The sequence below is a fragment of the Mchenga conophoros genome, linkage group LG17, assembly GCF_057382185.1.
Source record: "Mchenga conophoros isolate Kocher_MC1m ecotype Shallow Benthic linkage group LG17, M_conophoros_male_GT1.1, whole genome shotgun sequence".
Taxonomy (NCBI): domain Eukaryota; kingdom Metazoa; phylum Chordata; class Actinopteri; order Cichliformes; family Cichlidae; genus Mchenga; species Mchenga conophoros.
The window spans coordinates 33,634,223-33,706,311 of NC_140542.1; the positions used below are offsets into that span (position 1 = coordinate 33,634,223).

Here is a 72,089-nt window from a genome sequence, read left to right on the forward strand (position 1 = left end):
AAAGCTTCCCATAACAAACTCCAGTCATATTGAGACGATTTCCTTTTCAATAATGAATCGCCATCAGCATCACGCGTCAATACTGCCTCTGTGTTTTGTGTGTGCCAGCATGCGTGTGTGAGTGAAGAGAAAAGAGGGAGAGAAAAAAAAAAAACATCTATCCTCAACGAGAACAAAACTTCTATATTTAATCTGCACTGAGAACAAGCAGGCATGCAAAGTCAAAAACAAAACGGGGATAGCAAGCTGAGGCTTTCTGTGGCATGCAAATCACATCCGGACCAACCAGCTGCTGTGAGCTTATCCCCCACATCTTTGTGATTGACAGGATTTTTAAAATGTGTAGATTATAAATATTTATAATTGACTTAATATTGACTGTATTCTCTCTGTTTGGTTGAACTTGTATGGAGAGAAGAAAAAAATAAGAAGGAAAAAAAACTTTAATTTCTCAAAAAGAAAAAAAGAAAAAAAACGAGCACAATACCACAATCCAGTTCCGACTTCACATAAATAACCCTCCCTGCGAGCCCCAAAGTGTTTTTGTATGAATGTTCAGTAGCCTGCTTTCCTCGCAGAGGGTAATTAGGATTATACTGAACTTTCTGCTTTTGTTAAGTCTTCTTGAGAGTTCAAAAGTTCTCAAAGAGGTCAACATGGTCACGTTCACCTTAAAAAAAAAAAGAGGTGACAGTTGGAAGCACGGGCCAGATCTCTGAAAATTACCCCTATAAAAGCTCTCCGAGTCAGGCTAATAATGCCTGTGGAAAGGTGCGTATTCTTGAATATTTAGAGAAGCAGGCAGAGCTCGCTTGTTGTAACTTGTAGTAACTTTATCTGCTTAAGAGATATGAATGATAAGAATGCAAACACAAGTGGCCACATTCAAGATGCGCACATCTTCTCGTGCACCTCTGGTCAGCTGCCTCGACACACCCTACAGGCCACTGGCTGGCGATGACTGCTGAATTTTGAGGTACAGCAGAGCAGCGCTCTGTGACTTTTAGTTTGAGTGGTGTCAATGTTATGTCATGTGAGACTGCCAATATCAGGGGGACAACAAAGTGAACTGTGTGGGCCTGTGTGTAATAATAAGCCAGCACACAATGCCATGCCAACACAATTTTCACCCACCATCCATTTTTCCAAAATAAAGTAAATAGACAATTGACACATTGGAAGACCTCCAGTGTGCATCAGAGGTGCAGGTACAGGGTTGACTACAGCTGAGCTAAAAGCTGCAGCGGTACTGCCTGAGAATGTTACAATGGCAATTGATTTCCACTGTGCCAGCCAGTGATGACAGAGCCCACTAGAGGACATCGGACACACAGGGCGCTAAGGCCATCCTCATGAAGTCCGTTTCTGATTGTTTGGTCAGAGACATTTACACCAGTGATCTACTGGAGGTCATTTTGTAGCTCTGGCAGTGTTCATCCTGCTCCTCCTTGTACAAAGGAGCAAATTCTGGTCCTGTTGATGAGTTAAGGGCCTTCTACTGCCCTGTTCAGCTCTCCTAGGGTAGCCGCCTGTCTCCTGGAGTCTCCTCCATGCTCTTGAGACTGTGCTGGGAGACACAGCAAATCTTCTGGCAAAGACATACTCATGGGCCCTCCTGGAGACATCCTGGAGACGTTGGACTACATGTGCAACCTCTGTAGGGTCTAGGTATCACCTCATGTGACACTGACCCAAATGGAAAACTAGTGAAAAAAACCATCAGAGAAGATGAGGAGTGACCTTAGACCTTAAACCTTAAAGTGAGAGAAAACTTTCAATCCAGAATTGATGTCTCTATTGATTACAATAACAAATAGCAAGACACTGTAGTGATTGTTATATTATTTTTTTATTTGATCATTATCAGTGAAGAGGGGACAGGAAAGATGGACAGGAAGGGTCTCATGGTTGAACCCAGGGTGCTGCCTTCTTAGTTCCTGAGCTAACCCAGAGAAGCAAGCTTTAACTTTTTGATCACATTATGTATATTGACTGGACTCTATTTTCAAGAAGCTGTAACCTGAAGCTGCACGGTAGCTAACAACAAAAGTGGCTTCATTGTGCCTTGATTCTGTAGACAAAGATAAAACTGAGAGGCACTGAAAAGGTGTCCTTGTACAGTCCAGCTCCAACACAAAAGCTATGGCTGGCTGGAAGACGAGTGGAGGAAACACTGTGCTAGCACAGAAATGGGATGGGCCTAACCTCTAAGAAATTGAAATAGCTTTTGGCCTTTGATTGAATTGCACTATGTGAGCTCACTACACTGTATAAATCCTCTCTGTTTCTTTCTGTCTAACTCTCTTTCAGCTCCACATCAAAAAGGCCATCTGCAGTATAAAAAAAAAATGGCCAGCCAACACACCATGCGCTCCCATCTCATCCACAAGTTTCCTCTGCCCAGCATCCAGACACGGCGCTGCCCATCGTCTCATCAATTTTCCTCTTTGATTTCATCACCAAGTAAAACTAAAGTGGCATAACAAAGTTTTATTTTGTAACAGAACAAGTTTTACAACCGAAACTACCTGAAAATCAGAAAGTCCAAGTTGTGACCAGATATTAAAAGTTTCTGATTTAAAAAAAATAATAAAAAAATCATCTTGGTGCAAACAAATACACAACCTTTTATTTTACAGTCTCAATAATGAAAACTGCTTTAGATCCCACAGAGTATTAGGATTTAAAGTGAGCATGAAACACAAACCCTTCAAGCAGATTAAATTTCAAATCAAGCAGGCCATGTAAATGATGTGGTGACAGGGGGCCCAGTGCAATTAGCATGCCGGGCTAGTGTTAAAGCAATTAGGCAAAACAGACGGCAAGAGCACCGGGGCTAGGCATGGGAAGGGAGAAGGACGAATATTTCCATATTATTCTTCAGGACATGAAGAAAATGTGTGTCTGTGTGCGTGCATGGATGTGCGTGCGCATGTACAGTTTGTTTGAGGTCGTTTGGCACTCGACTTGTTTGTGGATTCTCAGAGGGAATCAGAGGTTAATGGGAGCTAGACTTTGTTTACTGACAGCCTATCCAGCCATTTTTGTGAGAGTAAAGGGAGGGGTTGGGGCTAAATAACAAATGCTGTGTTCCTTGAAACAAAAACGGAAGAAAAAAATAATAAAAGGGAAATAGAAAACACTGACTCTCGTGTTGCTTTGGGGAATCACAAAAACATTTACTGGTAAACAACCCCAGAGCGGAAACTCTGGAAACCACTTTGGGGAAAAAGCAGACACATTTGGGCAAATCTCTCAGGTGGAGCCATCAAAAGCACTGTCGGCTTGTACACAGAGACATGGCAGAAAGGACCACCTGGAGACGAGGAGCGACATTCGTTTGAGCGTAAATTACTCAAACAAGCATGCCGGGAATGGCATTTATTACTTGATGTTTCCCAGTGGGAACCGTGTTAGATGACTCTAATTCAAACAAGGAGTTATGATACACAAGACTGTACAAAAACAAACATGCAGTACAGTGCATAGGAAGTTGTGTACGGTGAAATGAGGGCCTTTTGGGATGCAAAGTAGAGGAGTGACTCATATCTGTCTCTTTCAGTGTTGGAAGAAATACGAAGATATTGATGAGTTTTGTATGAAAATTTGGTGTTTCTCATGCTTTGGTTGTAAAACAGTGGAAACAATGGTTGAAAGAGTAAACACAATTAAAGTTGGAGAAACAAATTAAGACAAGGAATCATAGACTGTATATGAAAGATGGACACAACCACTGTGAGGTCATCCATGAATGTGTAGGCTCCCATTTTGATGCCTCACCTTTAGATTTATGGATTACCCCTTTCTCCCTCCAAAGCCAGAATTGGAAGCATATGTACACAAGAACAGACTGGTCTATTGACAGCAAATGCTAACAAGTGTGAATAGACTGCATGGGTGCAGATACACACTGCTAATTATTGCAAAAAAACAAAAAACAAAAACAAAACAGTCCACAGACTTCTTGGATGGTCCATTAATACATTTAATCACACGTCAGTTCATATTAATTGTCAGACAATGGTATTAAAGATGTAGCAAAAGGCACCAACACCGTGACAGCATCCTGTGGGGATTTACTATGTGAGAAACTGCATTATTGACACATATTCAGATTTTGCATGTATAAGTATTTTTCCATCAGCAAATAGACCAGTTCTGTTTTTTAGTTGTTGTTATTGGTTTTAGGTGCATGGTTTTATCCCGTTTTTAGCCGCACAGTTTGGCTAAATTTTAGCTGCTCGGTTTATCTGCTGAATTTGGTTATTTCATTTTACCTGTTTAATCGTTTGAGGGTTGGTTGTAGTTTTAAGTTGTGTTATCTAAGCTGCATGTCCCAACACTTAATTAATTTTAGACTAGGCTGTCTCTGGGCATTAACTAGATTCATTTTACTCAGGCGGCTGTTTTTATTGATTTTTGTGTGTGTTTTTGTTTATATTATTGCTTATTTTATTAAACATTTACAATTTGTATTTTTTAATGAAGATTTTATTTTACTATTTTATTCTTCATTTTGAACTGATAAAATCAATTTAAATACAGTATTTGGATTGGAAGCAACGTCTACCTTTGTAGGGAATTAACGGAAAGTATTGTGAAAAAGTCTTGAACACGTCATTTCTTTATATTTTGCTAGGAAAATTGGAAATAAGTGCAGCAATTTATTGAAATGTGTGAAAATATGTATGGGAATATGTTATATAAGGCAAAAACAGATTTTGTGCAATTCTAAGGAGCTTAAAAGTCAATATTTGGTATTTTTCAGTAAATGTGTGGTATTCTTATTGCTAGTGCAGAAAGAATAAAGGTGTCGAAGAATAACTTCAACAACTTTATTCTTACTACACTGACAGTGTGTTTGGGATCATTGTCATGCTGAAAAATTAAGCTGTTGCCAGATAGAAAACATTGTATTGTGGATTAAAATTTGACAAGACTTTCATGCGTTTATAATTCCATCAGTTTTGACAAGCTCCCCTACCAAACTGACTGAAATACAGCCCTTAACCATGACAGAGCCTCAAAATGTTTAAATATGAATTTACTCCATCAGACCTGTTGCCCCTGATTTTCAGTCCAGTTCTTGTGTAATTTGACATGCCTTTTCTCCCTCTTTCCTTTCCTTACAACTGGCTTCTAGACAGCCACCCTTTCACTGAGACCACTTCTGATGAGGTTTCAGTGAACAGTAGGTAGATCAGCTAAAGGGCCAGATGCATCTCTCAGTTCCTGTATCAGGCTTTTGTTGGATTTTGGCCTATTTCTTAAGGACATGACTTTACTGATTGCTTACTTATTTGCAGCAAATTTTCAGAGCTGTCACTTCTGCTTCTGTCTACTTTCCTCAAATGTTTTAAGGACACACTGCACACCATGCCAAGGTATGACAAGCTTTTGGCTAGAACTACACTCAACAAAAATATAAACGCAACACCTTTGTTACTGCTCCCATTCCCCATGGGATGGACGTAGAGACCTAAAATTCATTCCAGATACACAATATAACCATCCCTCCCAAACAGTGGTCACAAATCAGTCCAAATGTGTGGTAGTGGGCACATCTGCTATATTGAGATAATCCATCCCACCTCACAGGTGTGCCACATCAGGATGCTGATCTGACATCATGAGTAGTGCACAGGTGTACCTCAGACTGCCCACAACAAAAGGCCACCCTGGAATGTGCAGTTGTTTGCGCTATTGGAGGTCTGGGGACCCAGAACCGGTCAGTATCTGGTGTGACCACCATTTGCCTCATGGAGTCTATCAGATTGTCAATTGTGGCCTGTGGAATGTTGGTCCACTCCACTTCAATGGCTGTGCGAGGTTGTTGGATATTCGTGGGAACTGGTACACGCTGTCGTATACGCCGGTCAAGCACATCCCGAACATGCTCAATGGGTGACATGTCCGGTGAGTATGCTGGCCATGCAAGAACTGGGACATTCTCAGCTGCCATCTGCCCTGAACAATGTGAACCATGATTCATCCGTGAAGCGTACACCTCTCCAACGTGCCAGACGCCATCGAATGTGAGCATTTGCCCACACAAGTCTGTTACGGCGATGAGCTGGAGTCAGGTCAAGACCCCGATGAGGACGACGGGCATGCAGTTGAGCGTCCCTGAGACGGTTTCTGACAGTTTGTGCAGAAATTGTTTGGTTGTGCAAACCAATTGTTCCAGCAGCTGTCTGGGTGGCTGGTCTCAGACGATCTTGGAGGTGAACCTGCTGGATGTGGAGGTCCTGGGCTGGTGTGGTTACACGAGGTCTGCGGTTGTGAGGCCGGTTGGATGTGCTGCCATATTCTCTGAAACGCTTGTGGAGACGGCTTATGGTTGAGAAATGAACATTCAATGCAAGGGCGACAGATCTGGTTGACATTCCTGCTGTCAGCATGCCAATTGCACGCTCCCTCATTGCTTGTGGCATCTGTGGCATTTTGCTGTGAGACAAAACTGCACATTCCAGGGTGGCCTTTTGTTGTGGGCAGTCTGAGGTACACCTGTGCACTACTCATGATGTCAGATCAGCATCCTGATGTGGCACACCTGTGAGGTGGGATGGATTATCTCAATATGGCAGATGTGCCCACTACCACACATTTGGACTGATTTGTGACCACTGTTTGGGAGGGATGGTTATATTGTGTATCTGGAATGAATTTTAGGTCTCTACGTCCATCCCATGGGGAATGGGAGCAGTAACAAAGGTGTTGCGTTTATATTTTTGTTGAGTGTAGATTTGGGAATCTTTTTTGGAGGGGGGGATAAAATTTTATTCCTATCGACTTGTGTTTTTCAATGATTCAACTAAAGACATGCAAGCAAATTATATGTACAAATACATTCCTCTGAAAATGGTCAGGTACAAAGACTGGACTGAAAGGGAGCAAAAAACAGCCCATGTCCAAAGAAAAACTTTGAAAGACCTTCAGAAAGATTGGAGAACTATTGCCCAAGATCTCCAGAAATAAGGTACTGGGTAAAGACTTATTTGTGTGTTCCTAATAATAAAAATGTAGTACATGCAGACGAAGTCATTCAATAACTTATATTTGTTACACAGGCAGCACAAAACAGCCCAGTGAAACCAACAGCTTGAACCAATTTAAATCTTATTTCGCCATCATTGGTTTTCTGTGCACATAATGAAACAAGAGAAGGGTAAATGATGAGGTTAAAAAGGAACTGACACATTTTGTAAAACTAATATTTGCTGACTGACAGAGTTTTGCTTTGAGTCAAGTTTCTGAAAATATTCTGGCAAAAATCCTCGGGTGCGTGTTTTGCTTTCACATTTACTTGCCATTAAAGTGTATGACCTGAGAAAACCGCTTGAGAGAAAACACAAGAATTACAAGTACAGTATTTACTGTGTGTTTGTGTCATGGGTTGCTTAGATACCACATCCCTAGCGTGCGGTGAGGTGACACCTAATTACAGCACAGAGTCTGTATTAAAGGAAGGTAAATAATAGACTTTAATTCAGGAGAACGCAACAAGCACACAGCAGCTGTTTGTGTTAAAGCACAGTGCAGACAAACAAAATGATCCAATGCAAAGACAAAAGGCGTGGCTCTTGTCAATGTGATTGCTTCAGTTTACTTTTTCATATAGGGAAAATTAACATTTTATTTCTTCATGGGTTTTAAAAACATAGCGTGTAACCATAAAAGGAAGGCAATCACAACTGTTGGAAAAGCCATAACTGTAATATCCTGTTTTTGCTATCACATGATTAATGTGCTCCAAAAACAGCTAATGATATAACCCTTTCCGAGGAATTCCTTTAAAACAGCACTTATACACCCAGCTCAATTATCTGAAATTTAGCCTAAATTGAAATTCCACAGACTGTAGTAATTAGTTTCTGTTCAAGTCACTGCCATGAATGCATACTATGTAGAACAACCTATCACAATATGTACCACCATATGGTCGACATGGCCTATGGGCTCTGTGAGAATCACTTCATGGAATGAACAGATCTCAAGCAAGGTGAAGCAGTGTTTTGTTTAAGGTGTACGCTTTATAGACAGATGAGGAGACAGAAAGAAACGAAGAAGTATTTCAGAATCAGATGAAAAGAAACCAAATCACTAAGTCTTCAAACTTAAGGTCAAGCCCAATGGACAGAGGGGATAACACTATGAGGAAAAAAATGGCCCAAACCGGACAAGACATTGAAGTATATCTTGTAGCCAAGAGAAACAAGTGACATGATGTAGCCTACTACTGTATCCTAGTAACACAATGCCAGGAGGGGGAAAAAGGGAAGAAAAAAAACAATGGATGAATACATTCATTCCCAGACTTCAGCAACATTTTCCTGCAAAACAGGAAAGATGACAGTGGAGAGGGATATTCCACAGTTGTTAATCTGTTTCATAATAACTGGTTCACAGCAATTTAAGAAGCACTCAAGCTGAATCAAGGGGAATTTTAGATGTTTGCTTTGAATCACTGGTTTGTTCATCAGTTATGGTTTGTATGCAAGACAGGATGCATACCTGGTTTTGTGTTGTGTCTGCTAGATTCTTACCCTACCATCAAGATCCAGACAACTTTGTGTAAATCTTCTATTTCCCAGTTTAGGTGAGCCTGTTGAGCCTTTCAGCTCAAAGCATGGTGGCCATTCTCCTCTGATCTCTGACATCAAGAAGGCCTTTTCACCCAGATCACCGGATATTTTTTCCCCTTTTTTCGGACCATTGTCTGTAAACACTGTTGATTACTGGATGTTTCTGAAATACACGGATATGCCGATCTGGATCTAACCAACAGCCACAACACATTTAAAAATCACTTACCGTATGTTTCGGACGTGCACTTAAAATCCTTTAAGTTTCTCAAAAATTGACAGAGTGCCTTATAATCCAGTGCGCTTATGTATGAATTCTGGTTGTGCTTACTGACCTCAAACCTATTTAATGTGGTACACGGTGCTCAAAAATCGTTTGATGGATTATTGGAGCATTGCGGTTATTGTAGTCAGGAGCCTCAAGGAGTAATCTGGGTAGAAAACTCCGTCTGCTTCAGGTCCCAAAGTCAAACAAACACTGCGGCATCACGGAGAGTTAAAAACTGTCTAAATTCTTTACCTTTCTCTACCTTTGATAAAATGATCAGCGTTGCTGCTTTACCGGGTGTAACAATTAAGTTTAACATCCATGAAAACAGAATTTATTACATTTAATGGGGTTAGAAGTTAGCAGGAAGCTAGCTTGCTAGTTTCCACCTAAACATGACATACCATATTGAAAGATTTGTAAAAAAAAAAATTAAATTAAAACGTACAACGCTGCTATCACTTCCAACATAAATGAAGACAGAAAACTAAACAGCAGTAACTTTTGTAGGGTTACTGAAGTTGGACTAGCTGGTATATAATGATGTGCTACGTGATTACTAGCGACACAGCTATGTTAGCATAACATAAACACAGTGAAGCTCGATAAAAGTTAACATGAGGGTTCCCGATGGTTAGGGACAAATGCGATCGCATGGCAGGACACTGTAAATGGACCAAACTTCAGTCAGGAGAACAACTGAGATAATCCATCCACAATACGAGGTTAGTCATTAATATACTGCAGCAACATGCGAATAGAACAGCTGCAAGAGAATTCATCATTAACGAATAAATGGTACGGAAGTGGAGGAAGCAAGAAGAATGAGTTAAGTAAAGTTTGACTTATCTGACTGTTTTGTTTCACTTAATGCTCCTCATAATCCGGTGCGCCTTATGTATGAAAACAGACCCGTTCATCAACAGTGCACCTTATTGTCCGGTGCGCCTTATGGTCCGAAAAATACGGTAAATTACATTACTTCCCCCTTTTGATGCTCAGGTTGAACTTTAGCAGGTGACCACTGCACGCCTACATGCACTGACTTGCTGCCATATGACTGGCTGATCAGACATTTGCAGATAGTCAAACAGGTATACCTACTGTCAGCGAGTGTTTCTGCTGTCAAATTCTACTAAAACAATGTTCCTGTCACTGTGAACACATTCACAGCTAGATTTACCAGCTTTTCAATGCTATTTTACGGTCTACCTCTTGTAATCTTTTGCAACAATGCCTTCTTTACCGTAATGTTTTTACAGTGAACTGTGACTTTGCATCATTAAACACTGCCATATTCAACATGTTAACACCCTGAACATATATGTTGACCAAACCTGATAAATCAGTAAGATGATTTGACATCATGGTTGCCTGGTGGTAGGTACTGCTAGCTAAAAGTTGTTCCTAGACAACCAGCTATTGTAAATACATCACACATCCACGTGATTTACATTCCAATGAATGTTGGCAATTGCCAAAGGGAAAAGTACGGAATTACACTGTAAAATTAAACTGTTAAACTTTGGCATATTCAGTATGTGAGTGAACTTTCCCTCTATTTTTACAATGTACTTAATGATTATTTGAAATATAGCCAAAGAAAAAGTTTATTACTAAAAAATTATAAAGTATTAAGAAAATTGACAACAGTCAGGCTGTGTAAAACTTCTATTTTGAGGCCTTTGTTTTGCTTATTAGTACTGTACTAAGAACTGTGTTTCTGTACTTTGGTATAAACTACATCTAAGTTGTTTATGAGGCATGAAAAAACCCTTCTTAAAATTCTACTCAGTTCTCCATAACTACGAAATTGCAGGGTACCGTGCACACACACATGTTCAAGTCTGTAACAGCTCCCTCTGATTACACATTTCAAAATTTATGTCTGTTTACACATGTGACCCTTCCACAAAGTCCAAAACCATCAAATCATTACTGTGGGTAACACTGTGTATTTTATCAGCATGACTGGATATTTTGGAAGATCAGAGCCCCATTTGTGGGCAACAATATTTTGGTGGTGACTGCACTTAAGCTGTCTCCTGCTTTCAGAAGGTTTTGGAGCCTAAAAGACCAAGAAATCGAGCATTATACCTTGGGCATGGAAAAGAACATGAATGGATGGAAACAAAAAAATCAATAAAGGCTTTGGTGGGATTCATGTGATTCTTCCATCACTGTTTTATGTCAAGTTCCCTTTTTTTAAAGAAGAATTTTTGTATTTCAAAACTGAATATGGCCCCCACACCGTGGAAGCACTAGTGAGCACTCCAATCTCTGGTTTTTTTTTTGTTATTGTTTTTGTTTTTGCCAGCAAAGATTAAAAGATTAACCATGAAAAGTTAAAGATAAGCATGATTTGCGGAACCAAGGCAAAATTCTGAAGGATCCATCTAATCTGAGGAACAGTCAGGGAGAAGGAGTCCAGGTTTGCTTTCACCTGTCACATGAAGCCATTTCCTAATTTCTGACCTATGATGAACAAGTCTCTGGCTTAGAACAAAGGGCCCGCTAACAAAGCTTCCCACTGAGAATTGACTACGGACTTGGTTGCTATTTACATACAGATGCACAGGCAGGAATTTGCATAATGTTTTTTGTAGCTTGGTGCTCAAGGGAGCAGCATTGTAACATATTGGTGCCTAATGAACTCTGAAAAAAATTGATTTTCCACAGAGTAAATTAAGAAATGCATTATAGCTGTTAAAGCAATCTTGGGGGAAATCGGAGCCTTCCTCTGCTAAACTACGCTTGATAAGTAATAAATTACATGTTACACTTATTTGCTTTAATTCATGCTAATTTTGCCCAATTAATGTATCACTGTAGTTCTGAGGGCAGCCACTGGAGATTTAATTATTTATTGGATTTCGATGTGTGTGTGTGTACATATGTGCCTGTGTTTTATCGTTGGCATATGATGAGTGTCTGAAACATTTGTGGCTATTGTGGGGTACTTCATGTGACATTATTTGTTTTTTGCATGGTTTTTCCTATAATTATAAGCGTTTGTGTAAGAGCGCAAGCATATGTGAATGTCAGAGCTTAGATTTAAATCCAGTCTGCCGGGACTTCCTAACAGAGGCTTGATTGTCAGTAGACTCTGAAGGCTCTCTCTGCCTTTCTCTAACACACACACACACACACACACACACACACACACACACTTGAACTAGTTTTGGCTGCCTTCCCATCCTTCCTTCCTCCTTCCACCCCCCTTTGCTAGCTAGCAGGGTGACTCATTGTTTACAAGCTTTTCACTCTGGTGTCCTATCACCCTGCCCTGACACTACTTTTCCATTTAATCACAGCGATTGCTTGTGGTGGCCACCGGGCCTCAGCACTTGCACTTCCCTCCATGAGCCGTCTCCTGTGTTGACTGTTTTTGTCCATATCTGGCTGCAGCTTTTTGCCACTTATCTTTACAGATGAGTTTGTTTTTTTTTTATCCTCAGTGGCCACTAGCAGCATAATTAAAACGGGAAATAATAACATGAATCAGATTTGAATGTATGAAAATCAAAACAGAACTGAAAATGTGACCCTTTGCCCTTTTAAAGAATCAACTACCAGCCGACTTAAGGATGAATGCACATGTGTCTACACATATACTGGACGAGTCAATGGAATCAGCAGGCCACCGGTGAAACCTTCCTTTGCGAGCATTTGGCAAAATAGCTGGAAAAATTTACTGATGAATTAGACTTTTGTTTCACCAGGCTGCGCCTGAGATTAAGCCTCTGCTTCCCTCCTCATAACCTGCCCCTGAAGACGCTCCTCCCAAAACTGAAATGCAAGTAAGCAGGCAACTTAATCCAACTATGTGCAGTTACATACTTTATGCAAATTCAGGCTTTACCTATAAAAAAAAATGCTTGAAAAAGAATGACATGATGGCCTAGTTAGCTATCAGCCTGCTGTCAAACCTCATAAAAACTAAAAAGAAGTTAACGCTACTTTGTTTCTCTCCCATTCAAGTATTCCTTCTACCCCTCCACTCACTTCTGAGGCATCCACTAAGTATCTACCCCCATCAGACCAATATTAAAAAGCTTAGCTGCCAATGGTTTTTCAAGTAAATTAGAGAAAACAAAATCTCTCAGATTAGTCAATTAAGTGGCACATTAGCCCGAGACTTAATTAAAAGATAGCGGGGCATACAGTCTTTAAGGATATAGAGAGGCGACGGGAGTGTTTAAACAGCAGATTGAACAAATGGCACTTATTAAAAACTTGACTGTGAGTCACTTGACACCTCGCATATCCCCTGCACCTTGAGCTACATAAACAGAGTGTCAGCTCCCCGGGTTCCTGCTATGCAAATCTCGGGGACGAGGAGAAGAGAGGAAGCGCACTCGGTAGACAACATCCCTGCCTGAAACGTCAAGACGCCCTCCTAAAATCAGCAGCTTAGCATCTCACACTCTCTCCACGCCACACGTGAATAGTGATTATTAATGTTTTTCAAGGCGAAAGGGAATTAAACTCCCCTTGAAAAAGGAAGTTTAGGTCGCCTAAAGATGCAGTTTGTAACACAGAAAGTCAGTTGATGGGTTTGGCTCCCCCTAGAAATGCATCTGTTTGAACCCAAACCCCTTCTGAGATAATATGTGTGTGTGCCTGCTTGGTGTCAACCCCTCTTTGAAAAGCATCCTTAATTAAACCTTTTGTTCTTCCGAAATGACAAAAAAGCCGAGCGAGGCGAGCAAAAGGTAGTTACTCTGTCAGAGTGCTAAGACTGAAGGTACACTAAAACATCACAGTTCACTGCTCATGTTGCCATTTCAGCGTCACTTTCTATCTGGAACAATGCGACAGCTGACAGCTCGCACCCAAGAATTATCACGCTAAACTGAATTATTTCTGCCACGTGTTAATTTATTAACAACCTGTGCATGCTCTAATGTAGACTGCATTTGCATATACATTTTTAACCTCAATCGTCTTGAATATTCTTTCTGGTGGGAGGTGGGGGGGGACCTGGGAATATTTCAAACTGCCTTTTGTTGCTCCATATTTGAATTTTGAAGAATGAGGTGGGGAAGACAAAAAAAAAAAAAGGGAGAAAGACACATAAATCTCAAACATGTCCGCAGGGCACATATCCTTTAAGGGCAGATATCTGCACTTCATCACCTGGCAACATATGAGATGTGGCATCGCCGATCCAAAGCCTCCTCCTCCTCCTCACTTCTTCTGTGCTTGCTCGCACTCTCTCTCCTTCTCAAAGAGTGACTTCAGCTTTCAGTTATGTTCAAAAACTCCTGGCTTGTTTAGGTGGCTCCCCATCACTATTCGTTTTAAAGAAGAGCAAACATACAGTATTAATAACAGCCAATGAAATATTCGGATTTGGGTTCAAACGCTAGATTGAAAACGTAACTAAAAACATTCTAAGACATGTCATATGAGATGCGTTGTGAACACTTTAATCTGTAAAACTGAGCCACGCTGTTATAGTTTCCTGTTTTTCAGGTATGGCATGCACACGAAATAAAGGAAACATAGCAAAAGACAGGCACAATCTAACAAAGCATCGTAATGATGACAAATATGCTTAGCTGAAAATGAAAATTAAGAAAATAGGTATCAAAGACAATGTCCCATGGACAGCCTGAGAACCTCCTTTGTTCTCACCAGACATATTAAGCATGAAAAGAAAATTACATTTTTTTTATCCAGCTGAACTACTCCAACCCACAGCACAATAAGTTTCAACACAATGTACACAAAAAGTTGTTTCTCAGTGTAGATGAGCAAACTGAAAAGATGAAGCCCAATTGCAGTTCCTCAAATGTCCACTTGAGGCTGGCTCCAAAAGTGAGGTTGCTGATGGCTTCAGTTATTTAAAACACACCCTTTTTAAAATGCTTACAGTCAAGCAGCTATGACTCAGAGGTGTATGTCAATGCAGGCAGTAAGCAGCAGCTGTCTGCTGCACTCCACCTCCGCTGAGTCAAGTCACTCAAGAGGGCCTCTCAACCATGTTTGTGGTGTTGATGCATTTTGGAGCATTTTAAATGCAATTATCTGACATATATACAGTAGCCCAGAAAAGTCAAATGCAATGCAACTTAAGGAAACACCAGAAGAAAGAATATTTCTATTTGCTTGTGTTTTCTTAAGGGCCACTCCAGAATTAACATGGATTGGAATAGACTGACGAATTTAGATGAGTGAAATTATAGGAATTTTATTATGTTGCTTAAAGCTCCGTTTATTCTGCTGAACAGTAGGAGGGCTTCCCTTTGGAAAAAAAGTCAGTCGTATAGAAGTCTGAGGAAATTATCCTTCTTCTCACATTTAACATATCAGTGAAAACTTTAGGAATGAGTTAATGGCCTCAGTTGCTAGTTTAGCATCTTACTGAATACAGTATGATCTTAATTTTGGTAAAACATAAAGCAAGGTGTGACAAAAGTCATGGTTCAGTAGTTTACTGTCCCCCATTCCTCAGTCAGATCACTGATGAGATCATCGCCACGTCAGGCTAAAAGAATCAAATAGAAAGAAAAATTTATAGCGGTGAGCAAAATGCTTTAAACAGGACTTCACAAATTAGTGGCCAATATTATGCTTCCCACTTCCATCTATTATATACAGTTTCTGTTGAATACACATATAGTGACACCTGTAGGGACATCTGAAAATCTGATTAAATAAATAAAACACTCCTCTTTCACTTGTATGGAAGTATGGAAGCCTGTTTCTGCCACTAAAAAAAAAAAGTATCCATAACTCAAAATTTCGAGTTATCTTTCTCAAAATTTTGACTTACTTTTCTCAAAATGTTAAGTTAATAACTCGAAATTTCGAGTTATGGATACTTTTTTTTTTTAAGTGGTGGAAACGGGCTTCCATACGGAAGAGCACCTCTGAACGCACAAGTCAAACCTTGAACCAGATGAGCTACAGGAGCAGAAGGCCACATCAGATCCCATAATTATCAGCTAAGAACGGGAAACTGAGGCTACAAGTTGTAAGGGCTCAGCAAAATCAGACAGTGGAAGATTGGAAAAATCTCACCTGATTTGATGAGTCTCAACTTTCAAATGGTTGGGTCAGAATTTGGTATAATCAACACGAAGCATCCATCCTTCCTTGTATCAAGAGTTTCGGCTGATGGTGGTATGACGATGTCTTCTTGGCTCACTTTGAGCTTCTTAGTAACGTCGTTTAAACACCACAGCCTACCTGAGTAGTGTTGCTGACCATTCTTATAACTTTATGACCAAAATGTACTGATATTCTTATGGCTGCTTCAAGGAGAACAACATGCCATCACACAGTTCAGATCATCTGAGTCTGGTGATTGTAAATCGTATATTGTTTCTGAGTGCGTGTGGGGTGCCAAGCCTTTAGAGATTCAGTTAAGGGCACAAAAATCCTGCGATATGCATTCCTGGGTACTGGAATTCATTATATAGTGCAGCAGTTAAGCTGACATTGAGCACATGTTAATTTACAGCATAAGAAGTTACGTTCCACACGGGGATCCATGCAGGTGTTACCAGTGCACACCTGTAAACTTTCCCCTGCGGCGTGTACAAAAAAAAAAAAAAAAAATGCACCGGCGCCTGGTTACCTTTCTCTTAATGTGCAGCGCGCACTACAAATCATCACAAACAAACTGTCAGCGTGTAAACAAAGATGCAACAAGTGATGTGTTTATTTGTAGCAGATGAAACAATTAAGGACACCCAACAAGCAAACAAACATGCCGCGGCAAAACATCTGGGGTTTAAGCACCCGCCGCATTGTTGCTGTTTGTTTGGGGAGGGGGGGGCTTGCAGAGACACGACTAACAATAGAGTCACTGGGAAACAGTTTAACAGATCTGAGAAATGATTAATGTTGTTTGCTTCTTTGGGAATAGAGAAGGGAAAAAACAAAAGCTCTGACACAGCCTGAGTAAATTATACAAAAAGAAGGGAAAAAAACCTCATCTGAACATGTTTGTTTGATCTGGTTTTTCCTCCTGTTTTATAGAAAGCATCTCAGATCCAAAATGCCGGTGTGTGTGTGTGTGTGTGTGTGTGTGTGTGTGTGTGTGTGTGTGTGTGTGTGTGTGTGTGTATACGCATGTTTGAGAGGTTTTGGCTGTCAGTCATGTTAACTCAATGTGAAGAGGCTGCTCCAAGCAGAAAGTTGAGTCCTATACATTTGCCATAAAGGCTGGTGTTATTAAGACCTTGATTTATGTTTGTTTTTCCTGCATATTAAGCTAGTGGGGTCTGGGTGGGGTGGTTTGGTTGAGCCGGGTTAAGAGAAGACAGAAACATATATTAGCTCCATAAACATCCTTATTCAGGGAGAACATTTCCCTTTATTCTCATATGTGCAATTTAAAGCATTTCTGGTGGAAAAATACACAAGGGTTTGATGTACAATAAGGACTCTATGTCATTTGGAGTTTTTATGATGAACTGTTCCAACAGGCAGTGCTGGAAAATCCACAAAAACCAAACATCATAAAAAAAAAAAAGCATCTTGATTTCTGTAAATCAGCCAAAGACCAGCTCGGGCACCTGCTTTTATCATAAACAAATCCTGCTTTGTGCGCGGTTGTAAACGCTCTCATAAACGATAATAGAACAAGCAGGCCTGCCAAACAATCTGCCAATCACTCGCCAGATCCAGATGACCGGAGGCCAAACGCGAGTCCTCGCTCATTTAAGTGATGTTAAGAACAAACAATCAAAAGTGCTGCCTGGGAAACCGCAACGGCAAATGACATATAACAATGGTGACATCTAATTTATAGCTCAAGAAGTGTGTACAAGCAAATAAACAGCCATCCCCGATCCGCACGTCCCTCTCAATTTGCCTCTCCCACGGTCTGGTGCCTTCAGACAGAGAGGTATAAAGGAAAATAGAAAAGTTGAAAGTGTTAAGCCGATGTCTTATTTACAGGTCCGTGGAAGTGGAGTTTTTTTTACCCTCTCGGAAAGCCTGCTCAGGCATCCATGAAACACAGACTGCCTTTAAAACAAGCACACAAACACAACAGACACCAAAGCCTGAAAAAGGAGGAAAAATCCCTTTTGTTTTGCATGTAACACTAAAAGATGCCACAACATCTTGAGGGGATGTGAGGAAGGGGAGAGGGGTTTTTTTCTGCAATATTGAGGAAGAAAAAAAAATATTGATGTCATTGTGGTTTTTGTTTTCCTCTCCATCCCTTCCTGTCTGAGTCTTCCATTCTCCCAGGCAGATGTTGCTGTCGCATCTTCTCAGGGCACAGAAACTTTGAACCTCACCGGGGGGGGGGGGGGGGGGGGGGGGGGGTTATTTTGTTTCAAATCTCATGATCTCACTGCCACATGTGATCTTTGCATCACCACGGTGACGCCTCCAGGTAACAAGGAGATTAGAAGCAGTCAGAGGCCCGTGTATCACAGGAAAGCTTTAGCAAAAGGGGGTCTTTAAATATTTAAGGTATGAGTGCGATCACACGTTGTTGCTCCAAGACGAGACGGGAACAAAGAATACTAATCTTTCACTTGGAAATCATTCACATCGCAGTGCTGAAACTCTGCTCGCTGTCATTTCTCAGGGTTGAATTTAAGTTTTTGATAGTAAAGAAAAGTTAACTGGTGTGCAGCGTTTTCAGTTCAATGAGCATTTAAAAATATATATTTTTCATTATTTTGTTACTTTTGCTGTTGGCAGCCACACGAAAAACTAATTTGTGTGCGGGAAGTACCAAGCAAACAAATAACACATGGCATGTGAACACATGGCATGTGAACACAGGCATCTTCGGCCTCTTGTCAAAGTCAATTAAAGTCCTCAGGTAATGACCCTATTTGCATTGTAAACCAGGCCCATGTGTGAGAGGGCTAATGGGGCCACTACCTGAGGAGATTAATTGAAAGTGACATTACTTGAACTCTTCTCTTTTTTTTTACCTCCTTGCACAGCCCTCTGAAGATCGTCTCATTTTATTTTAATGTCATGCCGCAAGTATAAACAGCGAGGTCAAACTTCGACGCAAGTGCGGAGGAGGGTAAAAGGACACAGGGCAGGTACACAAGTCCGTGCTGGGAGTGGTTCTTCTTTGTACACATAAATGATTTCACTGGGTCCACATGCTTTCCACATTGTTAAGTTTAGAACAAACTTAACTAAGTATTAGCTGTCAAAAAACAGTGGACACTTTGTTTTTGCTCTTTTGCTCTTAAGAAAGCTGACTGCTCTCATCATCACCATCTTCGGGAAACCAGATGATGTCGGTAATAAAAATTAACCAATGGGCTGCTGTCAGTGCTTTGAGGGGCCGGTGCGCAGCGGCTGTCCTGTAACCTGTATATCAACACATCATCTCACTGAGAAAAATGCCCCGCATTTGAGATTACCAGTCCAGCACTGGCCATAGGTCAGCACTAAATTCCTTAAAGAGACACAACAGCATTTCCCTGGAAACTGTCAGATAAACCTGATTTAAAAAGCAGCCAATGTCCTCCAGAAACCCTGAAAAAACTATTGCTCAAGAGCACTTCAAAACTTTACAAGTGAGATATAAGTTTTTAATGGCAGTAACCTTCTAATACACCAATACTTCTAAAAGTAGTTTCCTAACAATGCTCATTAGTGCAACTATCAAGTATTTTGTCTAGACAATCCAAGCTGAATTAACCATGTAGCAGGGAATAGCTTTGTTTTGCCCTGCAGGTGGGTGTTCCTGTAATGATGTGACGTCACGTGAATGAATAGCTGTATTGATTTTAGAATCCATTACCAAAAATGCCACAATGTGACAATGCAGGTAATTTTTCTGATGTACTGAGGATGCAAAAAATTACACATGCTGACAGTTATTCTATCCGTATGATTACCTTTAATGGCACACAACACAATATTATAAATATGGTAAAATTAATCACCTCGAATGGTAACTGCCATGTAATGATGCCTATTATGCATCCTATATATTGACAAGAGAACATGGGGGTGGGGGGAAGCACGTGTATCCACATTTTCTGCTGTTTTCTTTCTTTTTTTAAATAATTGATGTTCCACCTAGGGGGGAAAAAACAAGTCGAATAAAGACACCCCTTCTCATCCAGTTTAATTAGTCATATTATTCAAAATTATAAAATGGTTAATATCTTATCAGTGTTCAACTCTCAGGTCTACCTCTGATATGAAAATGAACCAAGCAAAAACACCATTAATGTTCCCATCTGTTTTTTTCCCCCCAACCTCATCATATACAGAAACAGCAAAAGCAATAATTTGTTCTCATGGCCGAGGGCAGGAGACTTTCATTTTCTGAGTGAAAGAGTATCCCACCCAATTGAGCAGAAAAAAAGGGATGGATGGATGGATGGCTCAATACACGGCTAGACAGAGGAGGTGGCCAGAGCCTCATTCTAATTTATTTAATACTGTAAAAGAAATGACCTTGAGATCACAGAAGTGCTGAATTTCTCCCCAGACGGCAAACAGAAACAATGGAGCAGTCCTAATTGTGACATTACAATCCAGCACACAGCGAGCGATCAGAGGGGGATTGATTAGAGGAGTAGAAAGGTGGAAGACTGTCTGAAAAGGTCACTGCGCACTCTACCTGGAGTTTTTAATATTTCCAGCCTCTCACCCTCTCTGTAAACGTGGAAAAAAAGAAAAGAAAAAGTACAACTCCTGCGTGATTACAGACTTTCTGGATAGCAATATTTTCCCCAACGCATTAGTGAAATAAGATGGTAATTTCCTGGGGCCAGGGTGTATCCAGGCAGAAAATGATAAAAGGAACTAAAGACAGAATTGAAAGGGGAGTCTCTTCCTTTCTGTTCTACCAGCAGAGGGGCTGATGTGGAGGTTAATTGAGGGGTTAACAGGGGGTGGTGTTGGCTGAAGGTCAAACTGCTATTCCAGTCAGCAGGAGGTCCCTGCTCCCCGGCGACCTCGCTGAGTGTTGTTGGCCATGTTTCCATGTTAACGCTGTAATGCTGATCCCAGGCTGGCACCCTCACTAATAGAGAAAAGACCAGAGGGGAAAGACTGTGCGACACAGAGAGGGTAAAGGGCAGAGGGTAACCAATGTGGCCACCACAAAACTCACACGTTGTTTCAGCTTCTAGTCATTCCACAAGGAAAAGGAAAATGCATAATGACTGGCTGGACTAATTAAAACATTTATCTAATGGAATCTGTTGTTATTGTTGTTGGAACATATCTGACTAGCATGTAGTCAGGCCTGAATCAGGTGACCCTGAATTTTCCCTTTCTTACAATACAACCGGCCTAGGCTGCTGGGGTTTTTCCATGATGCACTGACAGTTTGTTTTTCATTTACCTTTTTTAGTCTCTAGTGGCATTTGTCCCGTCTCCCTCCCCTCACCTCACCTCCACCGGTCACAGCAGACGGCTGCTCCTCCCCTTCCTGCTGGAGGTTCCTTCTTGTTAAAAAGGGAGTTTTTTCCCTCCCACTGTCGCCAAGGGGCTGCTCATGTGGAGTCTTCTGATTGCTGTGTATTATTTTAGGGTCTTTACTAGGGATGGGTATCATTTAGGTTTTATCCGATACCGGTGCCAAACCAGTACTTTTGAAACGGTGCCGGTGCTTAAACGGTGCTCGAACCGGTGCTTAATCAATGGAAAACACAAACTTTGTCCTAAAACCTCTCATGTTTAGCTGTTTTTTTGTAAAAAGTTAACAATGTTAGTCTTCTCTGCAGCTATAGGGCATATGGTATCGCTCTTGGCTGGAAGCAGTGCTTAAACAATGGAAAAACACAAACTTTGTCCATAAACCTCTCATGTTTAGCTGTTTTCCACTTTTTCTTTGGTCATTTTAGCCTTTTTTGCCAGGGTGAAGGGAGTATCTGCCATCAAACAAGAAGACAGCCGCATGTAGCTATGACTGTGTTTGCTAGTTCACCTTACATGCATTAATGTAATAACGTGGTTAGCCTACTCAACGTAAATTACACACGAACAACATTAAGCTACTCACGCAGAGAAGAACGGCTGCTGCTGCATCATCATCATCCTCATCCGTCATCATTACTGCTACACTGGCAGGGCTAGGGGCCAGGACTCTCCTCTTCGGGTTCTTGGGGGATGTTGCTAACTCCGGGTCCGATAACAGGCACCAAACCCGCAGTAGATGCGCTCGGTGCTCGGTCTTGCAGCAAGCTATCAAATACGGTGCATTTCTAGGCTTTAAAAAAAAAAAAATGTGTCGCCAGGTGTTTCATCAGATTCGAGGTGTTACCTCCTTTACACAGTATCACCTTAAAGCACTTGTTGCAGGCTGCTGAGTTTGCATCTTTTACTGTGAAGTACAGCCATACTTTTGACCGCTTCGCCTTGGGCATTTTTAATCTGTAGCTCTGCTCTAAAAGAACGTACATACCTGGGCCCAATTACTATCCTTGGAAAGGTAAAATGATTGGCTAGAATCCAAAGTGTATCACAGCTCAGGAAAAAAAGCACCGAAATGTGCGCTGCTTTTCGGTCTGGTTACTACCGTTTATGTCAGAACCGGTGTCATTACCGGTACCCATCCTTTACCTTATAATATAAAGCACCTTGATGCAACTAATGTTGTGATTTTGCACTTAATAATTAAATTTTCAATACAATTTAACAACACAAAACTGTATACAAATAAATATAACACATTTTAATGATTAAAATACATTGTGTTTTTATTTATTTTAATCATTAAAATGTGTTATATTTGGTCACTTGGAAAAAGTTATCCACTGTTCCGTTTATCAAAATTTCAAAGAATTAAACTGAAACCATTTCAAAAATGGGTTTCAGTAAATGGGAGCTCCTTAGAAAGTGTTCATTTCTAAAATGCTACAGTCTGTTCAAGTTAAATGTAGCTCTCTAAACCCTTGAAAAAGCAGATTGTGAATGTCTGTGATATGGTAAATGCTTTAAAAACAAACACAAAATTGCCAAATTATGTGAATGAATCATGCAAGTGGCCCTGATTTTAGATTCACAATTTGTCCAAGACTAGCCACACCAGTAAAATCTAAAGGTCACCTGATCTAAAAAAGAAGTCCCCAGTGTTCAGTCACAAGATCTACAGGTAACCATTGCATTGTGCTTTGAATCTACACTCAGAAAAAGACGCAAATATTAACCTCCTTGGTAAGCACACTTTTGCTTTCCAGTGATTATACAGGCAAAGACAAGGCCATGTGGAATAAAGTCCTCTGGAGGAAGTTTTTGGCTGCAGTTACATTACAGTACAGGGGACAAACTTTAAACCACATTTGAAACATGCACAGTCACCACCAGCAACAATATTGTAGCTGAAATTGATTTCCCCAAGTCAGTTTGTGCGTGTCAATAGGACAAGTGTTACTTAAGACACCTGCTGCAGCAGAAACCAGAGCTGAGTTGGTTTGGTGTTCATTGTGTGGTATTTATCTGTGGACTATGTCAGTTGAGGACAGCTGGGGATTTTCCTTTGTAAAATTTCTAATAATAGTAAAAAAAAAAAAAAAGTGACACTAGCTTAACAGTTAGACATTGGTAACTTGGCTAGTTTTTTAGCAAGCTCTTCGGCTAGTTCTCCATTTAGTGTTGACACACCACTGATTCATCCCTTGAGTTGGTCTATTTTTTATGCTTGAATGATTCATAAGTCATTGCTGAGTGGCTTAAAAAAAACAAACAAAAAAAAACATACCTCTGAAAATGGTCAAGTCCAAGGACTGGACTGGAAAGGAGTGAAAAATCAACCAATGTCCTAAAAAACTGGAAAACTATTGCCCAGGACCACTATTTTTTTTTTTTTTTTAATTACAAGAATGTCTGGCTCCTTGGACGCAAAATATGAGGAAATGGGTGGTGAGTCAGAACAATGTGCCAAACACGCCTTTACAAAAGACTCAAACATGTGAAATGAAGGCAGACCTGTTCGTCACATGTTGCACAACTGGAATATGATAAAGAGCTGGCGCACATAAAAGTCGTGTTTTTTAGAAAAAGAAGATCAAAACAATCATCAGTTTAAGTAAAGTTTTATTTAAAAAAAAAAAAAAAAACTTTCATTGAAATTCAAGGTATTGGAAGACAATTAAATGAGCTGATGTATCCAGATGGAAATGGAAAGAATCAAGGAAAAAAAGCACAACATAAAGCATAACAGTATTGTGCAAGACGACGACTACATACTGTATACTTTTTTTTTTTAAATTTAAAGATAAATTCTTCACATTATCTATATAGTGTTTTCTTGACACTCCTTAGCCTGTAACAAACTCCTGCTTTGAGTTAATCATAAACATGAAAATGAGGTTTACTTTCTGCACATTATCTACTGAAGAGGTGCCCATCCAGCCTCTTTATACACATAACAGTGTGCCATTAAGACGAGCCGTACATGACAGCACATTATCTTTGATGCCATTAGGAAGGGACCATTTTTATTTTTTTGTTACCATTTAGTAAGCAGTGCTAATGAGGGCCAGCTTTAAGCATCACCACTTAAACAACATCAAAGTGGATCTCCAAGACAAGAAAATGACTCTGCTGGTGATTCACTACAAACTCATCTCGAGATACACAGAATTAAGGACGAGAAAAAAAGAGAGAGAGAAGGAAACTGCTTTTACCCTGCTTTGGTTTACAATTTCTAAAAAAAATGACAGTTCATGATAACATTTTTTTCCCCCCAGTCTCTGGGCTTGATACCCAAAAGCGGCTTAAGTGGCAACTAGGGTCACCATTTTTAATTTCTTATCACAGACCTCATGAACAGAGTGCAGTTCAACAAGTCATACTTCCACAGTATGAATGCAAAATAGCATCAAATAAAAGGCCGGCTAAGCCTATTCATTGACAGCTAACATTAGAGGAGGACTCTCATAGAAATAAAAGCTAAACGCATTGTACATCTTATTGGAGATTATTAAGAGCTTCTTGATATAAAAAATGCAAGTAACTGCACTGTATTTCCAGTAAACCCAAGGCTTCAAACACTGCCAAATCAGGTGTGAGATGACACTTTTTAGTGAAATAATCCATCCCAACCATTAAAACACCTGGTAAAATATTGCAGACAATTACGACCCTCTGTATAAAATAATAAACGTTTCCAGCATTTACAAAATGCTTAAAATAAAAATGTAATGTCACCCTTACCTTCAGTGGCAGAAAGTAGCAGATAATGGGAAGTACTGATTCACCTTAAACATTTCACCAGTTTCAACTGTTCTACAGTACTACAGTAGATATGTCTATATAGAAGTCTGTCTCGCCGAAATACAGTATGCAATGAAGAATATATGAACCATCACATAAAGTTTTTACAGTGTTGTAAAGACTGCAAACCTAAGTTTCTGATAATAAAAAAAAACAAAGTATTTAAAATGAAAACAGAATAAATGTTATTTTGTAAATGCAACATGTCGGTCACCAAAATGACTAAAAAGAGGCAAGATGTGATACAATTAGACAGCATTCCTGATGTAACAATCGAATCTCTACTATACTGCTTTTAGCAACAGATGGAATACTTACAATACACTGAAGATTTAACTGACGAGTTCATATATCTGGATGGTTTAGATGGAGAAGCCCAGTGTTGAAATCCATCTTTCAAAGCATGCTGTACAAACCAGGCTAGTTTGCACATACTGAAAAGTCAGGCACACAAAAAATAGGACCTTCACGAAAACATATGCCAACCACCGTGCACACTTTCTCCTCTATCCTTTGCAGAATTCTAAAGTAGCAGCAGCAGCTTCCTTCTAATACTTTCGGGGTCTTGCTTATCGCCCTGGTCCACACCAACACGGGCCTGTCTATGTGGGGAAGCAGATGCCGCAGCACTCCATGCAGATTTCCAGGCAATCTGAGGACTCGCAGCAAGCATCCATTATGCCACAGTCCATGTCACAAGGGCAGTTGCAGTCGTCGCCCAGATCGTCGGTGCAGCAGCAGCAGCAGCAAACCTCTGATGTGCATGCGCCGCATGAGGCCTGGGCCACCACCATGTTGCAAAGCGTCAGGAACTCACAGAAAAGGCAGGCCAAGATGCAGTGAACGCAGCAGTCTGGGTCCAAGCAGGGGTGACAAATAAATCAGTCACAAATCACACACAAAGATAAGGAAAAAACTAAAAAACTAAAATTAAAGCATAAATATTTCCAACTGTGGTGGGGAAAACTGTGTATAGAGAGTAAGTGAGTGATGCATGCTCAGCAGGCTGACAGGTGGAACACAATACGCATATGGCAAACAGAAATAAAAGAAAACATCCAAAGAAATCAATTTTCCTCTGCAGTTTTGATTAAGAGAATTGCTAAGCAATTGTGGCATTATCATGCAAACTGCTGGGCTGATCAAACAAAGATGATTAGCAAGAGTCCAAGAGTCCCTGCCTGGCAACTAGGTGAATTAATGCTTCCAATGCCAGCACCTCTGATTAACATTTAACCACCTCGCAGGAACTCTTTACGTGGCCGGTGGAAACTTTCGGCTTGCTGTTCAACAGCAGCCTCAGCAGTCTTCAACTTACTAATGTGTCCATTAAGAATCATAAGTGTCATTTTGAAAGGCCAAATGAGTTACATGTTTCACTGTACAGTTCACAGTGACAGTTTGTTTGTATGTAAGAGATCTAGTGAAGGTAATTTAAACTTATTGACAGAACATAATATTTGGCAGTGTCTCAAACCAAAGACTCTGTCAGAGTATCCCCAGAATGTTCAAATCTCTGATCAAACCCGTCAGTTATTGTCATTAGTTTTGAGCATATAGTCGTGTTAGAATCCCTGAAATTCTCTGAAGTGCTTGAAATGATCTGAGGAGCTCTTGTACCTGGAGCAGCTCTAAGAGGCAGTCGATGCGACTGAGCAAGCTGGGTAAAGAAGGCAGCAGGTTAAAAACAACATTGTAGCTCCGACTTGATTACTGTCTGTTTTGTTGCTATCTGATTATCTCATCCGCACATTTGAAGAACATGTTGTCAACAAGTTATACAATACAGGAGAGGTGGTCTTGTTTCCTGATCTGAAATGAACTAAAACTTGTCTTTTAATTAGAGCTGGAATTACTTTCTTCCAAAAAAGAAAAGAAGAAGAAAATCCAAAATAAAACTGTCCAGGTGAGGTTGAACACAGATCAATGATTGTTTAGCCATGCCTATATGTTATCCTTGGTCAACCTTCCCCACACTAAAACCTCTGGTCGTTGCATCCAACTCACTAAACCATACTGAACATCCTTCTGTAAGTGCACCTGGCAGACACTCCTTGCAGCTGTCTCCTTTCTGAACCAAGGCCAGCGCAGCACCCCTGCTTTGGAGTGTTAAAAAGACATGATGTGGATGGATGCAGAAAAATAGCATTACAAACAGGGCTCATTTGCATAACTTTCATCAGCCCATCTTGAGCTGTCAGAAGGGGCTGTTACTGATTGGGTTAGAGGGAAAGCGAAAGGAGGAGAGTGTGGAGGACGGAATTGGAAGCTGAGGGCCTCTGAATGCTCATGTTTGATTAATCAAAGTAGAGGGTTTTTTTTTTCTCCCCCCTAATTTTGCACTGCTAAGGGCTGCGGAGCTGACCAGAAGCGCTAGCTGACTGCGATACAAACAAGATAAAGAAGGGAACATGAAACGAGAAAGCGCGGCTGTACATGTGAGGGTGCCTGAAGTTCGAATGCATCTTATTATCCTTATCTGAGGCCATAACACTGGCAGTAATGGAAGATGCATGAGAATAAATCTTTCAGTATTAAACATGTGGGGTGGACATGCAGTAAGCTGCTACTGGCCAGAATGTGGTTTTGCTTCATAGACCTTTTTTTTTTTTTTTTTATGCTGGCATGCGCTGTAAGTGTACTGCCATCCGAGTTCTGCAAAATGCCAGTGAGAGCAATAAACACTGCTCGGCCACAGCTTCAAAGTTCAACCTAACAAACTCTGAAGGACCCAGAGGGTATAGCCATGCCAGCATTCGGAATGTAACAGCAGACTGTGAATACGATACAAACACAGTACATAGGCATTAGGCAGTGGCCAGCCAGCTCAGCTATTCACTTGGATGTATAATTCAGCACCAGCGATTAGTCTGTATCTTATAGAAGCCAGCAAGGAGGAAGGGAAAAGTGGTGGGGGTCATATACTGTACACAAGAGAGCTGGACGCAAGGCACATCTCCATGAAAAACAGAGAGAGACAGAGAGGCAGACAGAGACAGAGTGAAACCAAGGAACAGACAGACAAGAGCAGCATACACTGACAATGTTGCTGTTTAATGTCAGTGAGCGGAGATGAAGCCCAGAGTTTGCAGGGCCAAAAAAACAGCGCCCGGCACCTCTGAGGAAATAGTATGAGACATCTGGAAAGCTGACATCAAAAAAAGGGGAGCGGCATGACACAAAACAAGCTGGATGGGCCTCAGAGCGGCAAGCTGTGCAAAACATTCAAACTCACAAAGAGGCAAGCGAGAGGGCAAGAGAGCCGGGCAGTCAGGAGGCGGAGAGAGAGAGAAAGAGTGGTCAGACAAAGCCTTGGTGGCCACGCGAATGCACAGAAGGCACACTTGGGTAAAGGAGGCAGAGGATGTGGGCCGGATAGTCAATGTCCACCACATGCACGTAAAAGCAGGTCTGTTTATTAATGCATGACTGAGGGGGGTAAAAAAGTCAAAGGTAGAGGACTACAGCTTACAAAAACACACGCAAACACTTTCAAGTTTATAGCTTAGGGAAGTTTTTAACAATGCGCTCACAACCCTGGCATGAAATCTCTAAATGAAGCGGCTGAAGCGGCTTTGAGACGTTAACCGATTACACACAGTTCACAAAAAAATAGAAACATAAACCCGATGACAAGAGTCGAGACACCCCACCTCGCTAAACAAAAGCAGCGTGCTAAATGACTCCTCAAAAGCTGTTATCACAGATTGGCTACGGTGCCAACGGCGCGTGCCAAGAAACACAGAGAGCAACAGAATCCCCAGAGCTAGTTCCTGCTAGCTTACGCCTTTTATTTCCTGTGTTCGGGGGGCTGTTTAGGAGGCTAATTTCACAGGCAAACAGATTATGTTAATCCGTGTAAACATTCAAACACAACAGCTTGGCTCTTTTCCGGGGGGAAATAAATAGTTGAGAGCGAACATATTGATTCTGAGAGCTCTCACGCCTGCAAATAAGCAACACAAAAGCCATAATGAGACTTGTTGAGCAGCTGTTTTTGTTTTTTTGTTTTTTTAACTCCCTGCCCACTCTCTTGCTTTTGTTCTTTACCAATTAAGATGTTGAAAACATGATGCGTCTAGAATATCTCTTGGCGGATGGATCGCACCTTTACCTGCACGGTGCATGTGCGTGAGTGCCTTCATCAATCTGCGCACATATTTCACATACAGACAAATGAAAAGGACCACTTTGCTCTTACATCTCTACCTGACCACTATGAATCTTGTTTTGGGGGGGGGGGGGGGTGAGCAAATCCTCACATAAAAACAGTAAATCCGCAAAGGCCATGTTGGATGAATAAAGCAGGAATTGCCTATCTACTTGAACAAAAATAAGCCTAAACACTGATATTCTATGAGCTACAGAAAGATAGAACACATGGAAGTCCACAAAGTACAGTAGCTGGAGAAAGGGTCGAGGGTGGGGGTGGATGAGGCCCTGTTAATGAGGGCAATGGTGCTGCTGACGGGATGTAGGGAGAGCCAAAAAGGTACCAGAGAGGTGTGAGGGGCCGTGAGGGGCCCGGAGGAGGCTGGTTATGACTTAATGGGCACCCCGTGCTCTCCGGCCTCGTTAGACGGTCACACCTATCTCCACAATGGAAAAGGACCGGGCAGCCGCCTTCATTACTGGACTCACCTCAGCATTGCACCTGACAAAGTGACGGCTTCCCTGCATGGCAAACGGACTCTCTGGCTTGTTGTTAAAGAAAATAAAAGCCACAGGGGCGAGATGAGACGGCATTTGCTTGACGGGAGTGATAAATATGAGAGGTCATGCACCACCATCATTAAAAGGTGAGAGGAGGCAAGAATGTATTATCAATATCTTGTTAGGTATTATTTCATGCGCACCTGCGAAGAATACGCCCATTTTGTTTGATGGTGAGACTACAGATTAGGGGATACTCCATCGCAAGTCTAAACCTAAACCAGGTCAGAGAGGATATTTACAGTTTCCTGGAAGTGGGCAGTACAGAAAATTCCTTTTTAATTGTTTCTGAACTCGTGATTTTATAAATTGGTATAATGATTGGTGTGCTTTTTTATTTAAGGGTGGGGGTTCTCTATAACGTTCTTCATTGAACCATGCAGCTTAAACCATTCCTGCTACATAACAAGGTAAGATAAGAGGGGAAGAAGCATACAAGCAGTAAAGTTTCAGAAATGTTAGTATTGGTTAAAAAAAGTGCAGCAGTGTGTCACTAACTTGAGTATGGAGGCGTTACCTTCAGGTAAAGGAGGTTTCTGCGACCCTGTTGAACTCCCTTTGCTGCGTCGGCTGCTGTCGCTGTTCACTGACAGGCTGGACCGCAATTTTCTCTGCATCCTCTGCGACACAGGCGTGGATGGTTGCTTTCTGGGCTGCTCTGTCATTGGAGTAGCAGTCGCTGCCCCCGAGCCAGGACGTGACCCGCCCGTGGCGTTCGTGCTGATGGTTGCACCGCAGGAACACGTCCGCGTGGCCTGTGATCCGCCGGGGTGGATTCCGTTACCGTTACTCAGCACGGGTGTGCCAGCAGTGCTATGGTGAAAGCCATTTTGATCCTTGGCAGTGTCTTCTTCAGCAGTTTCCGTGGGCACTGGCTTAGACTCAGACTGGGGTTGAGCTGGTCAGAAGAGAAAAGATATTAGTTCTACTGTTTTTAAGTAAAGAGCTGGGTGTGTGTGGATTTAGTACAATTAAAGTACTTCATGGTCAGTGTAAAGTGATGAAAGTTGTAGTATATTTGATTCATCAAACTCATCTGCAAGCTAAGGCTTTTAATATAAAACAAAAACACACTGCTTGAAATTGCAAATATACACTCTCTCTAGAGACTGAAGGAACATTTCTTAATCAGAGCAAAGCATCAAGTCAGTTGATCTGGTCAATTAAGAACAGAGGGGGTTGTCAATCAGTTTTAGCTGCTGATAGGTGCACTCGATGGGCAGCAATGGGACAACCACAAAGTTGGAATGGTTTGGAGGCCACTGACATTTTTCGCTCCTCATCTTTTCTGGTGGTTTTTTCCACTAGTTTTGCATTTGGTCAGTGTCACTGCTGGCAGAATAACGCGATATAGGACCATACAGAAGTTACTACCATACAGGTAGTCCACATCAATACGTGCCATGGCCAGAAAGTTGCTGTGTCTCCCAGCACAGTCTCAAAAGCATGGAGAAGATTCCAGGAGACAGGTGGTTACCCTAGGAGAGCTGAACAAGGCCGTAGAAGGCTTTTAATCCATCACCAGCCCGATGTCCTTTAGTGGACCTTGAGCTCATTGCTTGGTCCTGTGCTCACTGCCCAGCACTGTGGAGCCCAACTGGCATTTGCCATAGAATACCAGAATTGGCATTGGTGACCTATACGCGAGACACGAAAGGCTCTGGAGAAGCTGTGGAGAACATTACGGTGCCTGTAACATCTTTCAGCATGACCAGTTTGGTGGGGGTCAGTGATCATCTTGGGAGGCATATCCACGGAGGCACGGACCTCTACAGGCTAGGCAACGGCACCTGACTGACACCAGCTATAAGGAAAGATTCCTTGGAGCCACTGTCAGACTGGTGCAGTGGATCTTGAGGTCCTCCTGATGCACAACAATGCCACACCTCATGTGGTGAGGGCATGGAGGCAGTTCATGGAGGATAAAGGAATAGATACCATTGACTGGTTCCCCACGCTCACCTGACCTAAATCCAAAGAACACCTCTGAGACATCATGTTTCAGTCCATGGACTAGCGTGCTGCATCATTTTTCACTTTGCTTTTGGTGTCTTTGAATTCAGCCCTCTGTGGGTTTACAATTATAATAAGCATCCTTTCATTCCCAACACATTACCCAGACCATATCGGCACAGATACCCGGCATGATTTTTTTTCCCCACTGAGATATGATGTGTTTTCAGAGTGTCCCTTTTTAAGTGTATTTTTAAGCTGAATGTAGAGGATGAAAGAAAGAAAACAAAACTACAAAATAAGAGAGATGTATTAGTTTACTTTAATAACTTATGTTTTCCAGGTTTTTTTTTAATGCTTCTGAATTCCCTTTTACCTAACTTCATTTTTGCTGTTAGAGAACTTGCAATCTCAGCACCTTGCACTTCATATATTTTATTCGCTTATAAAGTCACCGTAGCCTGCGAGTTTCACTTCTTACAAAGCAACTACAGTAATGGAGACACGCCATTCTAAGCTAAATCACTCTCAGCAAACCGTGCCACCATTCCCTAACATGATAAAAATCGATCACACGGCAAACATTTCAACTTGGAATCAAAAAGAGAGGAGCGGCGAACTTTATATGTGACAGGATCACAAAAGCCCCCGCTGCAGGCAGACGAGACAGTCGTTGGAGCCGTACCTCGGTGAGTTTAGACAGTGCGAGAGAGATTAATACAGTAAAAAGAGAAAGACAGCTTGTGATAGTGTACATATACAAAATGGCTGCTGTCTACAATAGTAATGATCTCCTCTCCTGTGAAAGCTCCGAGATGGCCTTGACGAGCCTTTCTAAGAGCACGCGTGACAGCCGCAGAAAGTCGGGAGACAGCGACCTGTCTGATAAGAGAGAAGAGGAAGGATACGAGTGAGCAAAGGCGGTGGCATTTCCCTGAGAAGAGCACCTGCACATTCAGCTCTACTGGGAGCTACTCCTACATTACCTTCGCTCCACATCAGAGCCACTTTGCATGTGCACTTGCAGCAAGATTTTGTGAATTATTCATCTCTCTCTTTTTTTTTTTTTGAGTTTGTCTGTGTGAACCCTACTTATTCTTTTCCCCCCCTCAATGTAATACTTTCTTTATATACATTGAAAATATAACATCTTGACAACCAAACTTGAATTCTGCCTTATTCAGCTACTGCTTAAGGATGTTTAACATGCAGGGCTGTTTAACAGTTACACAGCTGTCCAAAAATATATCTATATATAAATAAATAAAATCAACAAGTTTCCAAAGTGGATGCAAACATAAAATTTAATGTGACTCTGGTAATTTCTTTCCATCTCTATTTTCTTTCTGTCAGCTCACCAACAAGTGCAATTACGGTTAACAAGAGTCGGAGAGAGTGTGGGAATCGGGCCTTGCGCTTTTTAACAACACATCACCCTGGGAGAGGCCGGACGTGAATGTGGATGTAAAACAAAGCAATTAAATACACACTCTGGGTTTCGCCTTCCCCTCATTCGGGCTTCTGCATGCTGCCTCGATAAACAAATATAGACTTGAGGGATCAGGATTCCATGCAATTTGAATTAGACAACTGGGTAGCGCACGATAGAATTCATTATGCAGTGATTTAAGACCAGGTTGATGGATTTTCTTCTCCAAAAAGACAAAAGCCTTGCAGCCTGCCCATGACAATGTGGGGGGAAGAGACTGAAGCCTAACAAGGAGGCTCGGAGCAGGGGCTATATTTGTTGCTGTTTTTTCCAGCTTTACCCCTGACAGCTGTAACTTGCTACATTTTTCACTCATTTTAATATATGTATCCTGTATTTTATTCCACTGTGTCTTTTTTAAAAAAAAAATCTTTTCAGGAAGAAGGCTAGAAAACACAGCGAGTCAGGTCTGCAGCACATCAAGACACCAGTACTCACTTGGGTGGCCAAGATGGTGACTTCACCTTCCCACCAAGATGTTTTCCTTTAAACCAGAGTCTGTCTGTGTATTATAAGACCTGTTAGATTTCTTTAACATACATTTCCATACATAAATTGCAATTATTAATTTAGCTAATGTGTGATGCTGATGTCCCCGTTGCACCTATTACACGCCAGTGCCTGCCCACCCCCCTCCTTTTTTTGGTATTATCGTGGGTGGATAGTGCTACGCTAACAAAGAAAGCGAAGTGTTGAATCACTCATAATCTGTGAAAACAGTATCATGTCACAGTTATCTTAATCTGCTTAAGTGACAGTCACACAGCAGTCAACCTTTTTTCTTTGGGTGCTTTTTCCCCCCCGACTCAGAGCTCACAAAGCAGCTCATTAACCAACTATTTTAATCTGCAAGCATCACAAACCAGACTGCAAACATTCAAATTTGATGAATCCAAAATCACTATCTAATCTAAAAACACATCCAGAAACTTAATCAGAAACACAGCCTTACCATTCACACTGGCCTCAGTTTGTTCCTAACTGATTAACTCCTCGTATACATCAAGATTTATTGACAGCTGACAACTAGATTAACCCTTTACAGCCGATCAGAGCGGGCACGCTCTGTTTTGCGTAACTATTTTTAAATCCCGGTAGCTCTGCAACCAAGTAAGCTAGCGCAATAATTTTTTTTGCATATGAAACTGGAGGAGTTGTACTTACATCTTATGCCATCAGCTTGTCCTAGGTCACAGTTTCCTTCCACATATAGCTTTGCAAAAACTGCATAAAAATCACTTGCAGCAACAAAAACATGATATTCCAGAAACACGCTTCGCCGATCCATCAGCTGTTTGTAACACTTCCTACGTCCATCAGCGCGAACTATCACATGACCGCATGACCTGCCCGAAACCGGAAGTGACGTCATTTTGCGGAAATGTAGTTTTTTACGATCGGGGCCTTATGAGCTTGTGTTTTACTTGTTATGTGTTTTAAAAAGTTATGTTTGACTTTATGACTTTCTGTGTCGTTTCTGGGATGCTTAAGACTCATATTGCACTGCTGGAAATAGTTTATTTTGATGCATATGCTGTTATTTTGCAAATTTGCACTATAATATTTATTTTCGTTTTTCCTGCAGTATATAAAAATTGGTGTATTTCAAAAATAAAACTATGAAGACACTCAAAATAAATTTCCTGTGGTGGGAAACTAGTTTGTGTAACTTTTTTGTATTTACAGTTTTGAGGGATAAGCCTCTTAAATTTCTCTAACTAGAAATATATGTTAAAAAAACAAAAACGATTTTCAATTTGTTTGTAGTTTATTGCACTTTTTTGCAATTTATGTAATTACTATGCACCTAATGCAGACATATTATTAAAGTTTGGGCTATAATGGTTGTATTGATGTATAGCAACTTGAAATGCTCCCAAAAATGGCTCCACAGCATGTAAAAATATAATATAAGCTCTGGCGAACTTGGTTCTATGGTAGGTCTTAAAGGGTTAATGGGGAAACCCCGGTTTGCCCACTGTATCACTGCAGATTCATAGTAATCTACCTGTCTGAGTATGTAGTCAGAGAACAGAGAACTCCAGTGGAGTTTGCCATGTGTCTTGTTTAAGCAAAGTAGCCACATGGACTTGCACAATTAAACACACATTCACGCACAAACTGCACTGGCGGGCATAATTACCTTTTCCTTTTGAGAAAGCAAAGCTTTCAATTTGGCAAAATATAAATAGCTATTAACTCATTCACTGCCAGCCATTGGCAGTGAATGAGTTAAGAAACCACCATATAAAAAAAAAAAAAAAAAAAGTATATTAGAGGCGATTTGGGTTTCTGACACACTGTGGAGAAATATAACATTTAGTCTGAGGGGGTTGTGCTCTTCAGTGGCAGGTTCCTGAATAGTCTTTGCACAGTTGCAGTCGTTATTTTTATCCTGATGAACGCGGTGGCCGAGATTAATGGACGCGATGGAGCAATATTCATAATCATTGATCATAATAATGGTGGTACTGTCAGAGATGGCAGTGACAGACTTGTACAGTCACATGAGACAAATGAAGAGATAATGAGGAAACGCAGAAATACACTACGTTTGAATTTGTGCTACTCTGGAATCAGAAACTTTCAGTGCGTGTGACTTACAGCAAAAGTAAACTCTAAAGCATATTATCTACTACCTCCTACACACCATTCAGCTTGGCGTGCACTGTAAACACACAATACAACACAACAGACTGAGGAAAGAGCCATCGTTTATCAAGTCAACTCCTGTGAACCCTATTGAAGTGCAAACCATCCAGTGTGCATTCAACTTCTTTCACACAATATTCAGCTTTTAGCATTTCAAGGTAATGCGATGCTGTTGTGACGTTTCTGAACCCACGCTTTGATTCCACATCCAAGGTACAAATGTAAGCTGAGTCTGCTGATAAATCCTGACAGAGCAACACAGGCTCACCGCTAATACACCGCTCCGCTAACACAGCAGGAAACAAATCCCATGAAGTTTGAAAAGAATGTACAAGTTGTGCATTTGTTACAACATTGCAGCAAAGCATCCGAAGGTGTCCTAAGAGATCCACATGCACACTTTAATAGGCTGTATGTCCAGTTCTTCCCTCCAAACAAAGTTTAAATACAAGCACACACACACACACACACACACACACACACACACACACACACACACACACACACACACACACACACACACTTCAAATTGGACTTGTAACTGCCCTATTTCTAGCACATCAACAACTGTTGAGAGTGTACATTTGTAGTTGAATAAAACATGGTATTCCCCTACACACGCTGTCACACACATCACAGGGGAAACTAGGGGGTGAGTGGTTCTTGACTGTCTAAGCAGCATCCCAATTTGGTCCCAGCTACTAGTAGCTGACAGCCTCAAATATCTGGGGAGAATTTTTAAAAGGCCAGTGTTTGATGGATTCATGAAGAACACACAAATATAATTGCCATTTGTCACCGAGTCTTCAGTGGCTGCGCCACACAGGGACCGAGCAGCACAGTGCCTGGAGAGAGCTGGAGCTGCACCAGAGCTGTGCAAGGCTAGGGGTGGGTGGGTGGTGGTGGGAGGGGGTCGATCTGTATGTAAAACTGAGTATATAAACACCTCCATTTTTGTCACAGAAAATGGGTCCTACAGGACGCAACTAGAAATTGCACCCAGAAGACAGCATGGCTACTGGAGATCTCTCTCCCTCTCCCTCACACACACACACACACACACACACACACACACCCCTAGCTACCAGGAAGGAATATGCATGTATGCATGTCAGCTGTAACAAAGCTCCATACACAAGAATTCTAAAATAGTTGAGAACATGAAAATATAACACAGAGGTCAAACAGGGCAGTATGGAGATTCTCATTTGCACATAACTACATCATGAGTCACAGGTAAGGCAGGGAGCGGATTGAACAATCACACCAGTGCTGTATTTCTAAAGCTCAGTGCTTTTTAATATTAATGCCCCCGAGACGGAGAGAAACAGGGAGGAGAGAGAGACGAAAGGTGTTTGCCCAGGCTTATTAGAATGCCCATCATAGAGATCATACAGTTATTCAAATGTCACATCATTCCCACCAAATAAACACCACAAGATGAATACAGATTGTGTATCCATCTCCTAATGGCCATTATTACACAATGGCACAAGTTTGTGAGTTAACACTTGAAGGGGCCACGCAAGCGGGCAAGGCACCTGTAATTGTAGCCTCAGACTAGAAAAAAAGGAAAAGGGAGGATGCACAGCAATTCCGCTAACACGGCTGGTGTTTTGTTTATTTTTGGGGGCTTGTATTAGAAAAACATGTATATTTTCTGCTCGACTGGTCATGTACCTGCATGATTGAAATGCTAATTTGTAAATGTGCAATGACCTAGCCAGACTCCTCCAACTCCCCCCACCCCCCCTCGCTGCCAAAACAGCCTGAGGTATCATCTCTCCTCCTAACAAACAGCAGCGTGTGGAAGAGCCCCTACCTTTCAATCCAAAGGGATATATTTTCTCATTAGAAATTATACATCTTCCCTGTCCATATTTATAGACGCAAAACCAGGGGAATTACGCTGCAGAGAGAGTGAGAGGGACACACACGGAGAGAGGAAAATAGTACAATGAATGTTATTACAAAAGGGCTCTGATTGAAATTTTCCTTGGGCGTCTGAAAGCCTCGTTTGCAGTTTGACCTTCTAAACTACCGGACAAGGACTTCCTTTATTGTCTAGAAGGACGAGCTGGGAGGGAACACGCACAAGTGGCTCAGGGATCATCGTTCAGGTGTCCAATTAAAAAAAACAAACAAACAAGAAAAACATGATGATGATAATCATAGTGTGAAAAGTATCAATATAAAGGCATTTATCAGGAGTGTCAAATGAGTCAACCAGCAGCCGAGAACGAGCTTTTGATCGGAATATTAGCGTCCTGCGGTGTGAGGAGGTGGCTGCCATGCAAAGTCAGCGCTCTTGTCTTTACACAAAGTGCATGGCAGCCTGACACGGGCTAACAGAAATGTCACTTGTTCCAACAGACTGCAGCGATCTCACGGCAGCGATCACACAGCAATCCTAACCCTGTCAGTTCACAGACATGCGCAAAGTGTTTTGTATTTATCCAAGATAAAATGGTGATGATGACGGCTTCGCAGCTGCTGATGATGACCGTTGAAGAAAGCTAAATTACCTGCTCTGACATTGGATCCCCCTCAGCCAAAGTGACATGCTCTGAGTGTGTGTGTGGTTGCAAGCATGCCAGGGTAGTCTGCAACAGAACTCTATTAACTGTCTTGACCTGTCAAGGCTAATCATATTGCATAGCATCTCATTTAAACAGGAAACATCACATTTCTGTCTGTTTTCCTACCATAGTCCAGGACAGTCAGTCGATAACTACTCAGCAGTCAAAGACTGTCGCCCCCCCCACCCGCCTTTTAATTCTCTGTGACAGTCATTCAAAAATTTGACTCCACCAACCTACTGAAGTGAGACTTGAAGACATCGTTTAATATTTCCACTCCTCATTTCCCACACCGCTGCTGCATCTACCCAGGAAAAAGTGGAATTAAAAAGAAAAAAAAAGAAAAAAAAGAAAAAAAAACCTTCGACCTTGTTCTGCTTAATTACATTTTACAGGAGTGAAGACAACTTGAAAGACAATAGCTTGATTCGATGACACGAATCCATCAATCTACTCAGTGCAAGTGTTCGCATTTCTAAAGGGAAGGAGGTGGTGATCGAGGAAGGGTGGGGCGGGGTCCGGGTCACCAATTCTTCTTTGATTTCAAAATGGAACATTTTCCCAGATTAATACGTTGACCGCCATCACTAAAACTCCCAATGAGATGCCACTTTCTGTGCGATGAATCATGCTGAAGGGAAAGTCACACACGCATTCAGCCACCAAAGCTCCAGCCACACAGGCCCCAGGTCTCCACTGTTGTGTGGAATTTGGCACGGTGCTAATTTGAGTATTACTAATACAGCGAAGAGCGAGGAGCGTTCAAAGCCTTGCAACTAGCCTGCTGTGAGAGACACTAAACGTTGCACTGTTCTCCACTTCTCCTCATTTCTGAGATGACTTTTATACGAAGCTGTTCCTGCATTAAGCTTTGCCAAATGCCTTCCATTCCCCTTCATCTGTTTCTTACCATCCACGAGGAGGGAAAGAGTTTATAAAGACAGCCAAATGCACGACTGCAGTATCTTTAAAAAGCTGCACATCTTGCACGGATTTAGACTTTACACGGCTAGCTACCACAATTTCTAGAAAGATCAATTATGACGTGACTCAGAGCAGGCCTGAGGGAGCTGCCAGGCTTCATACTCCCCAAGACAAAAAAAAAAAAAAAAAAAAAAGTGCTCCACCCTCTCCTCGTCGACGACTCAAAACAAAAAGAAAAAACAAAAAAACTGCGCAACAGTGAGGAAGGAACGGGAAAAGGGGGGGAGAAAAGGGAGGGAAGGAGGAGAATGGGGGTTATTTTCAGTTTCAGTTACATCGATGACTCAAATATTCCACCGCCTTTCAAAATCTCCTCACTGCAGCAGAAGTTCCACAGGAAGCTTTGCTTGTTTGAAATTCAACGGCGGGCGCGCAGACATGCACATGCGCACCCTCACACTCGGGCACATGAAGGCATGCACACATGCAAAGATGAAGCAGACACACAGGCAACAACTGCATGAGCCAAATAAATTTTGTGGAAGATCCACGAACACTAATATTGAAGTCAGAGATGAGGATCTGCCACTCCCTAAAAGCCAAAATCCAGCTGAAGTCTGACTCTGGGTCAGAAAGGGGAGAGGCAGTCTATCAAAATGCCCCCACACCTAGTTCCTTTATTTGCTCAGTATCAATCTCAGCATTAACCCTCTGCTAATGGGACAGCTGTGGGTCACCGCCTCGCATCGTCTGGATGCCAATCAAGGCCTTAAGCTGAGAGATCAGCCTTTGGGACAGAGGTGATCGTCTGCCTCTGAGTGGCTTTTAAAACACAGAGACGCCTGTATCGATTTTAGCTCTAGCCTGAAAGAGAAGTGTGGGGTGAAGGGGGTTGTGTCAGCTGTGGTTGTCTGTGCTTCTGGACGGGAGCCAGCCGCCGGGTCCCCGGTCACCCTCCACTGATCAGGGGGGCCTGACACAATGACCTCGTAGAAAGGCACTGAACCTGCAAACACGAACGGGGCAAGGAGTTGGAAGCTCGAGGGGTTCAGGGCTAGCAAGGGCAACATCAGCAGAGATCTCAGTAATAGAAAAGGGTTTTAACCTTAATGTTGGAGCCAAAACCCTGTTAGAGGCCAAGTAATCCCCCCTGTGCTATCTGATTTTTTTCTCTCCCCCTGTGTGTGTGTGTGAGGAGCTTCTGAAATGCATTCATGCTGTCATGTGTGGCACTGGTTAAGGAGCTGGTAAACATGGTCCAAACAGTCCAGCTACCTTGCCATATCTGTGCTAAACGGGTAAAAAAAACAAAACAATAAGGTAGACAAAACACAGAAAGCCAGGTTTATTTCCTGTGTTACAGCACTACCAAAGAACAGAGCTCCTATGCAGTTGTAGCACAATGAATTTCTTTTTCAGTAGTTACGTTTGAAATCCTTTATACTAAAACTTTCTCAAAGTTTCGATGACTAAGAGCAGGTTTAGTTAGTGAGTTTGAGGGTCACACAGGAAAAGGTGCACACATTTCTTAGTGTTTGTAAAGCATCTGTTCAGAAGATTGAGATTAATGTCAGTCTAAGCTTTGAGCATATTTATAGATTTTTAGACATTATTGTGGTGATCGTTAAATATTTGCCACCGTTTAGACATCGCTCTCAAGGTAGAGCTGGGCGATAGAACGATAACAATATGTATCGCGATATAACTTTTACTCGATAGAGAAATTAAGCTATCGCGATAGACCTCGCCGCTCTTGTCCTCAAAAAAAAAAAGGTCAGCCAAATTAAGTAGCGCAGAGCCAAACCAATCACGGCCGCAGCGTCACGTCGCGTGACTTGTTACGTACAGCACAAGTGCCAAGCCGCACATGTGTTTGTTTGGGAAGCAGCCAGCGGGTAATGGAGCCAGCGGGTAATGGAGGAAATGAGTGTGCCGACTAGAAAAATCAACCGAGCGTGACCGAAGAGAAAACAGATAATGGTTCCAATGCCGGAGAGATTGTCGAACGGAAGAGCCATAGAAGTTCCGTAGTGTGAAGGTATTTCGGCTATTTCAAGTCTGACAAAAAAACAGAGTAGCGCGCACTGTAAATTGTGCCGAAAACAAGTCTGGAAATACAATAAACTGGTGCATGCGTCACACTGTGCGCCACGTTATTGTTTCGGTGAAATGAATTTCTACAATACTGTTACTGTTAATTCTACTCTCTGCAGTGTTTAAATGCTTACATATACACACAGTTACTGTCCCTCCACACATACGACTCGGTTCTGCTTCTATGCCCCAGCTTTGTTTACTTTTTCCCACCGAGGCTTCTAGACTTCTGATTGGCCAACATTTCTGCACGGTTAGGAATCTAGCGCCACCTGCTGCTTTGGCATGTTCATAGCAGCGTTTTCCTTCATTTCTGCCTTTATGTGTGGACGGGATTCTTTTTTAAAACGAAAACGGAAAATCTCAGTTTTCAAAAATACCCGTGTACGTGTGGACGTAGCCTCAGTCTCTGACTGGAAGCGCTAATTCGTCATTCGGCTTTTGTCAGACTAAAGTAACTGTTAAAACTGTTTGAAAAGCTCAGCTATACAACAAGGAGAGATTGAGAATTTCCTTTTAGTTCTCAGTTTATTTGATATTGACAAAAGTTAGTCAGTTTTGTCTGTTCTTCTGTAAAACAAACTAAGATTTATTTTTAGAATTAATATTTTGTTTCTAAGTGGAATAGTGGAATTGACAATTTAGTAGTCTGTTTCGTTTGTTCTATTTTGAAACTTAAACGCTTTAGCGGCTGCCTTTTGTGTAGTTTGCAATATTTGCCTTTATTTATCTGAAAAAGTCTCATGTTCCTTAAGTACATCTACCCTGTTGAACTTATTATGAGAAATAAATATTTAAATCAAAACAAGCTGCTGATTATTTCACATTTTACTTGTGAGCAACGGCACATTTAAATCTTACAAATATAGTTATTTGGCTTATATCGTGATAGATATCGTTATCGACTGAAATGAAAAAAACATATCGTGATATGAAAAAATCTCATATCGCCCAGCTCTATCTCAAGGGTTCTCAAAGAGTTTACAGTCATATCAGTATTAACCCAAAACCAACGAGGGTGGGAGTAATGTTCACATTATGCTTATTAAATAGGTATAAACTTTCTTAGGGTGTGGATATTATGCAATATTGTTAATACTGCAGGATATATTTTCTTGCAAATTTTCTTCCAGAACCCTGCAGATCCCCAAAGCCCACTTTGTGAACCACTAATCTGCTGAAGTGACCTAAAAATCGTTGTACTATTGTGTTATAGCATAAAAGTACTTTCAGGTTATTGCGTAAGAGTGCAAAGATTGGCTCAAGAGACAGAGTGGGTCGTCTACCAATCAGAAAGTCAATGGCATCCTTGGGCAACATACTAATCCTAAAGTTTTCCTAGCAATCACGTGAGTGTGCAAGTGTTACAAATCAGTTCTTTGCATTAAAATATATACATAGATAAAACACAATTGGATTGTTTTCTACAAAGTCTAAAATGTAATGGATTTGGTTGACACGTATGTTTCTTTTAGGGCCTTTTGTGTGTTTCTATACAACAGTGTTGCTTCTTAACCCCATGACATGTTATAGACATGTGGAAAAACAAACCTCTGACCCTTACTCCAAAACCTGTGCTAGTAACAGTGTAACTTTCAGCTTCTGAAATGTGTCCTCAAAAGTAACAAATCAAAAACTATTTATATTTCTTACGAGTACACTAAAAGTGTTAAAATGACTTAAAAAAAAAATTACTCTGAATTTAAAAAAATTCTACGCAGTCTCCTCAATCAAAATCCATACATGTTGTCTTGCAGCTAACGTGCACTTAAAAGACTGCGGTCCACAAATGGAGGTATGCATATCTAATCATCTGGCTCAAGTATTTTGAATATCTTCAAAAAAAATAAAAAATTAACAGCGAATAGTCTCGGGCACTTTGGGTAAAATATGCTAATTAACACACTTGAAATTTCCCATATGAAATCTATCTGCACCAAGACAATGAGAAAATAATTACAACAGAGGTAGAATTACAATGACCATTTTAATCAACCCCTACACTAGCATTTCACCCTATTTATACAGTTTTTGATTCCATGACCCACTGGTAAGTAATCACTTGAAAATTACAGTTCAGTTTATAATAGGTCTATGCTTTAGACACATTATTTCTGCAGACGGGGCTGCGAGGATTGCAATAAAGATATGGATCTTGCATAACAACAATTACAATGCAATTCCTATACCTAAAAAAAAAAACATTCTTGAAAAAGAGAATTGACACAAGGTTAAAAAAGTCTTAAAGTACTTAAAGCACTTTGGAAGACAAATGAAACAAAGTGACATGATCTTAGAATGTTGATTCAACAATTGGCCAGCAAAAACACCTCGAGGAAGCCCTCGCCGCCCCTTTTTTCTTTAAATCTCATATTAAAAACTTTATAAGTTCATATATAACTCTGAATTGTTGAATCCTTTCTGCAAAGACAAATGAAAGTATATGACACGACCACGTTAAACAATTCCCGTTGCTTCCCTTTGTGACCTCCACTTCCAAAAGGTCAACTCGATACACAGGTAATAACCTTGAAAGTGTGCAACTAAAGAGTGAAATCACAGATTCACACAAAGGCCAGACTAATGTCTTCCTTTAGAAAAAAAAAGAAAAAAAAAGTCATGCTATTTGACCTTCTTTTCTCACTACAGAATTTCCATGAGATTAAAAAAAAAAAAAAAAAAAACAGACCTGTTCTTCACATGCTGGTAAGGTCATCTTTATCAACTGCAGAAGCATTAAAAAAAGTATTTGACAATCTTATGAATAATGTGATGATTAAACTCCTAAAACTAGTGCTGGGTGGTAGCAATTTATTTCCAGACATGGGCTGGAGAGGCATGGCCCTGTTTGCAAGAGATATCAGGTGCTTGAAAAACCAGAATAGTCTCTTGAGGAATGTCTGTCTCCCACACATGACTCTTCCTCCTCTCCCAGGTTTCAGAGCCACAGAGGAACTGTGTGCTGACAAAGGTCTAACAAGAGGGGCAGAATTGTACTTTTGTTGTCTAAGCCGCAATGGTTTACAATCTAAGCGGCGACTGGAATTTATCTTGTTTGCAATCGTAAATTATTACGCCTCGCACAACGCGTGGCATAACAGTGTTCACTGCACTTTCCTTTAAATGCGCTCTGCTGAGAACATTTAAAAAATACAGAAACACCACTGTGTTTACTTTCTCATTTTAAGGGGGCCCACTGATTAAATAGACCACTTGTCAAAACAATGTTATCATAACTGAAATAGGATCTTTGCTGTTATTACAACAATATAATGGGCTTCCTCTTGTTGTGATAAGTCACCATCCACAAATTGTACACAGCTTTAAAATCAGACAGCCCTGGGACACAGTCAGGACTGAGATGTAGGCGGGCAGATGATTTCTTATTGATTTCCTGTTTCTGTGGTGAAGAGAGCTCTCAATTACCCCTGCCAGCGAGCAGATTGGTTCCCTCAAAACACAACCACAGCGAGACTGCCAGTCTATGACATAAATAGGTTAAGTTAAGCAGCCCTAAATCATTTTTCCAACTATTAGATGACCACAAACAGACAAAGCTACTTAAAAACGTTCTCCAAGATTATAGTTCATTTTCTTTATTTACAAACCTGGGTATCTTACATGTCTTTTTAGCTATAGCTCAACTTCATAATGCAGTAAGCTCCACTCTTTGAAAGGCTCAATGTTACTACTGAAATTAGAAAACTCAACAATTTGTAGAAGCTTTTAGAAATCAGACAAATTAATTGGGAAGTGATTTTATCCCCTACACTGATGCCTATATATCATGTTTGATTTTATGGTTTTATTGTACTTTAAAAAAATAAAAATAAATTATTGTACTTTCTGAAACCATGGTGGAATGGTTCATGCGGTCGCTTAAACAGTGAAAGACCCCCAGTTTGGTCCCATAAGAAGACAGATATTCCTTGGGAGATGCATCCAGCGCTTGAGTCTGCCAAATCAAGTATGCACAGCTACCAGCTCTGGCAGCCCCTTATGAATAAGTGTATAGCCAAAATTAATTTTTTTTTGTGTTAATATACATTATTAGAAGAAGAAGAAGAAGAAGACAAAGTCAGTTTAATATTTTGAGATATGTTACAGTTTTACTTGAGTTACCCCAAATGTAAAACTTTGTAAAACGGATGCAAAACTTTGTCTAACTAATCTAATGGCGCTCATTTCTGACTAGTAACAGTGATACTGAGGCGAGCTGTTGAGGATATCCTGAACTTTTCTGATGCCAAGCTACTGCTTTTATTAGTGTTAGCCACTGTGAGACACTTCTTTGAAGTGCATCCAACTTTGTCAGAGAATGTCAGACAGTAAATAAACTCTCATAAAACATCCATACATATGCAATAATACTAAGTGCAATAATCCTTTCTGTCATCGTTGTATTTTTACTCAGTTGTATATAGTATTTGTATTTGTATTCTATTTTTATCTTATTGTATATTTATTTTATTTTATTCTACTGTATATAGTATTTTATTTTATTTTATTCTATTCTGTACAGTTGTGTACTGTATTTATTCTTATTGTATTCTAATTTTTGCCTCATAACTTTTGCACTGTCCACTTCCTGCTGTGACAAAACAAATTTCCCACGTGTGAGACTAATAAAGGTTATCTTATCTTATCTTAAAATTGAATTATCCTGTTTATCAGAAAGTATGATTTCCTTTGCTAGCTTGTTAGCATACCGTCTGTGCAGGGGCTTGCAAAGACCTGAAGTTGTTTCTGTTCTGGATGCAGTTTGCATTTTACCGTTACGCTCTCGTACTGTTGTGCAATAAAAAATAAATAAAGGTAATGTACATATCCAGGCTGTAGACTGTGCTATTATTTTTCTCCTCTGGCACACAAACTGAAATCAGCTGATTGTGGTGCAAGTGCAAATGGAACCAATAAGTGGGCTCGACGGACAAGCACACTAACAATTCCAAGGAATTGAAGTACTTGGGACCGGTTCTCTACAAGAACTAACATTCCTACTTATAATTGTCACTTTTCAATATTTTAGCAACATCTAGGTGTTTAGAATTTCCTGTTTCATTGGGAAATCTCTGGAATATTCTCAAAGTATTCTATTGCAGGACAGAGTTGAAGACAAACTATTCAAACTAGACAAACTAAGTGTTTTTATTGTATTATAAATACTATAATCAGGCTTTGATCTTTCAAATGAAAAACAGGAAAACTTCTTTACCAGCCTCTGTGTGTTTATGTGTGTGTGTGTGTGTGTGTGTGTGTGTGTGTAGCAGAAAAAAAGAATCGGTGTGGATGTTAAGGGGAGCGACATCAATTACAACGCAAAACTGTTGTCACAGGGGCTTATCTGCTGAGATGAAAGCAGAGCATGCCTCCCTCTAAAAGTGCAATACTCCGCACACCTGCCAAGCTAGAGAGACCTCTTGACAGAATTTTCTTTTTTATTATTATCTCTTTTCCATGCTACTTCAGTAAACAAGCCACTGGCAAGTCATTAAGCTTAATACCAGAAAAGGCAGGAAAAGGCACCCTGGAAAAGTTAACAACCAAGAAACAAAGGAACTGTTGTCAAGAACTGTGTCAAATGAAGATAAAAAAAAACAATCCTTATTATTGCTAGGCACTTACATGGATGGAAGCAATCAGGTGCTATTAGCCTATGTTGACACATCTCACTCTTCTTAGGAACAATGAAACACACACGAAGGCACACAAAGCTTTTAGCCCGTTTCATTTTGTGACCTGCAATCCATATTTCAATATCAATTCAAATTGCTGAACTAAAGTGCATCTTGGTTTAATTAGACTCAAGAAGTTCAATGTCAAATAATTGTTTTGTAAAACCTCACCGTGCACTGCATTTGCATAAAACAATGTGATTAACTCAGAGTTACAATACAGGCACACAAAGTTTCCCCAAAGGAAAAAATAAATAAAAAATTAGAACCATCCAGAAAAAAAGACATCTTTTGAAAATCTAAAACACCTGCTAATGGTATGATGGATCGCAGGGAGGAACAATATACTCATGTAATCCTGGTGAACATTTCTTCAACAGAAAAGTGCCTCTAGCTGCTGGCACAAGTCTTCTTCAATAGGTGAATGATTGGTGCAGGCTAAAAAACACTGTGGCTAACATTCAATCAGAGTGTAAAGACAGCTAGTGCCAGAACCACAAACAGGATTTCCCCACTTCCAAAACACAGCGCTGAGGGTTTGGAAAGAGAAGTAAAAAAATGACGAAATGAGCCAAGTCTTGGTCATTATGGCAGAATAAGAGCGCCTGCATGTTACCACGCTTACCAAGAGAGCTTGGTGCTATCTTGACATTACTTTAATTGGAAACACTGAAGCTAATATTTTAGTTGGCCAACTGACCCCTGCCTCACACACTGTGCAACTGCCATAACAACAACTATCCATATAGCGGTTGTGATGATAGAAAAAAGGACGAGATTACAGCCGCTTTAATGTTAAATAAATGGTAAACAGAACCGTTGTGACTGTTGCAGGCAGAACGTGTTTGTTATTTCCACTCTCTACAATTAAACGGTGCATTGTTGTTTATCATTAAAAATAACAGCAAGATGCCCCGCTGCCCGCCCACAGCTTTTCCCAGGTCGTTAAAACTTACTTCTTACAGGCTCGCAATAATTAGGCTTCTCCTCCATCACGTGACTCGGTCCTTCGGCGGCTGGTTTCCTGGGAGATGATATTCTCCCTGATGATTCATTGTCACGAGCATCTAGGGTCACAAGAATTTAACGTCAAACAGAGCTGATGAAGAAAAACCCGCCACATGGAGAGTTGCGCAAACTAAGTACTGTGCTGCATGGTGACCGACAAGACGGGGTCGCTTAGTTTAATTTCATGCTATTAAGGACTCAGCTGTTCATTCCTTTAAAATAAAATAAAACAAAATAAAAAAAAACAGATGTAAACTTTAAGTGTAGAGTTGGCCACGGAGGACAGAATATCAGGGACAGCTGGATGATCCAGAGGTGCGGAGGCCGCTCAGCATGTTTTTGCCAGAAAAAACAGGCCACTGGCAAACTGCACAACATTGAGGGGCGGTTCAGGTAAAGGCCTTGCCAGAGCTCTGGATCTCATTTTCTCTCCTTTTGCTCCCGGGCGTGCTCTACCTGCCAAGCTTTTTAACTGCCATAAAAGGCTGCATTCATCTAAATTGGAAAAAGTATGTTGGCAAAAAGAAGAAGAAGAAGAGAAAAAAAATCTTACAGCCTGATAGATGCGCAAATGCACGAGAGACAGCTTCACTCATCTGCCTAACCCGTTTCTTCTGGCCTCTTGACTTCAAGGCTCGCTCAGGCTTCGCTCACTGCACACTGCTGCTTTGTTCGGTAAATAAACCTTCCACAATGACTTTATTCACTGGTTTGGAGCCAGATGCCTACTCATAGGCCATAGTTTTGGGGGATTTTTTCCCCTTAAAACTGAAAGTTTTTCAGTGCCGTCGTGGAGCTCGAGCCTTCAGCTCGGTGAAGATTGATTCAACAAACCTAAAAAAAAAGAATCACATTTACAGAAGCCTTGCTCCCATACAACACCCTGTGTTTGTAAGCAAGTGATGGATGGGGCAGCGTAACAGATGAGTGCGGGCCAGAAACTCTGCCCAGACAGATATGGCACATATCTCAGCTCGGGGGGGCTAATGTATGGTAGCAGCGGTGACGTTAGCAGCAGTTCTGTGTGATGCATCGCAGTATTTAGTGATCACAGTTAGAAATAAATTGCTCTATTCTCTGTACATCCGCAGTCCCCGGGGAGGGGAAATCTAGTCCTAACTCCAAGTGCCTTTGAAGGTCCAGCAAAAAAAAAAAAAAAAAATCCATTCACAACCCAACAGCCCCAGTGATTGCTTACTTTGTCCTACTTTGCTATTTTCTGACAGTGCCATAATGATGCTTGGTATAAATAGGATGGTTAATGGTTCATTGCTTGTTTGAAGAAAAATGAAAAGGGGGTGTGGGGGGGTAAGCTTATTTTACATGTGATAATCTTAGGGGCAACTAGAAAGTTAATTAAAAACTATAATTGGCTGTGGTTGCTGTTAATAGTCACTAGGGCGTTTCTGCAGACTTTATTGGGGGGGAAAAAACAAAAAAAACCCACAAACACTATCGAGCTTAAAGCTGGAGCAGAGATACTGATGCACACCAAAAGTCACATGAATATAATGTAGAAAGCAAGTCTGTGATTGTCCAGAGCAGACTGAAAAATCCTGATATGCCAATCATCTGTAGCACACACCCACTGGCTTGTCTTTAGGATTTGCTTTTTAGCGTGAGTTTCTGACTGAGTATGACACTATATTTAGAGCTCACTTTCATTACTGGTATGCTGGCAGCTAGGATTGAAAAAAAAAAAAACCCTCCATAAACATGTACACCAGAGGCTGGTGTTATATAGGAGTTTTTTTTCCCTTTTTTTTTTTTCCTTTGGATTGGATGTTTTAAGTGGGTAAGCTTGGCTTGAATGTGGGTAAAAGGTTCATTTTAAATGTGATTGGTGGATCTGAACCAGTACAGAGCCAACATATTCTGACAAAAAGCTAATTAGATCTTACAAAAGCACCTCTCTCATCCTCCCAAACCCTCTCAAGGATAAATACACCTGACTTATGTAACTGAAATTGTACGTTTCTAAATCAATCGGTTTTCACTTTAGGTCCATCCTGTGTTTTCTTACCGTGTGTGGCTGACAGCAGGGGACTTGTCTCCTGCCCTGGGCCCTTCGCTGGCTCTGCCAGCCCATCCGGATGAAGGACAGTCTCCTTGGACATGAGACAGTCGTCTTTTGGGGGGAAACAAAACAGCAGAAGTAGTTTCTCCCTGTCCTCAGCCTTCAATGCTGTGAAAACCAACGCCTCATCATCAGCACAGGCTTGAAGACACAAATAAAAAATGTTTTAAACAAACGCGCAGGTCGCCAACTTATTCACGCAGCGAGAAAAGTGACGTCGCGCTCCAGAAAGTCTTAGTCGAAATTTCCCTTTTTGTCGTTTTTTTTTTAAACATAAACTTACTGCAAAACTTCACATGGCGTTCATTTATTCACATACACACCATTTTCTATAGGTATATATATATATATATATATATATATATAAACGCTTTAATTGTTCTAAGCGTTATTTACGGCAAAAGGCGACACGAAGGACAATTTACCTTTCAAACATGACAACTCCGGTGCTTCAGAAGTGATTTATTCCCATCCTCGCTTCCTCCAACTCGTTTCCCGAGACGTTAGGAAGAGAAAGGAAACTGGGTGAAGGAGTAGCTTCGAGTCCAAAAACTTTTCCGTAAGTATAGTTGGCAGTGTAACCGGGTCTCTGCTCGGTCCAGATGTTGTTGACGTGCAAAAAAACATGAATAATAATCCTCGCGACGCCCTCGACGCTCAGTGGCGGTAGTTTACTGAGGAAAGCTGCGTCTAAAACATTTTCATCATATCCGCATTCCTGCGCCACCACAGCCAGAGAAGCCACTCTTCTCTGCCTTTGCTACTCTTGGCGGCGGAGAGGAGAACAAGGCCCTCCCTGAACATGTGTCCCCAAAAATAAAGTTAGGAAAAAGTGAGTAATCACGTAAAATATATATTTTTTCAAATATATATGTTGGCATAATAAAAAATATATACAATTTTATTTAAAAAATGAACATATTTTTGCATATGTAATAGAGTCATGAGAAATTCAAGTAAAAGTCAAAACATTTTGGTTCTCACAAGATTGCTTTCATTAGTGTCTCTTCTTCCAGGATGACAGTACTCCCATCCAAAGGGAGTGAAATGTCACTGAATGGTTTAAACACTATGACAGTGGTGGCAAATTCTCAGGTCTTTGCACTCAAGCGGTGCAGATAGTGCTCTCTGAAACCATCATCTGAAAAGCAGATGAGGGAATGTATTTTGAAGGAATTGTGTTCCATTCCTGCAGCAGACTTCCAGAGACTTGGAGAATCATTGCCAAGGCAAGCTGAAGCTGTGACATGATGACCCAGTTATTGAGACACTTATTGTTGGTTTGTGTTTTATTTTCCTTATTTTTGTAAATGAATTTGGTTTGTTTGGAAATAAAAACAGAATCCAGTGATTTCCAAATTTCACAAATCTGTATCTTATTCATATCATATGTTTAAACTGAGAAAATTGATAATTTAAATAAATTAATAGGGTCATTTTGAGTTTGATGGTGGTAACATATCTCAAAAATGTTGGTAAAAAAGTAAATGCCACTAAAAACAAACAGCTGGAGGAACACTCTGCAGCCAATTAGTTTAACTGCTAACATGTTACAAACATGACTGGGTACAATGATATATTCAAAATTTGAAGTTTTTATGAAAAACATAAACAAAAAGATGAATGATTTGTTAGTTAAAGCTTGAAAGTATATACAGGTTTTAGACCGACATATGATCCTGTGACAAAGTGGTTACACTTAAACTCAGTTACCACTTGTCCCTTAACCATATTGATAATTTATCTAAATTCATCTTTTTTTGTACAGTTGGCCATAATACTAACTTTGCTTTACATACTATCCTGGGTTGGTTTGTGGTAGCACTAGTTGTGGTAGCATCCATTACATCTATGCATATGTTTTTAAAGCAAATACCACTAATCAACAAGTCATTTGAATTTTCTTCTGTTCACAGGTAAATTTCTAATAAATTATGTTTGCTTATGTTGCTTTGGTTATATTTACCATGTTTGTCAATTTGTTCAGGTCCTATATCTAAAACAGGTGTGTGGGAGGGGCTGCCCCAGTACCTCCTGTTTATATAGGGTTTTTGTTTAGAATCGTATTGTTTGGTCTAACCCATTTTTCAATAGTAGAGACTAATGAGGTTCAAGTGTGTGTAAAGTCCTGTATACAGCAAGTGAGATTTTACCTACCAGGCTTTAAAATGGTATGATGGAGATGCCAGAAATAAAGTACACTTAAAAGAAACTGATGCCGTTGCTGTCTACTTATCACCTTCCTTGCCACTTGGTCTACACTACCTCACAGCTCCCATCCAGATCACATCTTTTTCAAGGTCAGGCCTTGCATATTTCACCAAGATAAGACCTTCCACCCACTCAAAACATTTGCACCGCATGAAAAGAAATTTGGGTAAAAGAAGAGTCAGGATTGTTGAAAAACTAGAAAGTATATAGGTCACCTGCACCTATGACCAATTTATAACCCCCAATTAATCTAGCCCCATTGTGGCAGGAAGCAAGAGTACCCAGAAAGGATCTATGCAGACAGGGAGAACATGAAAATTCCACACAGAAAAGCCCCAGCTGGTTAGTGGATTTGAACCATCTTGCTGTAAGGCAAGAGTACCAACTACTCCACCATTGACATTTTACTTGAAATTTGACCCTCTTGGAGCATCTGTAGCTTATAACTCAAAATGTGACCAAACCTGGCAAGGCACTGTGGTGTTTTCTGTCATCTGCCTTTTCAATTATGATGTAATGGGATGGTGTTTTTTTTCTGTACAGGTACTGGCACACAGCCTTTCTTACTTACCTTCATGTTTCCCAATTTGTTTTAGTACTTCCTGTCTATGTTTTGTGTGGCAAACATTGCAAGTCATTCCTCCCATTGCTCATTCGGTTGCCAGATTGTCCTTCAAGTCACTGTCGTCAAGCTTTCCAGTTGTTCTTGCCATTCAATATTTTATTTTATCCAAGTACCTGTATGAGATTGTGGGTTGGATCTCTGTCAGCCTCAGTATTAAACTCCCATTTGCATACCTAAAGAAAATAGACAAAATAGCTGTGGTAAATCAACCACAAAGATGGACAACATGTGTCAAAAGTTGAAAACTGTAAATATGCAACAGAATAATAATCGCAACAACCTTTTTAGCTCCAACTTTATCTTTTATCTTTCTCCATTTCAATTCAAATATAATTTTCTTCACATAAATGGGAGCAGAGTCCTGTGCTGTGTCCTCTCTATAGTCAGCAGGGTATTGTTAGTGCAGATTCTTGCTGATTGCCATCATAGCCATTGAACCCTATTGGTAACAATATAAGTGAGATTTAAGCCTTGGTAACATGAGAGTGTGGAGGTGATTGATGTGAAATATGCCCTCCCTCATTGACTGGATGAACTCCATTTTCTGCTCCTAATGCAGAAATCACTCAGGGTCCCCAGCATAATGATTTACGATGAATCTGTGTCAATGTTGAACTCGGCAAACCCCACGTAATCCATCTTGCAGATATACCTACCTACCCCGCCCCACCTTGCCAGCTCTCACCCGCCCGTCCCTTGCCTTCACGATAGGAAGGTAAGGAATGTGTGTCTCTGTCTCGCTCCCTCCCTCTCTCTATGTCTATAAGTGTTGAATCCATTACAGGCCTGATGTGTAATCACAGAGGACCTCTGTGCCCCCTTAGACTGTAATTACCTGGATACAGATACTCCCTCACTCCATCCTCTAGAGCTGCTCAAAGCCAACAACTCCATTAACCAGCATGCAGTGCTTTCAGCCTGCCGGACTGGGTGCCAAATGTAGAGATACAGTTGAAAGGGGGGAAAAAAGTTAAATTTTCATTTAAATAATATGAATTTGGCCTCGGTAGTGTGTAATGGTCACAGTTCAGCTTCTGGATAAAACACAAACAGATTAAAGCCTATACTTGAAGGGTCCCTCCTCGACGTATGGTAATCTTTTGAAGACTGTACATGCAACGTAAGTGCACCGTGAAATCAACCCCTGTTGTCAGTCTTTGTCTCTCTTACATAGTGACACTGCTGTTGCTGCTGACAAACATTATCTTGTGTGTGATCATGTGCACAGTGTCATTCCCCACTCCCTCCCTGCCTCCTTTTTTTTTTTTTTTTCAAAATAAGTCAAAGTGGAGCTGGCTGTGTAGACACAGTGGGTTGTCACAGTGTGTCAAGCGCTGGTGTCAGCATTGCATCTGTTGCAGTCACATCTCAGAAGACACAAGGAAGCATCTCTCTGTTGACTTCATCTGTTTGTTTGGCAGCTTGCCTGATTGCTAGAGTGTGTAGTGGCGAAGAGAAGCGCCGGCTCAGTCGGTGCACACGCTGCCGACAAGTCTAATCCTCCTTTGCCGAGTAAGGAGGGAGCCCAGCCCCAAACAAATACTGCAACTCCAGGCTACCATGTATTTCATCTTCCACACTGCACACCCTCTATGTGTCTTTAATATAATTACATATATAATTTATGTATAATAAATCAATTTTCTTTTTCCTTCTAAAAAAAGAAAAAAGAAATACACATTCGTTTTTTGGTTGGAGTCATCTACCAGTTAGTGTAAAATAAAAAACAAAGATCAAACAGTGAGCTTAATTATCTGCAAAAGGTAATAAAATACATTCTCCAGCATTTTAAACACGTATCTGACATGTTGTTGTATCTCATTTCTGTAATCTGTACAAAAACCAAAGATTAAAAACCTTCAGGTCAGCATGGTGGTACAATGGTCAGCATTATCACTTTACAGCTGTAGGGTCCTGGTTCAAATCCACCAATAATTGGTGATCATAAAATGGCCATAGGTGTGAATAGTTGTATGTTGGCTCTGTGACAGACTGGTGACCTGTCCAGGATGTACTCCTTGTCCTCACGAACCTGGATTAGATAAGTGGAGGAAAATGGATGGAACTCTTTAATACACTGTTATGTGATGGTGTGTATAGTTTTTTTTAATTATTTTATATTTTTGGTTTCATAAACATTGATATTTAATTTTAGACCCTTTGACTTCAGCACAAATATTTGCTGAGCATTGATCTGATTTCCAAGAATTCGTTCATACAAACAGAGTCTGGCTAGCTCTGTATGAAAGAAAAATGGCCATAGTTAATGTCATGCTTGCAACAGCTGACTGACGAATTAGAGTTTGGTATTTCGACAGATGTCATTTGCCGCCCACCGTGAAAAAGTTGACCAATCGTAATGCTAGCTAGCTTAGTTAGCTAGCCATATCCAAAATTCACCACGATGTGCTAATTTTGGCTAGCAAAAAACAGTCCTATAATAAACTGGATTATCCTTACCTGTGATTTCTGCCATGAGCCCAGTACACAGTAAGTAATAAAAAAGATCACCCCAGTACAGTAGGCATGTTATTAGTAGTAAGGTGTTTTAACATAAGATTCCAGTAGTGTTAACTGAGTTTCAAAACAAGGCTCTGCAGATTTCTGGAACCTCTTCCTAAACTTAATTTAATCCTAGAGGTTTCTAAGCTAACTAGCACCTTCCTCCATATATATACACATATATATCACTAATAAACAACCTTTTTGTTGTGATTGTTTGATTTAAACTTTTATATATGTAAAGGATTTCATTTTCCCCGAATGCTCAATGCAGCTTTGAAAATATTCATAATGGGACTGCAAAGCTTTAGCATTCCAAGTATATAGTTAGGTGATCTGTATGATTAACTGTGAGTCTCCACTCTTATCATGAGCTTGCTAATCTCATTTGTTTTTCGAGGAAACTTTTGTACAACTCTTTCAGAAACTGAGCTGACAATGAGAGATAGCTTTAGGACAGAATATCTGTAATTAGCCCTAATGAGCTTATTTCTTAGCACCCTGCAGTTGTAATAGAAATGCAAAAATTGGCCCACATTGCTCTCTGCATTGACTTTAATGGCCAGGCGAAAGAGTTGAGCTGTCATTTTGAACAGCAAGAACAGGCACCTGTACCTGAACAAATCTTCAAAGATTTTACACAGAAGTCCATGCAGAATGAGTAGAACTTAATAAGGAAAGCTCTTTGAAGCTGACCGTGACACCAGCTGAACCTTGACACCCTCACATGATTAATAGTATTATGGTAAGTCCTTTTTTCTTCTTTTTTTTCTCCAAGCAAAAGATTGTTTGAGGCTGTCTGATCAAAACATTCAACCTTTTATTGGTCCAACTGTCAAAAAAGAGAGACTTTGTATTTGGCACGGAATTAATCTGTCTGGATGGGAAATGAACACGAATGGACATAAATTGATGGACTCATTAAAGAAACTTTTCTTCATGATTAGAATGAACCCTGTTGCAGCAACTGATTAGGATTTTGATGCTAATAAACTACCTATTTTTATTTAATTACTTAAAACTCTAGGAGTGGAATAGAGACTGACTTTCTGCTTATATAGATGCACATCTGGAATCCAAGTCTGGAGTGTGAAACCACACGTAATCAGTTGCAAATGTTCACACAAAAGGACCAGAGTTCATAAATATGTACTGCTTGGATAAAGGCAGAGAATAACAGGTGATTGACGATTAAAAATGACATTAAGAACCAAGGAGCCCACTCGGCGGGTTATCACAATGGCTTGGGCCAGGCAATGCAGAATCCACATGTGCCTGCATTGCAGCTTTCGAGAGCATTCAAAATGACTTCGCCTGTTGAAGAATATGAGATCAAAGCTGACGCCCATCTGTAATTAATTGAAATTTATTGACAATCATCCAAAGCCACTGAGACAGCAGCTGTGTTTGACCCATCATTCAGGCTCATTGGCTTGTCATATGCTGATATTTTGATGATATGTGGAAACTGGAGAAAGGTGGTTTTAATGCAGACCACTTGATATGAGGAACATAAACTCGCACACTCTACCCTCCCATGTTTTCCGGCACAATAAGCCCATCTTGTTAGTCACATTTTCATTTTAATACTTTTACACTGACAGTTCTAACATCTACTTTACATTATGTACATGCCACTAAGGTTCACAGAGATAGTTACTTATATGACCAGAGATCACTCAGATTTTGCAGAAAGTGCACACAATACTTCAACTCAATGAGAAAGTGCAGCTTAGCTTTATAGCTCAGTCATATGAGAGTGACACTGGGACAGTGCAAGCAGGAAAAATGGGTCATATTCCAGGGATTGCATAGCATTTGCTGTTGGAGACTGATTACAAGTAGTTGTGGTGTCCAACTGGTTCCCCAGAGGTTGAGTGTACGACACCCTCAATTTCCGGGTAACCACTTTCAGTGGCAAGGCAGTTACAGAGGTTGCCTTGTGGGAGAAGATCTCTACCCAGACACTGGCGGTCTGATGTTTTCAATTTTTCAAACTGCAATTTAATTTATAAATGCTTACAAATTGCCAACATGTTGCAATCACGTCAGTTTGCAGTTAAACTGCTGTCCTGAAGCAACTTTGTGATGGGGTTTTTTTTCTCAGATCTGTAAGATTCTGGCTGGACTCTGAATGTAAGTAGTTAATGTGATTTTTTTTTTTGCATATACACAGCAACCCCCATTCAATTCCAAACTGATAGCAAACTGATTCAATGTTAATGCCATTTTATCGCCCTTGAGGCAACAAAGTCACGCTGACGACAGTAGCACGAATCTCAAAGGCAATGAGAATGCAGGTTCGTTGAATATGATTTCAGTAGTTTTGGTCATGTTGAGGTTTCCATCCACTGTTTTCTATGTGACTGCAGCATTAATGAAACTCATTATGTTTCATACTTTTTTGTTTTTGTAGTTCTCACCCAAATTTACCTAAATGAATGAATCAATTACCCACACGTTAGATTTCTACTCCTGAAAGTTTTGTGTCTTCTTTGTCCTTTGCTGCCTTTGTTGCTCAATGTGGAATGATAATCAAAAAAATGTCAGACTGTTTGGATTTCTATGATCCTTTACAGAAGCTATTAGCATAAACCATAAGCCAAGCTAAAGCGACACTGGCTAAAATCACAGTGGGATCCTTATTTGTAAAGGCGTGACGCCTCATAGCCTGTGTGTCCTGCTTTGAGGTTTCCAACATGATGCAAGCACATGCCCCTGAGTCCTGTTAGTAAAACCCCCCTGGGTTGAAGCAGATCAGATTTTACCCAGAGGCACGCGCAGCCACCCGCAAACACACGCATTCAAAAGAATACACAAACAAAGCACAAATATTCTCCAACATTCAGAACTCACTGACTGTCACACGCACAGACACACACACAGAGAGACACTTCCCTGAACCCTCCTTCACAGTCCACAAACATACCTATTTCTTGATTAATTCGATGCCCTGCCTAAGCTTCCTAAATTATGCTTTGACATAGGTTATAATTAAATAAGACAAATTTGGGAAGTGTATGAAATCTCTCATTTTCTGAACAGAAATGTGAGTTTTAATTTACGTCATGCCGAGAAAAGCTGCGGTCACCTGCAGAGAGCCAATTCACTGTGCATCGCTCGGTGCATGATGTCTGGCTCGGACAGAATGCGTCGTTAAAACAAAAACCCCTATGCCAATTTATGGAATAGCGGTCAAATATTTATCCAGTTGATGAGCTGGGCTGTGTGTTCCTCCCTGACAATAATTAAAGACAAACCAAAGCTAAAGGTGAGCAGCAGCCATGACATAATTTCACAACGACCCAGTCTGAATGAGAGGGTAGTGGACAGTATAAAAGCACAGATTTTTCCTTGTCTTGATGAATGCATGTGAAGCAGGATGGGACAGGGATGTGTGAGGCAGCTTTGATTGTTTGATCCTGTTTGCATGAGCTGATCCATGATGGGTAAACATCCAAAACTGTAGAGTGACTGCTTATATAAACTGACCTGTGCAACAGCTGTGGCGGGAATAAGCACTGTCACTCCAGAAAACTGAAATAAATGAGCTTGCCTTGTTGATCCGAACTGTCGCCTCCCACCAAGCCACAACAAACCCTGCTCGACATGACACAGTGGAATCCTAGTCTTAATTCTCTCATCTGGAAAAAAGGAGTATATTCCCCATCTTCTACTGCACATACACAATAGACTTCAAAAGATGTGAGATTGTGCCTCTATGCCTCTATGGTTGCCTGCTACTCCCCCAGTGGAAGCTATTGAGATGTATACATGAATGGGTATGAATGGGATGTTGGGTTGTGTGTTGTGGGAAGGGCCTGTTGTGAGATCTGGGGTTTCTCAGACAGGGATCACAGCCTGAGGTGCTGCGTGTGTCCAATGAACAGTGCTCAGCACCATGGGATAATAATGAGAGCAGAGCAGTTCTGAAAATCAATAAACTGCTTGAGCTCTCCTTGGTCTCCTTCGTAGAGAAATAACAGGATGCTAGAGTCTATCTATGTCTCTTTATTTTTCTGTCTGGCTCTTTTAATACTCTCTTTCTTCAGCTTCTGCTTTATATAGACACGGTTACGGGGGGGGGGAGCAGAAAAAGTGAAGTCCATACAGTAAACACTGACATATTTAGTCTTTCCACGGGGAGGATATTTTTCTGTAGCCTATCTCGCGGTTAAATATGCCCTTATAAATGTCACAACTAATCCATGGACTCCCAGCATTAATGTGAAGATTGCACAGCTTGCATGGAAACAAGTCAGGATGGGAGAAAAGGGGGGATTTTGCAAATCTCCCATCAAAGTTGTCTAATTATGTTAATCAAGAATTCTCCAAATGTCAGCATCGCTGGAGAGGAAGAGATTTGGAGAGAGCGTACACTGTAAATGATGAATCAACCAATCAACCAGACCGCAACGATAGTAATGACAGTTAAAGTTAGACATACAAAAAGAGTCGGCCTTAAATAATAGGCGCACTTCAACAGTGAACACATGAATTAACGCGAAGAATCAATTTATTGCAAGATAAATATTTTCTTATGCTGAATTGGCATCGGTTTTGCTCCGTGTTTATGGGAATAAAGAGCTGAGGAATCTGCCAACAGTTTAACAAATGACATCCAAGTCCCAGATAGAAAAAAAATAATTGAACCATGTGAGAAATAAAAATTGTTTCTTTTCTTTTCACCATTTAAACTTTTCAAATATTATGTTAATATTATGTTAATATAATATTATGAATCACAGGTTATTTTCCCTAAAATGACAAAAGAGCCCTTGACCTTGAGTACCACTTGGAATTAATTTTTTTCTTTTTTCTTTTTTGTAAATTAAGTTTGTTTCTATTGTATGAAACTACATGCTCAATGGCTAGTAAGCTATCAGTTTTTATTACAACCAAGATCGTAAAGATAGAACGCTGAACTCGAGATGTGAAAGCGGAACTTCAGAAGCCAGCTTGTAATCTTAAATTGAAAAAAGCTAGCTGTTGGTTCTGTTTTTATTCTTCGAGCAAAGCTAAATATTGCATGGTTTAAACATCATAATTAATATACAGACACTAGCACTCATATTTGCAAATTTTTATTGCTAACTTGATAGATGCTATTTCGTTACCTTTGGGAAGAATAACTTCATTTCCCCCTTTCTCAGTGCTAGCTTAGCTTAGCTGCTCATTGCCCATTTATTGTCACTTCTAGCGTATTTCGGGTAAAAACCTGGGGAAAATATTTTGGTTTAACTCTTAAAACAAATGAGCATATATTCAGTATCACCAGTGTCTACTCTATTATATTACAGTTTTTAGCATATTTTGGGTAAAAGCTTAGGAATATATTTTAACTTATGTTTATCAAGAAAGCAAATCGGCGTTTTATTCATTATCAGCAGGATCTACTATATTGCGTTGTTCTCAAAATATCTATGAGCCTGGATATTTTAGCTTTAAATATGCTCACATGTCCAGTAATTTGTAAGTCGACAATTGAAAAAAAAGTGAGAAAAATGACAACACAAAGGAAGTCGTAATTTAATCATCCGCAAAATAAAATATTACAGTGCACAGTGCTTTCACACTCTATAAAGCTCCACGATCTGTGTAGCACGCATTAAAAACAATCATGCTGTTTATTGTGTTTGCTATAATTAGATCTTTATCAGCGGGAGGCTTTCTCCCCTCTGATTCTCTAATTTGATACAGTAGCGTGTGCCACAGGTTAGCCACATGGGGAGGAAACATTAATCTAATACAAGAATTCATTCAAAACTCCAGGGGATCTCCGCTAAGTGTTGCAATCTTTGGCTATTAAATTAATGCTGTTGTTTGTTTCATGATGGAATAAATAGGATATGCATGATGAATTAGTTAGTTTGCCGAAGACAGCGTCAATGAGACACAGTAATGGATGTATATGTATAATATTAGATAAGTAGCAGATGGAAATTTAAATCCAATCTCATCACTTTATTTTAGTCTTTATATAATTTTGTTGGAGTGAATCGCTTTGAGCCCTGGAGCTTTTCTATGATATACAATCAGTCCAAATACACATGAATAATTTGTTAGCTATATTGCCTGGCACACTTGTAGTTCATGATTACTGACTGCATTAAATCCAGACTGTTAAAACTCCTTTTACATTCATTTAAAATCTAATGACACAAGAGTGCCTAAACAGGAATTTGTCCTTTGTTTTTCTTCTTTTGAAGAGGACCAACTCTAAGTCCTGACTGCCACCAACATGGCAGCCTTTCTTTAGACACTTATAGAGACTGATAATTCCCATAACACCGCAGACCTCAGTGGAATGGGCTTGAGCTCGACGCAAAATTATACCTCATTTGCATGTCATTAGGAAAATAGAAGCCACCTCCCCTTGTGGATTTAACCTCTTATAAATATATTTAAATATATAAATATCATGAATATATTAATTGACACGGACATCACAACATAATCACTAAAAACACACACACGCACATGTGGAAACAGTGGAGTCGCTTTTGGGCGAGACATGCGTGCAGACGGCTCTGAACACACCTGGAAACATGTTTCGATGCGCACACACACACGCACGCAAACAAAAATCATTACTGCCTCTGCACACATTTCAACCAACTTATCCCTGACCTTCTCATAAACACACGCAGAGAGATCCACACTCCACCCTCTATAAAATAGTCACACATTCTTCCTCGCCACCCACACCTCCCTGCATGTCATATAAACCTAGCCCTCTTTCTGTCTTTCTCTTCTTTTCCCCTTTTCTTCCTCGCCTTTTCTCTCTGTTTTCATGGATCAGCGGAGAGAGCAATTACATCAGCGTCGGTCTGACGGCCTGGAGATGAAGAGCTGTGTGGTTATGGGCAAACACCTGGCCATGGTTAGAGGAGCGGAGCAGGACCAGAAGTAGAAAGAGGAGGAGGAGGAGATGCAGTGTAGACAGATGTGCTGCAGGTTCTTTGGGCTATGGGGAGGCCTAGAAGCCCACTGAGTTTTGTGTGTGTGTGTGTGTGTGTGTGTGCATGTTAGGGGTTGAATTGTGATGGGAAGCACTGAAGCACAAGCGTGAGAACCCACAAGATGTGTGTGCGTGTGTCTGTTTGTAAATCGTGTGAGTGTGGTTGAGTCGAGTCAGTGAAGCCGTTAAACAACCCCCCATCACAAGCAGTTAACATTACAATCGCTCACAGCAGTCAAAACTCCGCACCACCAAAGTTTCAGGCTATCCATTCAGCATGCGTCTGCCTTTTCACTTATTGACAGAGTCACGGCCATTTGCATTACAAAAGGAAACTGTATGAAAATATTCACAAAACATGTCATCTGTGATATGGCTTCAAAATGCTTCAAACATGCCCAAAATCATTGGGAGAAAGAAAAAAAAAAAACACACTGAAATACAACAGTAAAGCGGGCAATAGAATGTAAAACACTTGCTGTGCCTCCATTTCCTCCAATCTGTTGCTGAGGGATATTTAACTTTAATGTGGAGACAAAAGGAAAGAAAGAGAGGAAAAGTGTGTGAAAGAAAGTGGCGGCATTGAAAGAAACTGAACAATAAAGGAGGGGAAAGAGTGAGTTAGTGAAGTTGCGTGAGGATCACAGGTCTGCTCTTTGACCTCAGACTAACCTCAAAGAGTCCTCAGACAGACATGTGGTAGCCATCTGGCCTGGCTAACCATGCTATTATATCTGGTGATTTATACTTAAGTGTTACTTGAATTATGCTGCTATGGCTGATTTAGCTTTAGTTTTGCTTACGGCTCAAGTTCGTTAAACTCTCACTTCCAGTGACAGTGTGTCATACATAAATGGGCATTTTGAGTTTTATACACACGTGGTTAAGATAAGATAACCTCTATTAGTCCCACACGTGGGAAATTTGTTTTGTCACAGCAGGAAGTGGACAGTGCAAAAGTTATGACGCAAAAATTAGAATACAATAAGAATAAATACAGTACACAGCTGTACAGAATAGAATAAAATAATATACTATATACAGTAGAATAAAATAGAATAAAAATATACAATAAGATAAAAATAGAATACGAATACAAATACTATATACAACTGAGTAAAAATACAACGATGCCAGAAAAGATTATTGCACTTAGTGTTATTGCACATGTGTGGATGTGTGTGTTTGTTCAGTTAAAGTCTTTGTTGTGGAGTCTGACAGCAGTGGGGAGGAAAGACCTGCGAAATCTCTCCGTCCCACACCGTGGGTGCCGCAGTCTCCCACTGAAGGAGCTGCTCAGTGCTGTCACAGTCTGCTGCATGGGGTGGGAGACGTTGTCCAACAGGGATGACAGCTTAGCCGCCATTCTCCTGTCACTCACCACCTCCACTGGGTCCAGAGGGCATCCTAGAACAGAGCTGGCCCTTCGGATCACCCTGTTCAGTCTCTTCCTGTCCCCAGCAGAGATGCTGCCGCCCCAGCAGACCACACCATAAAAGATAGCAGAAGCCACCACAGAGTCATAGAAGGTCTTCAGGAGTGGGCCCTCCACCCCAAACGACCTGAGTCTCCGCAGCAGGTACAGCCTGCTCTGCCCTTTCCTGTAGAGGGCGTCTGAGTTATGAGTCCAGTCCAGTCTGTTGTTCAGATGAACACCAAGGTACCTGTAGCTGTCCACAGCCTCAATGTCCATACCCTGGATGTTCAGTGGTTGCAGTGGAGAATGCTTGTGCCTGCGGAAGTCTACCACCAGCTCCTTGGTTTTACTGGCGTTGATCTGGAGGTAGTTCAGCTGGCACCAGTCCACAAAGTCTTGAGTCAGTCCTCTGTACTCCTTGTCGTCCCCATCAGTGATGAGGCCGACTATTGCAGAGTCATCAGAGAACTTCTGCAGGAAGCACTGGGTGGAATTGTGGGAGAAGTCTGCAGTGTAGATGGTGAAGAGGAACGGAGCCAGAACCGTTCCCTGTGGGGCCCCCGTACTGCAGATGACCCTGTCCGACACACAGCCCTGAGTCCTCACATACTGTGGTCGGTCGGTGAGGTAGTCCAAAATCCAGGTAGTGAGGTGATGGTCCACTCCAGAGTTCTCCAGCTTGTCCTTCAGAACCGAGGGAAGAATGGTGTTGAAGGCACTGGAGAAATCAAAGAACATGATTCTCACAGTGCTTCCAGCGGTCTCCAGGTGAGTGAGGGAACGATGTAGGAGGTGAATGACGGCATCATCCGCTCCAATGCCAGGCTGGTAGGCAAACTGAAGTGGGTCCAGTGATGAGCTTGTTAGGCGCCGAAGCTGAGCCAGGACCAACTGCTCCAGGGTCTTCATCAGGTGGGATGTCAGAGCCACCGGCCTGTAGCTGTTGAGGTCCTTGGGGCATGAAGTCTTTGGCACTGGTACAACACAGGAGGTTTTCCAGAGCTGTGGGACTCTTCCCAACCTCAGGCTCAGGTTGAAGAGGTGCTCCATCACCCCACACAGTTGGTCCGCGCAGGACCTGACGACCCTCGAGCTGATGCCATCTGGGCCCGCTGCCTTCTTGCCATTAATCCTCCTCAGTTCCCTCCTAACCTGGGTGGTTGAGAGAGACAGGCTGGAGCCTTGTGTTGAGTGTGTATTGGATGCTGTTGTTGGGGGTGGGGAGGAGTGAGCAGGGTGAATAGAGGAGGTGTGAAGTGTCTGAGGTGTCAGAGGTGGAACAGCAGCAGTGGGGGTGGGTGAGTCTGCAGCCGATGTTGTAGACTGTCTCATGGTTGAATCAAATCTGTTGAAGAAATGATTCAGTTCATTTGCCCACCTCACATCCCTCCCAGGCAGAGAGTTCTGCTGTTTGTGGCCTGAGATGGTTCTGAGGCCTCTCCAGACTTCACCAACGTTGTTTTGCTGAAGCTGGTTCTCCATCTTCTGCCTGTAGCTGTCCTTCCCATTCCTTATCAGTCCCCTCAACTCTCTCTGCACCCTTTTCAACTCCTCTTTGTCTTTGGATTTGAAGGCCCTCCTCTTCTGCTTGAGGACAGCTTTAATTTCTGGGGTAATCCAAGGTTTGTTGTTGGAGAAACACCGTACAGTCCTGGTAGGTACGGTGTTATCCACACAGAAATTAATATAGTCAGTAATGCATGTAGTAAGGCTGTCGATGTCCTCTCCATGGTCGTCACAGATCACCTCCCACACAGTCGACTCAAAACAGTCCTTAAGAGCCTCCTCGCTCTCCTCTGACCATCTCTGCACTGTGCGGGTGGCTGGTGGCACCCTGCGCACTAAGGGCTCATACACAGGGACAAGGTGCACCAGGTTGTGGTCAGATTTGCCCAGTGGAGGGAGAGGTGATGAACTGTATGCCTCTTCAGCATTGGCATACAGTAAGTCCAGTGTTTTATTGTCTCTGGTTGAGCAGGTCACATACTGGGTGAAGGTGGGCAGTGTGGAGTCCAAAGAGGCATGATTGAAGTCCCCTGATATTATGAGAAGGGCTCTCGGAGATTGTGTTTGCAGTCTGCTGACCACTGAGTGGAGAGTGTCACAGGCTGCATCCGCGTTGGCCGAGGGGGGGACATACGCTGTTATTGCGATAACATGCGAGAATTCCCGGGGCAGATAGTACGGACGCATGCTAACGGCTAACAGCTCAATGTCTCTGCTGCAGAGTTGTTCTTTCACAGTGATGTGCCCAGGGTTACACCATCTGTCGTTCACAAAAACTGTTATTTCAATCAAAGCAACTGTGCTCAAGTTAAATTGTGGTTGCTACATAGAGGATGTGTTATCTGCAATGGATGTCAGAATGAGTGGCACAAAAGTCTTCCATCTTGGATTAAGTGCATTTAAAAAAAATCAAGTATAGCTGAGAGGTTCCGGTTCTTGACAACCTCTATTCTTAAATGGATGCTTAAATCAAGACTGTAGTTAGTGCAATACAATATTTTACCAAAATGCTCAAATTCAAGTGTGAACCACATAACTAAAGAATCAGATCATTTAGCAGTTTGCTAAAATATGTTGGATAACCACATTGTTGTTAACCAGCAAACTTCCACAGCTTCTGGAAAAAATAGGCCAATGCCATTCTTTCCAACACGTTCTCACTCCCAAAGCGTAACATTTTACGCTTCCGGGTACCCAACACGAGATTGAAAATATATTACGATTGAAAAAAATGAGGAAACATGAGAACCATTTGGAATGAATCTACACTTGTAAGTTTGTTTTACTTAAATCGCTTTGGAAAAAACTATCTAACGTCATTAAAGTGCTGGTTAAGGTTAGTGCTAAGGTTAGGGTTAGGGCTAGAATACGTGGCTGGAATGTGTATTACCTCAGGAGAGTCATTCTACTGGATTTCATTCATAACCTGGTGCGTAGCATAAGAACGCGGAAGGTCACCTCAGGAACGCCTTGGGACTTGACAAGTCGTCACTATACTTCGCCTCGGGAGTAAGAACGGGCTAACAGACAACAGAGAGCGATTGTTTTAGTTGCAAAAATAATGCACTTGGTATATGGGAAAACAAGCTTTCAGCTCCTGTTATTCACGGCCTCATTAAACACTACCAATGAGTTTATAGACTCTAATATTAATTTTATAAATAATGGTCCCCATAGGATTACACGAAGAAGAGTTTAAATACCTCAGGTCACCCTTTCAAATAAACGGATAAGGCTCAAGAGATGAAGAAGTGAGTGCAGTGGGTGGAGATGATTGTCAGGGGTGATTTGTGACAGAAGGAGAGAGAGCAAAAAGGATGGTTACAAGAAGAAGAACTGAATGAAGATGTTTATTGGGAGTGACCGGGATGGACCAGCGAGCAAATCCGAGGAACAGCTCAGATTGAGTGGTTTGGAGTTGAAGAGAGGTAAGGCTGTGATGGCCCAGACATGTGCAGAGGAGGGATAGCGGATATATTGAGCCCCTAAAGAGGTCAGCTGAAAGATGAAGATTACATTTAAAAAAGGAGAAGTGTTACTCCATTTCTTAGTGAGATGGACCTCTCTTTCATCATATCTGGTTTCAAAATGCCAAGATAAACATGGTGAAAATGCTCCAATGAAGGCTTCAAAATGAAATTTCACAATCCAACAGGTGACGACCCTCTGGGTATGCTCATCTTTTACATACAGTCTGTGTAAAGATACATATGCATGAACAAAGGACACTGAGAAGCCACCATAACGCCATAACGCACAACAAAAAATAGCAGTTGGAAGCAGTAGTTAGAGGAGCATATTGTTCTGTTTAGAGCTTGCTTATAAATATATTTAAATTGAGTAAGTTAGTCTTTCTTTTCTTAGAGTCTTCAGTGGCACCAAAAAAGAGAACAATGAAAGCAATCACCTTCAGACTTCCATTTGGCTTTTGGGGGGCTATGAAAATATCACAATTATAGCCTATTGTTAAAGGGTATTAGGAACTCTATCAGCAATACAACAAAGCAAAGCAGATGCATAGGCTGCTTTGACTGGAAAGAGGCAAGGATGAAACAGATGGAGCTGCAGGTCCACAGCTCTGTTAAGAGGTACAGAAAGTACTGTCATGTTGATATCACGAAGACAAGATTGGATTTTGAAATACTAAAATAACAATTTGTAGCCAAGCCACTTTACTGTGAGCTTCACCATGGGGAGTGATGGGAAAACTTTCTTCAAAGATAGACTCACAGATAAATTGCAAAGAATTTGTTATTGTTCTCCCCTCAGTGAAGCTCAAGATGGAGATTCACAAATTTTAAGTAATACTGAAGGTGTAATATACCTACCCACTTTTATGCTGGCTTACTTATTCATTCCACGACTCCATTTATAGGCTCTGTAACTCCAAAATTATATTTAATTTTCAAAAGAAGGGAAGGCACAGATTGTAAAATGAAAAGAAAAAAGCCTCACAGCGGAGCGTGTTCTTACTCCCAACTTATCTTATATTGATGAGATGCACTGGCTATCCTTAGGCATCATTTTGAAGCACAGGATAAATGTTGTGAAGGGCTGGTTTTGAACCCAAACCACAACCTTTCCCTAATTCTAAACAAGTGAGTCTGGCAGCTAAATATGAACAGAGTAAAAGTGAGAGTAGACAGAAACAGAAAGAAAACAGAAACTTAAAGAAAACAGGAACAGAAAGTAAATAGGATACAAACCAAAGTTCTCTTGTCAACAGTGCTGTAATTTACATCACATAACTACGGTGGCCCTGAGAGGCCAAATGGACTGCAGCTTAAGAAAACACCAGCAATAAGCTGCAAAAGCACACAAAACACAAAGGAAATAGGAAAAATGAAAACGGAAACCAAAACATGCCAGGTAAGTGTGTTTTAATCTCGTGATTTATATAATACTGATGACGGATTTTTAGCCTAATAGTCTGATGCCAACACGCTGAACAAGCTGGTTAAAAAGGCTGGTTCTGTCCTGGGTGTAGGACTGGAGAACCTGGTGAAGTTGTCTGAGAGGAGAATGCTACAAAAGCTTCTCAGTATCATGAATAACTCTTCTCACCCCATGCATGCCTCCATCAGAGCACACGCAGCAAAAGATTCATCGCCCCAAAATGCAGAACTGACCGGCACAGGAAATCCTTCCTTCCTGTGGCAATAAGACTGTACAACTCCTCCTCGCTCTGTAGATTACCTTTAGGATTAATATTAATGTAACTTTGTTTTATACTCTTTGTGCAATATTATTAGTCATCTGTTAGTTATTGATTGTATGTTTGTCTATTTCTCACAGTATATGCTGCTACACTACTTTCTTTTTAAATCTTTTTTTTGTATTCATTTTGCACAAGTATTGCACTTTACTGATAGGTATGTTATTATTTTATTTATTGTATTATATTTTTATTTTATTGTACTGTATTCTACTTTAGTGTATTGCATTCTATTTTATTCTATTCTTGTGTACTCTTTTTTCTTCTTTTCACCTTGCTGCTGTGAGCATGCTCGTGACAAAAGAATTTCTCTCGGGATAAATAAAGTTCAAAATTAAATCTTATCTTAACACACTTACCTCTCATCTTTTCTTTCCTCACAAAACCGATAGATTCTCCACTTCTTTTAAGTGTCTCCCAGCTCAATTCTTAGCATCTTTTGGTTCCTGCAACTGGTGCGTCAGGTTATTGTCTCCCCAGAAATACTTCCCTTGTGCTTTTGGAAATCTGTTTTTTCCTATTTCTGCTTTCATTTTTCCTATTTGTGTTGTGTTTTGTGTGCTTTTGCAGCATTTTTCTTATTGCTGGTGTTTTCTTAAGTTGCAGTCCATTTGGCCTCTCAGGGCCACCGTACATAACCCCCTTCTGCCTACTTATAAGGTCTTTGTTACTCTTCCAAAGAGGAACATTTGTCTAAAACTCTGGGAATGTATCTTTTTCAGCATTCTGAAAAAATGTTCTCCCTGGGTGAAATTGGTTCAGAAGAGGGCCCTGCTCCAAAACCCTCCCTGGGTCACAAGCAGATTGCCACAACAATTTGAATGGAAGATGTTGACGTGTCTGCAAAAGTTGCAAACCATTTATAAGTTTAAAAGGGTGATGCAATTCCCTGAAATTCACTAAAGCCAGAATTTCTTTGAGTGTTAACACGTTATTCTAAGAGAGCACAAATAGTGAGTAGTAAATACAACAATAACCTTAGTGAATGTCAAAGTAATGTCGATGTAAAAGAGAATTATTGGCTGAACTAGGAACAATAAATCAAAACTGTCGTGCATTTAAAAGCACAGTGTAAGCACAAAAAAATTGTTGGTTAATTGAACTCAGAGGATGTAGATCTTTGTACTCGCAGCCAACACAGAAGCACTTGTTGCAGACAAGTATAAACCCAGAGCACGCCTCCTAGCCAATTAACAGTAAAATCAGCCCAAACAGATTTTCAATTGATAAATCTTTAATGATACCAGGGATTTTACACAAATACACACTTGACAGTGCTAATTTAAAGCAAATAGGAAGCTTGATTAAAAATTCCCCGGGCATAGTGGGGGAAGATAAATGTTTGAATAATTTATCAGATTTAATTGACACGACTGCGATGTTGTAAACAGAAATATTTTGATGTTCGTAATGCATTTTGACACGATGAGGTTTTGGGAGAGATCCAAGGAAGAAGACGACAGATTCAGAAGGGGAAAGAAACTCCAGGAAGTGACAGAGGCTGAGGAAGAGGGAAATCAGCTCTCAGAACTCACCATTTACATATTATTACAGATCAAGCTGCCTCTACAAGCACTTTGGAAATTTTTATCATAACGAATGAAAAAAAAAAGTCTGGGAAAGTGGTGGGGCTATGATAGGCAGCAGAAGTGATCAGCAAACCCAATGATACACAAGCCTCGGAGGCTGCCTGAGGCTACAGCGCTTTGGTTTGACCCCAAGAATGTGACACTAAACAAGGATGTAAATACAGCGAGAATCGAGTGAGAGAAGAGGAAGAGATGGAGGCGGGGGGGTTCTTAGTCAGAGCACATATGGTGTTTGTCGCAGTACGGCACACATAAATACAAGCACACATCAAGATAGGGAGAAAGCGAGTGGAATTGTAAGTAAGCATCACAAAGATGACAGAAAAAGAAAAAAAAAAGTCAGGGGGACCGTGTCATGTTCCACTGGGGACCTAGCAGGGGTTACACGGCCAGCAGGTGCAAGGCCAGCACTTGTCCGATAAGAAACCGATCTGCATGTGCCGGCCTGCTTTCCTGTCCACCCCGGCTTCTGGTAAACATCCCAGTTATCTGCAAACAAACAGAGTTTACCTGTGACTATGAATGAATACATCAAATTTTGATGGAACCACCATGTAAGGCTCCCTGCACGCTCAGAATGCATCTCCACCATGATATGGTGTACACCTGAATACATGAATAGCCAACAAGGAGGCCCTCGCTGTTTGTAGGGGTGATGTTGACTGAATTTTTAAAGATGTTATTTTGATTTGACACGACTGCTTGGCTCGGTGGAGTTCGGAGGGGGGCGGTGGTGGATGGTGGATATATAAGACAGCCAGAGGAAGAGACAGAAAATCATCCAAGGCAGTCTGTGTCTGGGGAAGGGTGCAGGATAAACAGCACTGGGAGAAGCTCCAGAGGACAGAGACAAAAGACAATCAGCTGGTGAGGGATGGAATCATCATACCGACTGTCATAGGGACGGACAGTGCGGAAAGACTGACGGGAAGGAGACAAAGATAGAAGCTAGCAGAAAAACAGATCCGGAGATGACAGGCTCACAGTGACAATCCTACACGTAAAGATCTGAAGGTACTAACACGCGAAGACAGCCAGATGCAGAGATAGACTGTAGAATTAGATGTCAGCATTACAGACAGCAAGATGAAGTCACCTAGACAGCCCGCAGGTAATGTAAGTAATTGGCACCATTTGTTTTTTTCTTTCCCTCACACCTTCAATTTATTCCCAACAACGACAGAAAGAGTCGCCACAACACGAGCTTCCCCACATTACTGCACGTAAGATGCGAAAAAAGAAGTGGCAGCGGGATGGGGGGGGGGAGGCTAGGAGCAAAGCTGACATTACAACACACGAGCGTTTATGTTGCCTCAAAATGTACGGCATCAACATCAAAGGAAGCCTCACCTTTTGCAAAGAAGGCG

At 41.1% G+C, this 72,089-nt stretch overlaps 1 protein-coding gene across 3 annotated transcripts; it reads right to left on the reverse strand.

Annotated features, from left to right (window-relative positions):
- Positions 1 to 23,832: 23,832 nt before the first annotated feature.
- On the reverse strand, positions 23,833 to 53,172 carry mdfic (MyoD family inhibitor domain containing). 3 transcript variants are annotated; one of them, XM_085251798.1, is made up of 6 exons: positions 52,979 to 53,172; positions 50,622 to 50,992; positions 50,143 to 50,247; positions 48,068 to 48,178; positions 30,263 to 30,643; positions 23,833 to 25,885 (listed from the first exon to the last, which is right to left on the reverse strand). In XM_085251798.1, exons 3-6 carry the CDS (start codon positions 50,234 to 50,236, stop codon positions 25,635 to 25,637), a joined length of 837 nt encoding a protein of 278 aa, XP_085107924.1. In that variant the 5' UTR covers positions 50,237 to 50,247; positions 50,622 to 50,992; positions 52,979 to 53,172; the 3' UTR covers positions 23,833 to 25,634. The 3 variants fall into 3 exon arrangements, with proteins under 3 accessions (XP_085107924.1, XP_085107923.1, XP_085107922.1); XM_085251797.1 differs by having other exon boundaries at positions 50,143 to 50,304; positions 52,979 to 53,170; XM_085251796.1 differs by having other exon boundaries at positions 50,143 to 50,337; positions 52,979 to 53,170.
- Between the last annotated feature and the right edge of the window lie 18,917 nt (positions 53,173 to 72,089).

Bases quoted from the DNA above. Each gene is read 5' to 3' on its own strand.
- mdfic (XM_085251798.1), bottom strand. From the start codon at position 50,236: ATGTCCAAGGAGACTGTCCTTCATCCGGATGGGCTGGCAGAGCCAGCG. The intron at 48,179-50,142 runs GTAAGAAAACAC...TTGTGACCCTAG, and splicing joins CCTGCTGTCAGCCACACACG to ATGCTCGTGACAATGAATCA. The intron at 25,886-30,262 runs GTAACGCCTCCA...GCTTGGACCCAG, and splicing joins GAAACCTCCTTTACCTGAAG to ACTGCTGCGTTCACTGCATC.